Raw genomic sequence first — 50,603 nt, forward strand, 5'->3', positions numbered from 1 at the left:
TCAAAGGCCTTATGCCAGGGAGAAGAAAACAGGTTGTTTGTGCCAAACACAGAGAGCATTGTTGCAGTACTTATATGGTAGGCAGAACACGCCTCATGACTGTCCTGGAAAAAGGGAGCCCGAACTATATACCTATATTTATAATTGACAACTGTCCAGACTTTAAAGCTTAGTCTCTAGAAATGTTGATGTTTCCCAATACTGAACTGCAGAATAAAACTATTTTCTGCATGTTAGATGCAAAATCCTTACTATCTGTTCTTATTCTCTATGCTTTAGATGTTAAGCTGTATTGAAAAGGAGTATTTAAAATGCAAAATTAGTACACTGTTATCACATTAAGGAAACCGTGGATGCCGTCAATTAGCAGCAAAGTGCAGCTCGGAAATATAGCAGTGACAAATACAATACAACGTGGAGACCGAACGACACAAAACATCTACTCTGACAGCCTCAGGTTACATGTCATGTGATCATGGGGGCGGGGCGCTACAAGCACGCTTCCGGTGACATAAGACAGACACCTTTAGGTTCCGCCCTCTGTTCCCAGCTTGCCTTGCGCACGTAGTGTCACTTGGAGGAGACAAGATGGTTCCACCGGTACAAGTGTCCCCGCTCATCAAGGTGAGTCCCGGGAATTAGGGAGCCCGGTACAGAGCTCCTCTCTCCTTCCCTCTGGAGACCCCATCGAGCTGGGAGGTCAGTGGCACGCCTGGGACATGAGTGAAGGTGACATTAGGGATGCGGCCTGTAGGGTCACCCTGTAGTGCTAAGTACATGTCATCCAGGAGATCAGTTAGATTTGGGGCTATGTGAACTTGATGTATCTCAGTTTTTTGTTCTTCCCACCCTATTGCCTACAATTAATTGACATTTCTAAAGCAGTTCAAGCAAGTTAACTATATGTATGTATGTGTGATGAAGATGTCTAACATAATAATGGTTTATTTAGGTTGTTTCTTCCTCTATTATCTAGCTTTTCTTGCTTTTTCATCACAGTACCAAACAAACTTGGCAACAATGTAATACGCACATTGCATGAACATTGCTAATCCCAGTGACATCTGCCAGTATAGAACTCCAGAAAAATAATTTTGTAAAAAAACATTTGAACTTTTCATGCATTATCCAGTCTTAGCCAGTTTCCATAGTGGTATTGAGCAATGTAAGAAGTGCTCTCGCTCTTCCGGTTGCAGTGAACGAAGTAAAATATATCCTGTGCAATGTTCTGATTGGGAAATTTTTATAACTATGCACCATTTTTAATGGTGAGTGATGCTATTCATTGAGGGTGCTTATTGAAAAGTAATCATGGTGAAATCCAAGTGACCTTAATGTGCCCAATTTTCCAGTTTTCTTCAATCACAATTTAACTTGATTGGAAATTTCCAACACGTGTGAAAGAAAACTAGCACAAAATGGGGCACTCTGTTGTGATACATTAAGGCTATATGCGTAGTTGCATGCTCTCCTGAAGCATATGTATATTATTTTTCAAAAATTTCTTCACATGTATTCAGTATCTAAGATATGATACCCAGTGATAAAGGAAATAAAGTGTTAGCTGTGTGTAAAAGTATGAAATATGTATTGAGCAGTTACCTCATATACAGTCACACGCAATCGTAAATAGATCTGATTTAGGTCAGAAAAAGATCACAAGGTGCAACATGTTACTGTTAAACCATTGGCCTTCATCATCAACATATAGTGCCAGCAGATTCTGTAGCGCTTTACAATTGGGAACAAACAGTAATAAAACAATGTTGGGTCATACATACATACATACATACATACATACATACATACAGACAGAGGTAATAGAGCCCTGCTTGCAAGCTTACAATCTATGGGATGGCCTTGCCTGTACGTATGTCCACCAATTACATCCTGTACAGAATTTTCATTCACTTGGTACACTCAGATGCTAATCCTATCAAAAATGTTTTTCTAAGCAAAGGCTGCGTTATCTAAATGATAAAGCAATAGAACAGATGACACACTGGTCATGCTTAATAAAACGTACAAACAGTTGAATCTCGTACATTATCTAGCTCAATAATACACAAGCCTTCATAAGTATTAATGCCAGTGTTTTATTTATTTTTAAACATACTGCTTGTATTTGCTGTGTTTTTGTTTTGTTATGGGCTGTCATGTCACTAAAGATATTGTTTATTTTAGAAATAAGTAATTTAAAAGTGACGTTCCAACTATCAGAACAGTGTGGTACCCCTCCTGGAATCCATTTAGTTGCAACACAACAATTTGTTCAAATGGAACAGGACTGTTGTTGGGAACACTGCAACAGTGTAGGTGCCAAGTCAATTCAGTTGACTTCTGGCAGGCAGCCATATCCCCTTTGAAAAAACTATCTAGGCATACCACTGTTTTGCTATTCTTGCCGGGGAGAATCTCTTGTTTGACCAATACTTTATGTGAGCCATTTTAAGTTTATGAACAATATAAAATGTGCATTATACTGTAAAACTCTAGGGGGGGTATTCAATTGTTAGTGAGTGTGTAATTTCGAGCGAGTTAAGTCTTTTTTTTTTTTTTTTTTTTTTTTTTATTATTTTCGAGCGCGGAAACGTCTCCCGCAATTCTAATCAATTTTTTTTATTTTTTTTCACCGAAACGGTCTTATCGCGCTCCAAACGTTTGTCAATGTTAAAGTATAGGCTGGATGCGAACGCTCAGCGGAAAAAGCTATTCAATTGTTTTTTAACGCTGTGGGTGAATCAGGCAAATCTGCTGTTTCATCTCGCACCTCCTTGGTCTGCTCAAAGAAAAAAAAATTTTTTTAAGATAAGGAAAATATACATTAAACTGAAAAAATAGGTGTAAAAGTTCATAAAAATAACCTAAAAACCGAAAAATACTATTTTTTTTAAATAAAAGTGTAATAATTAATAATTTTTTAAAAGTTCCCCCTTTAAAAAAATCCATTAGTGGTGCATGTATTTAAACTTTATTTTTTTAAGGGGGGGGGGGGGGGGGGGGTGGTTGTGCCTGACCTCAGTCAGCTCTCATCTAAATTGTGAAAAGTAGCATGTTATTTATTTATTAAAACCAAAAACATTTGCTCCCCACTCTATTTAGTCTTAACCCTAGTGCTGGCAGGCTATTGCTGTGTGTGTTTTAAAATTTTTGCGTAGGGTTCCCCCTATTTTAATTAAACCAGCACTAGGCAAACCAGCCGAGGTGATAGGCACTATAGCGGGGGTGGGGGGGGGGGAGAACGCAGTTTGGGTCCCACGGCCATAATGACTAAACACCCACAGACTGTTCAGCGCTGGCCTGGATTCCCTAGGTAGTGTGGTCCGCTGAAAAATGTAAGCGGGCCACCCCCCTAGGGACACCCAGCCCAGTGCCGATAGCACTAAGGCTCTTCCCACTACCCCTTGGCTGTGGGTAGTAGGGTAATAAATGGGGATTTTGTATGAAATTTTTTTTGGGGGGACTTGTGGAACTACATGTCCCAGCCAGCCATGTTGGCCTAAATAGTGTGGGCATGCTGCTACTTGTCTAACTACAAGCACCAGTGTACCCATGGCACCCAGTGCATGTTTGCACTTGTAGAACCACAAGTGCCAAAATGCTCTTACGCCCACGGCTGGCTGTGATCTGTAGTTCCACAAAGCAAAATGTTAAATAAAAGCACAACACCCTCATTCCAACCACAAATCTTTATTAAAAATAATAAAACCCCAAGAAATACAGTAAATACCCTCATGTACACCATAGATTTTTATTAAAAACAAAATACTCACCATGGACGAAATCCTCAGTTTTCTGATGCTTTACCTACACACACTCATTTACGCAAAGTCCCAACAAATATTTGTACCCTCGAAGAAATGTCCGGCTTGCCCACTGTCCCACAAATATTTGTACCTTACAAATGTCCATACTTGGCCAGTGTTCAAGAAATGTTTGTAAATGGCAAAAAATGTACCTGCTTGTAAAATCTGTAAATCTGCTGTCCAGGGGGGAAGGCATTGTTGCTTGCAGTGCTGGGACCCTTCTTGATTGCAGTGTAGGGGCCCATTCTCTTGTGCAGTGCTGGGGTCCTTCTTGATTGCAATGTAGGGGCCCATTCTCTTGTGCAGTGCTGGGGCCCTTCTTGATTGCAGTGTAGGGACCCAATCTCCTTTGCAGTGCTGGGGCCCTTCTTGATTGCATTAATTTTATTTTTATTTTTTTTATACTAAAATGACTGCCTTAACCACTCCTCATTTCAAACTCGCTAGGACCAATAATAGAGCGCGAGGGGGTGGATGCAATGTTAACAATTGAATTGAGTGGGGTTTTTTTTTTTAAAAACGAGCGCAGGTTTTTTGTTTTTTTTTCGAGCGCAGGATTTTCACCCGTCTCGCTAACAATTGAATATGCCCCTAGCGGTGTCTGGAATGTTGCTTATTCTAAAGGTAAAACACTTAACTTTCTTTTTTTTTTTTTTTTTAATAAAGTTTACCAGATATTCTGCATTATTGCTTGGGATTGCATATGGAAGTTCACGATATGGTAAGCGTTAAACTTTAAATTCTATTGTCTTTAAAATTTTCAGTCGTGGCATTATTTTTAACCCTTGATTTGGCAATGTTCTCAAGCAACATGCATGTCAAATTACTTTTATGTAATAACGTTTACATTTTTATCCTTTCCTTGGAAAGTTAGCAATAGCCAACTTTTGTTTCTGAAGTCCCTATATTGATCACTAGATGGTGTATAAATACAGTGCTACAAAAAAATATCCTTGAAAATGTTCGATGTTTGCCAAATAAAGGTTTAAAGAAAGCAATAACAGAATCTAAAGTTCCATATGTAAAAATGCTAAAATGTTGTGGTGGGAAGAGTTTCAGGACAATGTGCTATTGCCAATATTGTTGAAAATGAAAAACAAACATGCATACAGAGATTTCATGCTCTGGCATTGTGATGAATAACTATAACCCACAGGGTTCATATTTTTGATAGATTAAACATTCCAGAAACCAGTGGATTATCTGACTTCAACTTTTCATACATTTTTTTTATTTTTAGGTTCCTAATAATTTGTCATCTTTATTTATCCAGGATATTTAAAGCCAATTGCTGAAGAGGATCGGAGGATAGAAGCTGAGGAGAAAAAGAAACAAGAGGAAGCAGCTCGCATTGCGAAAGAGTTGGCTGGTGAGTTGTCTGCACTATATGGTGCTTTTCAGTCACTGTTGTATTAAAGCGTAACTGCTACTTTAGACCCATGCTATTAAAAACAATCGGTTATCTTATTTTTCCCTAATCAAATATAATGGACTTATGCTTGTTTCTGTTAGTGCCGTCTTGACTAAGGATGTAGTTGGAATAGATGATCCACTCTTTGTTTTTACTTTAGTTTCACTAAAGTAAAACTCAAAGTGGGAAATCGGAGCGGTGCTTTCCTGAGATGTTTAGTGTTCATACTGCTTTGGCATCTAATGTAATACACTCAGGGAACAAGTATTATGTCATATTGAACCCGTTTCCTATTGAAAGGCCTATGCTGAAAACCATCTGTGTTATAAACATATTATATTGCAACATAGATGAGCTGTGCGCTCATAGCCCACATTTTTGCTTGATCACTAATATTAGCACAAGTATTGTGATATTGGTCTACGAAGTGCCTACATGCTGGAAATATTTGTACTTTGTCGTGGCAGAGAAAAGGCTGGGCTGTGGGATGGGGTTAATGGGAAACAAAAAAAATAGTTTTCAGCTATCAAATTATACAGACATGTTTTTATTTTTATTTTTTTAAAAAAGAGGTTAGTACACTTGAAATATAAATGTAGATGACAACAGTTGTTGTCCACATACATCACAAATAACGCATATCTTGTGTAGTGCAATGAAGGCAGCTTTGTATATTGATAGTATATCTATTAATGTGTTTCATGGGTAGACTATAGTGCGCGTTTATAGTGGGTTGGGAGTCATTGAAAATAGTCATCTTGCATCCGATCTGTTTTGACATTTAATGCCAACAAGTGCTAAAAACTGACATAATTTCATAACTACATGCAGAATCGGAGACCCAAGAGAGAATTTGTTTTCAAAAGCAGTAGCTGCAACAATATAGGGTTTGCAGCAATTGCATAAGAGGTTTACAGCCTACACAACCTCTGAATGACTGGTGTGGTACCTCTGTATAGTAGTGGGTTTTACTCTTCTTTTGAAGGTTTCAGCACACATAGTGACTGTTGGTGACCTATGTTAACTACATCTTATAGCATGGTCGTTTCTTTGGGGAAGGAGCGTTTGTTTGTTATACTTTGCATGACACTGACTTCTGAGTAAAACCAGCATTCTACTAATTGCTTTTTAAACTTTAGCACCTTTTGGCCACTGTTCGATATACACACTTTGGTAGATGTTTTTCTTGCCAATAAATAGATATATGCAAACTAGCCATCATCACACAGAAACATATAACATTTTTTAAATTAAAGTACTTTGTTCTTGTGTAGAAAACTGTTGTACTTAATCACTCTAAAAGTAATACAATTAAGAACTTCCATTTATTTTATTTCAGACCAAGAAGATACCATTTTGAAATGAATTTCCTCTCATGACATCTGAGTGGTTGTCACCTAACATTGGTTAAAACATGTATTCATGAACTGCACTGTAAATGTGAATTGGATGTATTTTAAGAATATAAAAAAAATTAAATCAAATGAATCTCTGATTACGTCTGTCTGGAAACTGCTGAATGAAGAATAAATGACGACCAAGACATACTGTTGTAGATTTTTGGAAATGATTTTACAAAGCTGGAAGATTTTTCTAGGTAAGCACTTGTAAGAAGAAAAGAACAATAGTGCCTTTAACTGATGTGGAATTATCTTACAAAATTGATAACGTAATTATTACCACCGAAATTTAAAGTAGATCTGCAAATAGAAATCATTCAGATTAATATCAAATAGGTTATATGTGGAATGAATGTGCCATATGCAAAACCTATTTGAGAACATCACATTCCGCTACACCAGGGGTCGGTAACCTGCACTCTCCAGGTGTTGTGAAACTATTAGTTATATTTTTTTAAATAAAATGTTAACATATTCCACAGTACTGTACAGTAAGCGGTCATCATACAGGATTACATACATAGTGATGCATAAAACAGTAGGTACACTAATGCATTGCTGTGTATGGGGGTACTATGAGTGTGCCACAAAAAACACAGTATTCCATCTAGTAAAACTATAAAAAGTTTTATGTTTGTAGCTGTGGATTGTTGTAGGGTGATCCCTTTTTTTTTTGTCCTGTTTTTTTTTTTTAAGTCTTGGCGGTGCCATTGTTGATGGTAAGTTGGTAGGGGCACAATCTAAACAATAGGAGGAAGAGGGATATGTTAAAGTGATGGAAGGTGTTTAGTGGTAGGGCTGGTAGAATTAAGGTGGTGTGAGGGAGGTGATAAAAGTGGAAGGAGACGAGGTGGAAAGAGAGAGACGGTATAGAGTGTGGTAAGTTGTGAGGGGTAAAAGCAGTTGTGGAAGTAACTCACTAGGCACGAGATGAGGAGTTGGGCATTACAGAGAAATGGGGACAGATTGAGGACAGATATGTTGGATGGGTAATAGGATGCATGTGTGGAAGAAGCAAACAGTCAATAAAAGACCCCTGTCCAACATAGCTGCTTGATCCTAGGTCTCTATGTACATACCAGTTAACGTTTGAGCCCACACTCCCAACATGTCATCAATTGCATCTTTCACTTAGGCTTGGTACTGGGGGGTTTTGGTTCGTGGTTTTTTGGGGGGGTTTTTTCCCCCCAAGATCAAGCATGCAGAAAACTACCCTTTTCGAACCTATTTATGCATTCCACAATAGCAAGTTTCATGATTTTGTCTCAAGAATCCAACCGATCTGACTCCTCAATTACCAGAGTGAACGTTATAGCATTCCTATAGCGGATTAAACATTGGTTATAACAAAATAATAAAAAAAGTTGCAGAGTTGTAAACAAGTATTATTAATTTAGCGTGTAGAACACACCGGATGTGTTGATGATTTGGTACAAACCTAGAGCAACACTAGTCAAAAAGACATTACATTAACATCTATGCCACTAATTACGCAGCACTGTACAGAGAATATTTGTTATTCACTTGAGCCCCTGCCCCATTGGTGCTTAGTCTAGATTACCTAACACACTCATACCCTAGGGTTAATTTTGTCAGTGGACAACCTACCAGTATGTCTGAGTATGGAATGAAAACCACCCAAACATATAAACACAGATAAGACGCTGAGCGTGTAAAACAAGACTGAATATTTGCAAAGAGGTAAGAGGGCTTTGCTTGCATGTTTACAATGTATAGCAATCAAAGAAGACATTCTGCAAGATACCACTGAGGACAATGGAAAAGAAAATGAAACTTTACTAGGTTCATGTTATAATTCCTCCTAATAGTAAAGACTCAATTACTATTGAAATCTTGGCCTTTTTCCAGACCTGAAGGATGTGGCCTCCCTAACAACACAACATAGAAGACAAATTAAATCAGTGGCTTCATTACTTGGCAGAATATAATTATACAAATGGAGATTCTTCAACTTGTTCGCCTCTAGAAACATGATTTGAGTCACACTGCATGCTTCCTCACATAATGCTGCTCCCATACAAAGACCCTGCAAACTTTGCTCCATGGTAGAGATGCCTGCAACGGTCTAGGATCGAATGGAAGTCCGTGTTGCAGGCAATTGACTGGAAACACTGGTCCAGCCACATGAGGACACCTCATTGTTCATAAGTTGGGACGTCTTCTTCTCAAGAAAGCTTATACTCAACCTGCTTTGCTTTCATTACTTATCTGAAAATCTACAACCATGAGTTTAACATGTCAGAAGAACATACTGTTCCCTAGTGGTTGTGTTTAACCTCACTAAATTAACTCCTAAAACTAAGAAATAGACTGTTACTGGGATTTGGTGAGACCTGATTTATTGGACTCACAATAAGATTGAGTTCTTGTTTCTGTTAGGACAACTAGCTATTCGCTACACACCAGGTTCTAAGATCTATTATCTGAGATATAGTGAACCAATGTTTATTTCTTCCATATGCAGATCCTGTATTAAAATATGTAGTATTCCTCTGGATTTGTTGTAAGCCATAATTTATATATTTTTTAACACAGCAGGTTTTGTTTTGTTTTTTAAATCAACAGTTTTTGTTTTTTTTATTGAAGTTCAGGGTACAAACAAGTTGAGCTGGTACAGAGAGGCGAGAATATAAACATCATGATAAGGATGAAGCAAACATTGAGTGAGGTGACATTACAATATACAGATGAAGCAATGTATGAGCAATGTTTAGTTGTAGGAAGTAGCCATCAATTCCCATTCGCCATGGTCTGCATATTAAAAATAAAAAGGGCTCAGCACCACAATATGCCATAAACAGGAAGAACACATCATGCCATAACGGAGCAGTGGTGTATTCCATGCATATTTACAGTCAACAAAGAAAAATGCGTGTAGAAGGAGGACCCCAAGGCACAGAGAGACCAGAAAGGGGAGAGGGTTTCCCAATCCTCAAACATGAATTGGGAGATCCTGTAGAAACACCCTCGTTTCGTACCATAGCGTTTGGCGGAAGCACTCCTGAAGCTGCTCTCTTAGGAAAGATGAGAGTATTAATGTATCTTTCCCATGTCTCAAAAAAACCTGCCAGTCCGTTTTTTCCTTCTGTAGGGATGCTCCCAGAAAATCCATTTGCAGAATGAAAAACATGTTCCCTAAATAGCACAAGTGTAGGAGGGGAGCGCTAGATCCACATGTGGAGAATACATTTCTCGCCGTTTCCGACATTGCCAGTAGCAGTTTTTCTCTCAAATCCCTTGGTGGACACCGGGACCTTGGGGTATAGAGTAGGACAGGCGAACGCTGGCACTTTAACTTTCAGTTAACTAAAGCTCTGGCTCCACCCCCTCTATACCCCACCTCCTGCTAGAGGCCAGTCTAGTTCAAGTGCCCGGCAAAGCGGGCTGTGCACGGGGCTGCTTAGCAGCCGTTTTTACTTTTTTTTTTTTTAAAAGCTTTTATTATTTTAATGATAGCGGAGACTGTGTCTCCGAGTTCTGACAGCCGTCGGCTCGCTGAGCTGCGCAGTCGGCTGTCGGTCAGACTCTCCGCTGCAGATTCATTCATTCTGCTCTCCCGCGGCTGCGACCGGCGGGGAGAGAGTGTGAGGCAGCGATGGGGGAGATCTGTGGAGCACACAGCACGGACGGCTGTGGGGGGGGAGGGGAGCGGAGGTGCCGTGTAGGTCCTCCTTGTCTGTCTGCTCCCTCTGCCGAAATTAACCCTCCATTGGAGCCAGACACAGTTGTTGGTGGCTGGGGTCTGTCCTCCATGTACAGAGAGCATGCTGTCTGCACACACTGCATCTGGAGGGTTGGCAGCAGGTAAGTGAAACTCTCTCTAGGCATAGTGCTGAGAGAGAGAGAGTCAGTAGAAATCGCAGTGGGTTCCCTGAGCTGGCTGTTTTTTCCTAAAAGAAGTCTGTTTAATTGGGTAGAGATAAAGTTCTATTTTTAGCTCAGGGAACAGGCAAGGGTCATTGTCTCAGTGAGCCCTGCTAGGCTGTGGATTGGTTGAGTTGTTTGTCTGTCTTAGACGTTAGTCAATCCAGAGCTGGGCCCTGAGGGGGGGGGGAGTGTTTTCCTCTTCGGCACTTCCCCCGTGGTGGTCTTTCACTCCTCGTGTGTAGACACCTGAATAGGCAGCCATTTAAAAAGCTCCTGCTTCTCCCCTTTTCTATCCTGTATACTGTAAGGTAAAGGGTTGGGGGGGTGGTGTGTCTAGCCTTTGTATTTTTTACACACTAAAGAGCTTTTGGCTGTATTGCAGGCTCACTTTCTCTTGAAGTTTGTGTGCTGTATTGTGTGTATTTCAGTGTACTGTTTTGTCCCATCTTTGAACATGTCTGAGAGGGAAAAATCTACACGTGGCAGGGCTGGTGCTGCTATGTTAAGTTTCACCTGTGCTGTATGTCATGTTAAGTTACCGTCTGGGCAGCCAAGAACACATGCTCTGTGTGTGTCCTGTCGGCCCACGGAGACTACTCCTGGTGAAACAATTGCTGTCTGTTCAAACACGGAGGAGCCTGCTTGGGCTCGGTCTCTAATATGGTGGAACTGCTTGATCAGAAGGTACAGTCTCAGGCTGCTCAGTCTTCTGATTCTGCTTCCTTAGTTCAGGCTTTGCCTGTTGCTGCTCCAGTGCAGTCTGTAGAACCAGCCTGGGTGCAGGGTCTTGCATCCTCAGTACAGGGTCTGGTAGCGGTCTCTTCCTCCTTGGAGAGGATGATGCAGTCGGCCACACCGTCTTCCTCACGTAAGCGGAGGCGGGTGGACATCTCTTTTCTGGGACATGAATCTGATTCTGATTGTGGTTCCCAAGAAGAGGGTGAGTTACCGCTGGGCTCTGACATAGATGCTGCTTCTCTGGTGGAGGTTCCACCAGATCGTCAGAATGTGGAAGAGTTAATTCAGGCTGTGCATCAGGTACTTGATATTCCTGAAGAGCAAGTTCCTGAGGCTTCTGGATTCTCTCTTTTTGAAAGACGCAAAAAGAGGGAGGTGGTTTTTCCGGCCTCCCCACTTGGAGGAGTTGCTGTTGAAATCTTGGACTTCCCCAGACAGGAAGTTTCAGATGACTAAGCGACTGCAGTCGTGTTATCCATTTCCCCCTGAAGTTCTCGCTAAGTGGGAGACGCTTCCTCAAGTGGATGCAGCTGTGGCGAGGTTGGCAAAGGTAACTACTATTCCTCTGCCTAACCAAGCCATTCTTAAGGATGGTGCAGACCGGAAGGTTGAGACCATTTTTGTGGTAGCGGGTGCTTCTTTGAGGCCTGCTTTTAGCATCAGCATGGGTTAACAAAGCTGTTGATCGCTGGTCGGAACAATTGTCAGAGGGTTTGTTGGCAGGCAGGCCATTCTCTGAACTGATTCCTTTAGTGGAACAGATTCAGAGGGCAACGGATTATTTAGGAGAAGCTGCTATGGGAGCGGGGACGATGGGAGCGCGCATTTCTGCCTTGGCGGTTGCAGAGTGTCGGACTCTCTGGCTAAAGTCCTGGGAGGCTGATGTAGAGTCCAAAAAGGCTCTGGAGTCCATTCTCTTTTCAGGAGGTATTCTGTTTGGACCTCAGCTGGATTCCATTATTAGTCAGGCATCAGGAGGTAAGAGCACTTTCCGATCAGTGTTCCCAAGTAGAGCATGTCCAGATTTCGGGCCTTTCGTTCCACAGGTAGGTCTCAAGGACAGTATTCCTCAGGACAATCCTCTAGAGGTCAAACATCCACCCCTAGAGGTGGTTTGCAGCGGGGACCTAGTATGCGCGTATCCAGCTGCAAAGCCGGCAGATAAACGGTCTGCATGACGGGGTTTTTGCTCCTCCACTGTCGTCGGTGGTGGGAGCCCGTCTTCTGCGGTTCAGGGATCAGTGGTGTCAGTCCACTACTGATGTCTGGATTCGGGGAGTGGTGAGCCAGGGTTGCAAGATTGATCTGCTCGGTCTTCCTCCCAGACGGTTCTTCACCACGGGGCTTCCGTCATGTCCAAGAAGGGGATTGGCTTTAACAGAGGCGATTCAATCCCTTCTGTCTTCTGGAGTGATTTTTCCGGTTCCTCATTCTCAAAGAGGTTTGGTGTTTTATTCCAATCTTTTTCTTGTGACAAAAACCGACGGCTCCTTCAGACCGATTCTCAATCTAAAGGCTTTGAACACACAGGTCAGAGTGCCTAGCTTCAAGATGGAATCTTTACGCTCGGTCATTCTCGGCATGGAACAGGGAGAATTTATGGTGGCTCTAGACATCAAGGATGCATATCTCCATGTGCCCATTTGGAGGGGTCATCAGTCCCTGCTGAGGTTTGCAGTTCGGTCAGAGCACTTCCAGTTTCAGGCTCTTTCGTTCGGTCTCGCCACAGCTCCACGTATGTTTACCAAGATCATGGCGGTTATGGCTGCTTTGCTAAGGGCCAAAGGGATTACAATCATCCCCTACCTGGACGATCTGCTTCTAAAGGCAGATTCTTCTGATAAGCTTCTATTGCACATTCAGGTAGTAATCCAGACCCTAGAGTCGCACGGTTGGATTATCAACTTCAAAAAATCCAAGTTGATCCCATCCCAGCGGATGGTGTTTCTGGGTCTCCTATTCGATACCTGTCTGAGACGGGTATTCTTTCCTCAGGACAAGATTCTAGCTTTACAGAGGATGGTGAATCTGTGAATCCCTGTTGGTGGCAAGGCGACCTTCCATTCATTTTGCAATGAGGCTTCTGGGAAAGATGGTATCGTCATTCGAAGCGAGGCAGTTTCAGTTGGAACTTCTGTCGCAATGGAACAAATCTCATTGCAGTCTGGCGAGTCAGGTTTATCGCTTGTCTCCACAGATGCGTCAGAGGCTGATCTGGTGGCTACACAGGCAGAATCTCACCAGGGGCCGCTTGTTCTCAGTTTGGAATTGGATTCTGATTACAACAGACACCAGCCTTAGGGGTTGGGGGGCTGTATGTCTTCAGGCTCAGTTTCAGGGGCTTTGGACTCACAAGGAGTCCAAGCTTCCAATAAATGTCTTGGAATTGCGCGCAGTGTTTCATGCTCTAAGAAGTGCGCAACATTTGCTGCAGGACAATGTCACTGCAGTGGCATATCTCAATCATCAGGGCGGCACCAGGAGTCGTTGGGCCATGAGGGAGACTCACAGGATATTTCTGTTGGCCGAAGCTCACGTTACGGCACTCGTTGCCGTATTCATTCCCGGAATAGAAAATTGCGAAGCAGACTTCCTAAGCAGGCAGACTCTGCATCCAGGGGAATGGTCTCTCCATCCGGAGGTGTTTCAACAGTTGGTGGTGAAATGGGGTCAACCGGATGCCGACATGATTGCATCTCAGTTGAATCACGAGGTTCCCCGCTACTGTTCCCGTGCAAGAGATCTCGGGGCAGTTGCGGTAGACGCTATGTCGGTTCCTTGGAAGTACCGCTTAGTGTACCTTTTTCCTCCGATAGCCATGCTTCCACGAGTACTGTAAAAGGTGAAGAGGGAGGGTGTTTCAGTGCCTCTAGTAGGCCGCGCAGGGCTTCGTACACCGACGTGCTCTTCATGGCAGGAGGTCGGTCGTGGCGGTTGCCGATACGCCCAGATCTACTAATGCAGGGTCCCTTTTGTCATCAAGGTTTGCATCATCTGGCTTTAACGGCGTGGCTGTTGAAGCCAGGATCTTAAGAGCTAAGGGGTTTTCGAGTCGGGTGGTTCAGACCATGCTTCGTGCTCGAAAGCCGGCTTCAGCCAAAATATATCATCGAGTCTGGAGGACATATATTGGTTGCTGCGAAAAGAAAGGGTATTCTACATCTTCTTTTCGTCTGGCCAGGTTACTCAGGTTCTTGCAGGATGGCTTGGATGCAGGTTTGCGTCTTAGTTCTCTTAAGGGTCAGGTGTCAGCTCTTTCAATTTTCTTTCAAAGAAAACTTGCTGTTATACCTGATGTGCAAACTTTCATTCAGGGTGTTCTCCATGTTCAACCTCCTTATATTCCTCCGGTTCCGCCATGGGATTTGAATTTGGTGTTGAGTGATTTATAGCATCCTCCATTTGAGCCTTTGAATTCAATAGATTTCAAATTTCTTACTTTGAAAACGGTTTTTCTTTTGGCCATTTCTACGGCACGCAGAGTTTCAGAGCTTGTGGCTTTGTCTTGTAAGCCTCCTCTGTTAGTTTTTCATGAGGATAGTGCAGTTCTTCGAACTAAGCCCTCCTTCCTTCCTAAGGTTGTCTCTAAGTTTCATTTGAATCAGGATATTGTCATTCCGGCTCTAACTGATTCCTCATCTTCCGATAACGATGATTCTATTCGTTATCTTGATGTTGTTCGTGCCTTGCGAATTTATGTTAAAAGATCTCAGAAGTTACGTAAAACTGAGGATCTTTTGATTCTTTACGATGCTCACAAAAGAGGCTGGCCAGCTTCTAAGGTGACCATTGCTAGGTGGATTACGGCTGTTATCCGCCAGGCTTACAGTGGGGCTGGGGAGCCTGTCCCAGATAATCTACGGGCGCATTCTACAAGATCTGTAAGTGCTTCCTGCCATGGTGCCTCCAGTGAACAGTTGTGTAAAGCGGCCACGTGGTCTTCTGTAGACACTTTCACAAAGTTTTACAGATTTAATATGTTTGCCTCTAGGGATGCAAGTTTTGGGAGAAAGGTGCTTTGGGCCGTTTCTTCTGAGCGTTCCCTCCCGTGAGACAGCTTTGGAATGTCCCCAAGGTCCCGGTGTACCCCAAGGGATGTGAGAGAAAATGGGATTTTTATACTAACGTAAAATCCGTTTCTCTTAATCCGTTGGGGGAACACCGGGCGCCCACCCTTAACGCTCTGGTTTTTGCTTCTGTGTGAATGTTAAGAGAATGTTGTGTGTTAAGTTTATTCTCTTTTCTTTGGTTCTCTATCTCCCATTCTGCGGGATTGGTTAAACATAGACTGGCCTCTAGCAGGAGGTGGGGTATAGAGGGGGTGGAGCCAGAGCTTTAGTTAACTGACAGTTAAAGTGCCAGCGTTCGCCTGTCCTACTATATACCCCAAGGTCCCGGTGTCCCCCAACGGATTAAGAGAAACGGATTTTACGTTAGTATAAAAATCCCATTTTAACTCCCTTTTGGAGGTTCTCGTGTTTTGGGGAAGAACACCCAGGATTGCCCACTCATGTGTAAACGAACACATCCTTTTTAAGTTTTTTTGAAGTGTCACAGTAACAGTCCAAACCTAAATCTCTCACAATGTTTTATACACTAGTAACCCTCATCATGGTACTTGCAACACACCTATAGTTTTGGGATTTCCTCAAATCAGATCCTCTGCAAACCTCACAAGAATACTACTCCCACATATATCAATTTAATCTGATTCCAAGTGGACAATACTGTATTTTATTTTATTTTTTATTTTTTTTAATGCACTTTATCATGTTGGTCCTAAATAATTTTCAGTCAGAATATATTAAAAATGTTGGTATGGCCCTCTGTTGAAGACATCCATTACCACAGGATGGACTTCATATCCACCCATGAGCTTTCTCATGTCTTTTTATTTCCCTGGCCCCTGACAGGGTTATCATCTGTGAGTTCTCACTTACGATCTTTTACAAAGTATATCCTTTCCAACAACCTACCAATACTACAGAGTACTATGAACAATCTTCACCTATTCCACATCCAAAAATACCACTTCAAAATCTATAGTTTCATACTTTCTTCCCTCTTTTCTAAACCCTCTTTCCTGCTCCTATACAATCCTATACCAGCCAATTTGTGAGTCTTAGACCCCCCATTGAGAACCTCCTACACACCCAATATGCAGCTGTAAGTCACAACTTGTTGGAGCCCAATACATTATCTCTTACCTGTTAACCTCAGCCCTATTCCTTCCTACTCTTGATCAGTTATTGCTGTGTTCAGCTTTCATTCCAGTCTTCTTCTACTTCATTTTTTTTGCCATTTCAGAGTTCCCTCCATACTTGTGATGACAGGATGCTCAGTGTTATCTCATTGAGCTTCCCTCTGGGTATAGTGCACGTCACTGGCTTACTTGTGCATTTTGCACCCTTCTCTTCATGACCCCTGAAGGGTAAAGGATCTGTATACTTTACTCCACTGTTCATGATACCTACTGTAGTTTCAACATACTCCTCAGCACCCACAATTTAACCCTCAGCCACAAATCTACTGAAGTAGAGAAACAAGAAAGATGCTTACCTGGAGCCACAGCTCCAATGGATAAAGAGCACATGTTAAGACTTGTGAAAGCAGCAAGAAAAGATGGGGATGTGGGTGTCATTTTCTACGTAGGGACAAACGACCTGGCTAATGCTGAAGTCATGGCCAGAAAAAGATGAATTTAGTAAGTTAGAGACCACTCTAAAACAGGTGGCACCCACTGTAACTTTTCAGCAGTATTGTTCAGTGCAGAGATAATGACAGGACTTAGTGCATTACAAACCTCAATGTGTGGCTAAAGAAGTGGTGTCATGAGGAAAGATTTAAATTAATAGACCGTAGTCATGCCATCTGGCAAGATAGGGGCCTATACAAAAATGATGGCCTGCTTGCACCCATCTTCAAGGGGTACCAGAATACTAAGCAGTGTGGAAGCTTCATCAGGAACTGTTTAAACTAGTAGAGGGGGACAGTGAACTAAATAGGAATAAAGCAATCTGCTCCCCAGCCAAGATGTATCGTTTCTTCAGGCTAATGGAACAGGAAATATATCCACAGTAACAGAAGACAATGCAGATCAAAACAAAATAAACAGAGAGAGATGAACAGAGAGATGAGCTTGGAGTAGAAGATCCACAAACAAATGCTTCGAGATAAGAATATAAAATCCCAGAGCTAAATGCGATAATGACAAGGGACTATATGGATATTGTGGCTATTACGGAGTCATGGTGGAATGAAAATCATGACTGGGACATAGTTATATCGGGATATACTTTATTTAGGAAGGATCGAATTGGAAGAATCGGAGGGGTCGTAATGTATGTGGGAAAAAAAGCATAAATACTTCTTTAGTACAAAGTATTGAATAAAAAACTGAGGCCCTTTGAGTGACCATAGACATAGCATATGGCGGCAGCTGTGGGGCCCCAACATCTTGGTAGTGGCGCAGACATGCTGCCTACAAGGGGGCCTATTGCCGCATCCTTAATTACACACAGGTCTCTCCCCACACCATCTCTCACCTCTCAGGAGCAGCTGCTGCTTAGAAATGGCACCTGCTACATCCCTTAACTCACTGCATTGGCCCCCTCTCCTAATAAATTTGTTTGGGGAAAGGGTTGGTGGGGCCCAACTCTGCTGTTGGGCCCCATATTGCTGTACTCCCTGTACGCCCCTGATGGCGGCCCTGTAAAATCAATAGACCTTTGTATCAAAAGGGTTAGGAAAAGCACAAGGAAAAAGAAGCCAGTGTGGTTTTCAAAAGAAGTAGCAAGTATAATGAAAGCAAAAAAAAATGGCCTTTAGGAAATAAAAGCAGACTTAGAATAATGAAGACAAAGAGGTGTATCTTGTTAGACAGAAGGAGGCAAAGAAGGTAATCAGATGTGCAAAGGCACAAGCTGAAGAGAAAATGGCCCAGTCAGTAGGTAAAGGGGGGGAAACTTTTTTAGGCATATAAGTGAAAGGAGTAATAACAAAACTAAAGACAGAGTGTGAGAGTCTTGTTGAGGGAATCAAGGTAATAGTAAACCATCTTAATAATTATTTTTGCTCAGTTTTTACTTGCAAGTATATTCATAAAACTGAAGTGGATACAAGTACATTTACAGAGGAGAAGGTCCTAACTCTCAAAATTGAAAGTGGATAAATAAATGGGTCCAGATCTGATACATTCAAGGATACTAAAAGAACTTAAAGGGGTGCTGGTAACACCATTAACAGAATTATTCAACCAGTCACTAGCTACAGGAGTAATTCCAGAGGACTGGAAAAGAGCAAATATAGTCCAACTGCACAAAAGTGTAAGCAAGGAAAAGGCAATCAACTACCAACCAGTGAGCTTTACATCAGTAGTAGGGAAATTGATGGAAACGCTCTTAAAATAAATAGTTGTAATATATCTTAAATCCAGTAACTTACAGGATTCCAAACAGCATGGATTTACTGGGGGAGATCATGTCAAACAAATCTTATTGACTTTTTTGACTGGGTGACTAAAGTAGTAGAACAAGGGGGAGCTGTAGATGTAGCTTATCTAGATTTTAGTAAGGCTTTTCACATGGTGCCACATCGCAGACTGTTTAAAAAAATCTCGATTGGATTCTAAGATGGTTGAATGGATAAGATCTTGGTTGCAAGATAGAAAACAGAGAGTTATAGTAAATGGAGTACATTCACAGGAGGGAAAGGTTACTAGTGGAGTACCCCAAGTACGTGGACCAGTGCTTTTTAATATCGTTATTGGTGACATTGCAAATGATATTGAAGGGAAAGTATGCCTTTTTGCAGATGACACAAAGATATGCAACAGGGTAGACAAACTAGGAAAGGTAAAACAAAAAGTGATGATTTAGGTAGACCAGAGAAATGGTCAAGAGAGTGGCAAATATAGTTTAATGCCAAAAAATACAAAATCATGCACTTGGGTCTCAAAAACCCAAAGGCTAAATATAGTATTAATGGCACTATAATGGAAACTACTGTGGAGGTAAAGGGATATAGGAGTCACTATTTCAGGTGATTTAAAAGCAGGTAAGCAATGTAAAAAAGCAATGAGAAAGTCAGATGCTTGTTGCATAGAGAGAGGAATCGGTTGCAGAAAGAAGTAATAATGTCTCTTTATAGATCATTGGTATGGCCTCATCTAGAATACTGTGTTCAATTCTCCAGAAGGAGAAACAGCGTGGTCCAAGGTACAGGCAAATGATTCAGGGTCTCAGGCAAGCAGGCAAGGTCCAAGGTAGAGGCAGGGGTCATACACAGAAGTTCAGTCCAGCAGGTATATACCAAATAGCACAGGAGCAGGTTAGCAGCAGCCAGGAACAAACGGATGAACTGCACAGAGCACAGCTAGAGGCAGGTACTTAAAGCAGTGCGGCAGGTGCAGTTCTAATCAGGCATAATGCAAGGAGATTAATGCCTTCAGGCAAGTAGAAGAGTTCAGGAACAGAGCAGCAGCACCTCTGGTATGAGGCACTGCTGCTAGGTACAAATAACAGACATAGTTGTAACACCTGCTCAAAACATTTTACCTCGTCCCATCCATATCCCACCTAGGTTCTTTAAAGAGGCTCAGGCAGTCATCGGGGAATGTTATCCAAAAAAGAACCTCTAAGGGCGCTAACTAAATACTCATGATGAAACCACAACTGTGGAGAAATGCTGATTGAATGCGATTACAGGATTCTGCTTGGATCATTATATGGGAACTCTGACAGAATAACTAATTTAAAATAATGACCTGGGTCTAGGAGAGTGCATTCGCGCAAGAAGGACAAGCCTATTAAGAGAAGCAAATACTGGATAGCATAAGTTCAGTGTTGGAGGGGAAATTTGATTACCATCTGCAGCTGGCATTGTAGCGAACAGCCGACAGACTGCTTCAACCTCGGTCCTAACGTGATCCCTTGAAGAGGATTGTGACTGCATGCCTCTAATAAGGGCAGCTTGTTTCCTTTGATTATTGTCATATGTGAATGAACAAAAAACACCTTCTGATCGTTGAGCCATACATCACTAGAGTTCTATTATTATTATAATACAAGCATTTTTCCCCTTATGTGTACTATTGAGGAGGAGTCTCAAAGACCCAGTGAAGTTTCCTCTTTCGGACTATGAATGATTTTAATGTATTTTGTTCTTATAACAATAGTGCTTATATGTGTTTTATGAATGTGTTTTTGTTTTATATAATAAATGTGTAATATCAGAAATTACTGATGAAAAGTGTATTTTATGGTGGTAGTTTAATGTCTGAAAAAGTTGGCAGCGCTTTTTGTAATTTCCTTGGCTTTTTGAGTCATCAGGGATTTTGTCTGAGGCTAAAGTAAACCCTGTTAATAAGGCACTTATTGTTACAGGATTGCCTAGTATGCTACCATGCTGCCCACCTCACTAGAGTCATGGAGTGGATGCATCCAAACAGATCTAAACTATGGGTTTCTATAGAAGAACAGTATCTAACTAGACTAGTAGAAATCCTTGTATGGACCCCTGGTTCTGCCTAAAATATTATGCCCCACAATTACGCCACCTTTTTCCAAATGGAAACAGTTGAGAAATCTGAAACATCTTCTCGCCACTATCCCCACTGACTTCACTCATATATAAAGAAAAATTCCCTCCATGTTTAAAACCTCATGCTCTGAAGAATGGGTGGTCGACGAGACCCCTCTGTGTTTGCCAGCTGGTGAAGGGTGAGGGAATGTGTCCATATCGAAGCATACAAGAAGACAACACTCCTAGACAGGGAAATATGGGTGACTGAGATAAAACAGTTTAAATTGCTCCGTACCATCTGCCAAGAACTTAAACATTAAGTTTCTACAATCTACAAATTTCTTATAGAAGACATCTATCCCTCCCTCCCTAAATTTAGACAGGCCTGGTAATTTGATTTAGATAAACTTTTAGACAATCCAGAGTGTCTGAAAATCCTTCAGACAGTCATTGGTCACCCAGTCATCATCGGAAAATATAATGGTCTTAGAGACTTAGTACAATGTCAGAAGCCGAAAGTACATATGTCCCAGATTTCTGAGGAAAATGTTCCCTGGATTATCTGATGAGTTTGGTGCTGTGATTGTATGGAAGGAGATCCTTGGCACATTTGGTGGGATTGGCCAAATCTCCAGCCCTTCTGAAAATAGATAATAAACATCTAAAATAAATAAATTAAAAAGTCTTGAGTGACAAGGTGTCAGTTGGCTCTGAATTTTGGATCTTAAACATTATTCATACCCCGATTTCTAATAATTCTTTTTAATAATGTGGCAAAAGCAGTTATACGAGTCAAGTGGAAGTCTGCTACTCCCCCATCGATAATGGACTGGTTCATGACACTCAATTTTTAAATGTCCATGGAATAAATCATTCTGGCTGCCTTAGATAGAAATGCAGAATTCACTGCAACCTGGTTCAGCTGGTTAACCTTTAAAGAATCAGACATCTAATCGAGAACTGTAAATTGAGTAGTATTCCCATCACTGACAAGATAGTAGGAGTAATACAGTACTTAGATCTTTTGAAGGATTCTATCTCAGCGAAGGTGCACATGGACCATCCCTCCACAAAATCTCCTTCACCTCCTGCTTTTGATTAATACATTTCCCCCTCATTATAAAAGAAAAAGACCAATACGAATGCTGTCAATTTTCATTATGTTTATTACTGCACTAAATAAATTTTACATTAAAACAATTATAATAAAACTTGGAATACTAACACAAAGACATACTAAATCATGTCATAATGTACAATGCTGTTATACATGTATAAGACAAACAGACAATCGAGAAGTAAATCCATCATCAAACCCAAAATATAAAAATTTGGGGTGGGGGTGCAGCCGATGCAGGGGCGGATCTAGACTTTATGTTTAGGGGGGACGATTTTGCATAATCACGCCCCTCCTTTGCTCTGATTGGCTGGCCTGCGTTAACCCCGCCTTCCGCCCGCGATTGGCCCCGCCCCCTCCCGTTGTGGTCGCCGGCTGGGACCACTCTGATTGGCTGGCACACATTTAGCCCCCCCCCCGCTCGCGGTTAGCCCCGCCCCTCCCGTTTTAATCGGCGGCTGGGACCTAGCTTTTTGCTGCTAGGGGGGGGCGAATGCCCCGATCGCCCCCCCCTGGATCCGCCACTGAGCCGATGTCTGCCCAACCCCTCTCTTTGCCACAGCGCTGCTCTTTTGATCATACATGGGGCTAATGCGAGCAAAATGAGGCTCAGTTTCGGGCTTCAATGTGGTGCCACTTAAACACCAAGGGAGGAATTCAATTCCCCCCGAATTTGCCTGGCGTTAAAACTATTACCGTTATTACAGTAGTTTTAACCTGGCTATCAGCTCGCAGGGAGCTGCGAGCAAAAAGCTGGCGTTGAAACTACTGTAATAACGGTAATAAAGCGCATTATTACCGCAATAACGGTAATAATGCGTAGGCCGCATTACTTTTACCTGTAACGCGGCCAATTGAATTCCCCCCATATAGTTTGTTTTAAATACTAGTAAGTGGTATAAAGAAAAAAACAAAGCAAAACAAATAGAAATAAGCAGTTTTATTTATGAGGCTTAATAGGACTATGTAAGTGTGTGGTTATAGAAAGGAGTGCAGCTGTTATGACACCACTGCTAGACTCCACAGGAGTAAGCTAATATACAAATCATTTTTAGGTTATAGGATTCTATAGAAGTGGAGCAAGCTGCAAGTGAATGAAATATGGTATAGGTTTTCAAAAGTAAAACCTCCTAGTTTATTAATTTTTTGGGGGTTGCCACTTGAGCTTTAACCTGGGCATAAGGGGATCATTTTCTTGAGAGGGCACATGTGGCCTCTAACTTAGAAAATTGAATCTTGTAACTGGAGGTGCCACAATAATTGTCCATAATTGTCTAAAGATTAGAAAGCCATATTTGAGGTTGTGGGATGGTCAATAGTATGTCATCAGCATAATAATGAAGATAGTGCCCTCCATCTCAATCCCATGTACTTCCAAAAATAATTTAACAATTGCTATCTATCACCAGCTCAAAAATCAGTGGGTACTGTTGATCATAACTCTATCTGACGGAGATTAATATAGAGCTTTTATGCCTATAATGAAGTCTATAAAGCAGAATCTCTTTTTGTTTTTCTTTATGTTTGTTGGCTAAAGAACCTTATTGGATACACTTCCCTCTCAACACACAGTTGTGGGTTTCCCAGAGGGTTGCACTGGAAATATTAGGCTTGTCATTTATTTTTAGATATTCTCCAATACCAGATTCTATCTGGGTTTTATACTTTGGGTGTTTAATTAGAAGCTCATTGAGCATCAGGGGCCCCATCCAGGGATGGAGTTGGGCACGATCAAGAACATATAAATGGGAGCATGATGTGACTAGGTGATCTACATTATCCGTGATCTAAGCTGTAAGTTTAGATGTCTGTGGCTCAAAACGAAGAAACCTATTTTAGAATATGTGCAGTGTGGGTTTCAGAAAAAGGTGTAGTTGTCTGTTGGGTGTTGCAATGTCCATGTGTCAGCCAGCTAGTGTTCGTGCACTGTATAACTTACAAAGGCTCTAGTGGGAAATCTGGTGTGAACAGTAAAAAAATCTAATGTTGGCTCTAGGATCCAGTTAAACTCCTCATCAACAATGGTGACACAATCTGTTCAAGCGTCTTGGCTAGAAAGATTGGCTGACCCTGGTTGGGAGCATAAACATTAAACTGAAAGGTTGGTTATAGATTTTCCCTGTGACTAACAGACATCTACCTTTCTCTATAATGTGGGACTTCATTTCTCTTACCAGGATACGCCTTGATAAAACTATGGTGACTCACTTGGCCTTCCTCTCTGGATTGTTGCTTAAATAGAGATGTGGGTAGTAGTGACTTTCAAAGTCAGAGGCCTCCCCCTCTTAAATATGTATTTTATGGATAATGTTCAGCCCATAATAAGCATTATTGCAAATATAGATGTCTACTGAGGGTATACGTGGACAACTGGCTGCATGCTAAGAACAAAACATCAGAAATCGCCTAATCAACTTTTATTGGAATAAACATAGGGTAAGTCTTGTCTGGAACCACTTGATATGTTATCTAGCCCTACCAATTTTGGAATTTTGGAATCTAAGGATCAGGCCAGCTAACTAAGGCCTCATAGTGTCCCAAACATGCACTACAAATGAAGCTGTAAGGTTTTCATTAGTTTTATAAGATCCTCAAGCTGATTAAAGACTCTTTTATATGGGCATATATGATGTATGGGGAACCAGGATGTGTTAAATAAAACCTTAAAAGTAAGTAGAAAAAACACAAGAGGCAATCAGCAGTATCTTCCATATCTCTGTATGTTCTTCTCTTATATCCTCTACTTGTCTACTACCTTTCTTTATCTGGAAGCGGGGGTAGGTATTGGGTAGTCTGAGTCAATTGTGGCAGATTTGGGAATATTCAATACATCACAGAAATGTTCAAGGTCTGCGGGCTCTGAGGGAAGAGCAGTAGCCTCTGTCAGTGACCTTAGAAGTGTCCACTGTTGTGGCGTGTGCCACAACAAATCTTGGTACATGTCTGTTACGTCCTTTGAAACTGATACCCTAGGTTCCATACCTTATGAGTATATCTTCCTTCTCCATGTAGTAATGAAACCTACATATAATGTCTCTGGGAGCATCTGATTGTGATCCCCTCAGATTTAATGCTCTCTGTACTCTATCATATAACATTTGTTTATCAGGATCTATTTTGAGCACTCATTGAATATCTTAATTAGTGCACCAACTATCCCAGAAGAATATATTTGCGTAGGCCTCTTACTCTCAAGTTGTTTCTTAGGCCACAGTTTTTAAGATCATCTAATAAGCTTTGCATTCTTCTCATCTCTAAAAAATTAGAAATGTGGAAAATATATAATATAATTCATTGAGATGTGACTTCATGGATAGGGATAAACTGTAAATATAAATTGAGAAAACTTAAAAATATTCCATAAAAGAATAAAATCTATAGGGAATTTAATTTATTCATTTCCAAACCAGTTGTTCAGCTATACAATTGCATACTGGGGGTGCACCCTTACACATTCAACACTGATGGACTAAGGACAAAGGTAAAAGGGGTGTACCTAAGTGGAGCATTCAGTAATGTTTGCCTTGTTATAGCAAAAACTAATATCTTGATTAATACATTTCTTAAAATATCAGGATCCCTGATCCATAACACTGGCAAAATAATTAAACCTAAACTTGGTGATGAAGTGATAAAGAGTGAAAAAATAATAAATAAAATGTGTATTGAAAACTGCAGTTATTACTGCAATGTCATGTGTTGTCTGTTGTTGTTCATATTATCATTATTACTATTTCAATTATATGTATTAATATCATTTAAATTATTTTGTTTCCTTTAACATTTATTGCAATGGTATTTTTATATTGATTTCAATCATCTCTTTTATACAGTTAGGTCAGTGAAGTAACATTGCTTTACTTCATCAATGACCCACTCTGTATAGAGGATCATTTGCATGAGTTAATTATACATCTCTCAGTATCAGCAAATCTATAGGTCTCCACAATCTGTTATTGGAGTTTAATAATTGGACGAAGGAGGTAATCAATAATTTATGTACACTACAATTGGTTGCAATGTGATTAATATGTAACCTAATCATTATCGAAGCAACATGTAAATAAGTTTAATGTATTTCTAGAATTTAATATAAAATATAATGGGGTGAAAAGTTAATTAATATTTCCATCATATTAATTGCACCGAGTTACACTCATTCTGTTTGCATTCGCATGAGAATGTTTCTGGTACTATGTAAGTAGTGTTCGCACACATTGCGAACGTTAGTTGTAACTACTATTTCTTTTCATACACCAAACAGCAACTCCAGAAATGTTATAAAAGAGCCTGTTTATACAGGTCTAAAGGCGGGAGCCTGAGGAGGGACAGCTGGACACACATGGAAAGATGACCAATGGGGCATCTAGTTCTTGGGAAGTCATGACTCATCGACCTATGAATGTGGACCTTAATACTATAACTTTGTATCTTTGTGATGTCACTGCTTTTTATGTCCGTACTATGTATAAAGAGTTCACCGCTGGCTTTGGAAACCAGAGCGTTCTTTTTGAAGCTTTTGTTGGGAGCAACTACGCAAGAATATGCATGCAATACTTTGCCCTGTAATCTTATTTGCAAATAAAACCTTTGTGCTTTGGAACCACAGCTATATCATCGGAGAATCTTTCTTTTATACAATACATACGAACGTATAACTGTTAATGTGAGGGCTCAGAAATCTTCTATTACGTGCCGCGGTGGCTCTGGGCACCGCCGCGACTCACTTCCGGGTCTGGCTCGGCGTCATTTCCTCCAGATCCCGGCCGTCGCCTAAGCAACGGTCGGGAAGCTTTTGGTCTCCTGCGCCCCGTCCCGGCATCTAGGGCAGCCGGGCGCGTGCGCACTTCACATTTATTGTAAGCCCAGCTGGGCTAAGTTTTCCTTGCTGTGCAGGGCACCGTTCATTGGCTCTTGCTTGTTTATTAGGCAGCAAGGGACAAGCCCTTACTGCCCGTTATAGTTCCTGCTTTGCTGCTGACTAGCCTGCTGTGTTCCTGGTTGCTGTTACCTTTGGATAGACTTCTTGTTGCCGACCTTTTGCCTGACCTCCTACGCTGCTGATTTGCCTGTGACCCCTGACCCCGGTTTGTGTACTGAATATTCTGTCTGCTGCCGGCCTAGACCCTTGCCTGGACCTCACTCTGCTATTGCTCCTATCCTCTATCGCTGGGTTCTCCCCAGTCCACGCACAATTCACAACCCTCAGCTGTCTGCGGCCAAGTCTGTCCCCACCACTAGGGGCTTCAGCGAAAACCAGACTTCTGAGTAGACTCCGGGCTTTGTGTTGCTGGCTTTGGGGGTTCCTAACATCTTCTTTTTAATGTTTTGTCTCTCCATTAGAAAGATGTTAGTTCATATCCCTATACTCCTAATTTTCAATGGTTAAAAGCAGTCTCTGAATGGTGCATGATGTTGATTCTAACAGACACGTTCTTCCATCAGCCACACCTGACCATAATTTCTAAATTGGACCTCCTGCACACTAAGGGCTGGATTTACTAAAGGGCGGTTTGCTGAAACCACTCCTTATCGACTATTTTTTCGGCGTTTTGAAACCGCTGGATTTACTAGAGCTCAAACCCCCATTAAAACGTCCAGAATTGACATTTTCCAAAACCACCACTTAACAAACCGCCATCCCGATTTTAACAATAATGAACATACAAGCACCTGAATCTACTAAGCTGGGGTTTTCAAAAGCTCCACAAAACAGCCATCCAAACTACCAAAATGAAAGAGGTGATTGTCAGTGGTGAGATTGTTCAAACTGCATGCTGTTTGAGCTATTTTGCCATTCAGAACATAAGAGAAAGCACCATTGACATTTAAATTATTTGGGCAATCAATATTTATCGATTAAGAGGCCAAATTAATAGAATATTAACTTATGAGGGAATTTTTTTTAAATATTTTTTAACTTCAATAGTATTTTCATTACTTTTTCAAAGTTTGAGGGGTACAGAAAATATAGAAGGGGGGTGGAGGGAAAGCACAAAAAAAAGAAAAAAAAAAGAAGGGAATGTGGAGTACATAGTGGGAGGAACACAGTAATACAATACCATATCTGTAATACACTTTATAGAAATGGTCAAAAGCTCTGTAAGCCACTTATTAACAAAAAGCAGGAGGAACGCAGTATCCATGGTTCAGCCACCCGAAGAAAACTATTTGCAGAAAAAAAAAAGACAGGAGCCGGTGCAAGCTAGGAGCTCCGCTACGCAATGAGCGTTGCTCATGAGCAAAGTCAATTTACAGTATTAGGTCATTTTCCCACGCTAGTGCAAACAAGCTGCGGTGGCAAACAGTCGGGAGTTTGATCTCTGGCGATTTTGCAAATAATGATTTTGACAGAAGCTCAACTTTTGCATGAAATCTCAGCTTCATACATCTGCGAGTTTCAACTCTCCCGAGAATATCGCTGATTTTGCAAAATTGCACCTTGATACATTTACCCCCGGTCTGGATTGCTACCCACCTCAGAACTGCTTTCAAAGCAAACCAGAAATTAAAAATGTTTGTATCAGCTGGGGAATTAGTTTGACAATGTTGCTCTATGGCGGTTTTAAAATCTAATTTAGCTTCTAAAGGGGTCAAGAGATATATCGGCATGTGCCACGGTCTAGGGGGTACATAAGCTCTATCACACTGCCATGATCAGAGTACTGGGGCATGATCTGACCATGTCATTGATGAGATTTTAATCCATTTAGTAGCCTTAATTGTCCACTTATCAGTAATTATGAGATCTATACGTGAGTATGAATTATGAACGGGGGAAAAATATGTGTAGTCTCTTCCATTAGGATCTGAGGTTCTACACACATGGTAAAGATCATATTCTGCCATTAATTTAGTAAAAGCTAGGAAGGGGCCCAAAATATTCGTAGAAGTAGAGCCGATCTAATTTTGGATCGGCAACTATGTTGAAGTCCCCCATTCCGATCAACCTCCCCTCTCTGTGTTTCTCTATTTCCTGGAAAACTCTTTACAAAAAAGGGACCTGTCTGGAGTTTGGGTCATACAGTGAGACTAGGGTAACTAGTTTATTGTCCAATAAGCCGATCAAGATCAAGTATCTACCTGCCTTATGCGCTATAGTCAATTTCTGTATAAATTAAACTCTGTTACTAAATAATATAGCCACCCCATTGCATTTAAGAGGACCGTTGGCTGTAAAGCAAATCGGATAAGGTTTGTCTCGTAACACAGGAAGGGCCACAGCCATGAAATGTGTTTCCTGTAAGGCAACTACGTCAGCTTTAAGTTTGTAAAATTATGTGAGAGCTAATCTCTGCTTATTTGGGGAGTTTAAACCCCTTGCATTTTGGGTACAAAAATTAACCATCTGTAGCAATAACGCTAGCTATAAAGACTCTCATATGACTATCAGATATTAACCAATGATTCAACTCAAAGAGTAGCCAACTAAGATCAGAAATAAGACAGTGAAATTATAAAGGACCATCCGTTTGTATTAAAGTGTTCCATGGACAGGAAGGAAGGGAGATAGAAAGGAAGGCGAGGGAAGAAAGAAACGGTAGGAAGAATGAAACTGAAATAACCCAAAACATTGGTTTAGAGTATTTGCTGGTAGGGAAAGGAAAAAAACCAGCAAAGTGAGTAACTAGGGGCGACCTGGGCCTTTATAGAGTCCACTCGTCCCCATCCACCCATCCACCCAAATAAGAACATACATTAACGATTTAGAAAAACTCTATTTTGCATTACCCACTCTAACATTAAAGATCTGGCACAGTATATATGTTGTACCTTAACCATCAAGTGACAAACAACAACAGGAACATCTAATCAATGCATCTCTCGTCCAGATGAAGACCGTTGTCCATCTGCATTCCTCCCGGTACCTGCAGAAAGATAAAAGCTAGGTAGAAGACCACCTAAAGAGAGGTAGCCATTTCATCCACTAGGGACCGGCCTACTGAATATATCTCCGCCTAGCACCTTCCTGAAAAGTCTGTGATGGTGTTTTTAAAACTAACGTTCCTGTGGTTTTGTAGCACTTTAAATAGAAGTATCTGTCCAGGTGCTGAGAAGTGTCAAATTTCAGCTATATCTTGCCTCTGCTTATTTTGACCAATCTTGTCCAAGACATAGTCTAGAAGTTGAGGTTGATTCAGGAACCGGGATATCACAAGATTTCAATAAAGTCAACCGATCTGCCACCGAGGAAACAAATAATTAACTTAACAGGGAATCCCCATTTATACGTGATATCCTGATCTCTCAAGGCTTTAGTAATGGCATGGAAAGATCTACGTTTAGTTATCGTGGCATATAAAAAGTCTTGGAAAATCTGAAGGTTTCTTAGATGATCAGCATTGACCTCTGATCTAGCCGCTCCCAATATATGCTCCTTAACTTGAAAGAAGTGGATCCTCATAAGAGTGTCTTTAGGCACAATGTCTGGAGCTGACCTGGGCTTGGGGAGCCTATGGATGCAATCTATCATCAGGTCCTGTTCTGTTACTTCAGGTAATAATTTGCGGGAAAGCTCAGTAACATAGGGGAGCAATTCAGAAGGAGTGACTGTATCTGGAATACCCCTAATCCTAATATTGTTACATCTAGATCTATCCTCTATATCCACAAATTTATCACAATATGTATGAACTTCTTCTCGTAACTTTTCATGCTCCGTTATGAGGTTATTGTGGGAGGCCACCAACTCCTCCATTTTATCTTCAATATGACTGGTGCGTCCGCCCAGTTGAGCAACTTCCAGATGTATTTCCTTTATAGATGACCTAATATCTGACAGAATTTAAGTTTTAAATAGAGATAACATATTTTGCATCGTCATAATCGTGAGGGGGCCATCAGAATCTACATTATCTGCGAGTTCTTTATCAGTGGTATCTTTACTCAATTTTGACCAATCTTGTCCAAGGCGTAGTCTAGACGTTGAGGTTGATTCAGGAACCGGGATATCACACGATTTCAGTCAAGTCAACCCATCTGCCACTGAGGAAACGACATGCCCCAGCTGCTTGAGTAGCTGGGGCACTGGTGGAAGGCCTATCTTTAGACATTTACAACTTCTTGGCGCCGCCGGTACTAGGGGTAGTATTCTGTGGCTTAAAAATTGGACTGGTGACGCAGAAGTAGCAGCCTTTATTTTTTTAGGAGCCTTTACAAGATCAACTGAGCCGAGCAATAACGAAAAGGATCAGGCTTTCCAGAATGCAGAGGTACAATGCAATGTATTGTTAGAGTAGGTCAGGAGTTCATGGTTAACATTTTAGTAGGTTGAATAGAAAATTAGGGTGACATGGGCAGAGGGACCCGACATATTTACTCCATGTGCCCCATCGATACGGTCATGTTTCAATTGAGAACTATATTAGTAAGAACAGGCTGCAGGACTGTAGAGGAATATCAGCTGTATTATTATAATATGACCACTAGATGTCAGTAGAACCACAGCTTCTGAAAAAAGGTATTTTCCAGCCCAATATGTATCAATTGGATATTAGAACAGACCACCAAACTTGCAATAAAGAGTGAAGATCAGGATACTAAGCATTGGTGTTGTGTGAGTCTCGGACCATCTGCCCACTGACCCCCCACCTGCAATAGATGAGTGCTCAGCACTCTGTACATGCCCTCCGTGAAGACATTGTACTCTCCAGAGGGGTCAAGCGCTATATTAGGGATTACCAGCAGGGCTGTCAGGAGCAAAAGACAGATTAAGGACCAGCAGGACCCACTATCACTATCTCTGGCCGGGTAAGTAGATGATCAGGTGGGCTATCAGTTGTGGTGCGCTGTATTGTGCTGTACCCACCTGGTTTGCTTGGGAGAGACTCTTGCTTGGGGATCTGCATCGCTTTGTAGGTTAACAGGCCGTGCCCCATAATCCTAGCCCGCCCTCCCCGCACCGCGGCTCTAGTCCACAGATGGGTAGGAGATGAAGTAGCTGCTTCAGGTATTTGTCCCCGTCTTTCAGACGCTGTATTCGGCAGCTCTTCGGTAAGCAGTGTGGCCCTTAGGGAGGTATCGGTGGGCGCAGCGGCGAGTCCGCAACAGAGTGTCTGTCAGGCCTCAGTGTGGTAAATGTCAGATATTGGGTCCACGTGTACGGGAAACGCTTTTATTGTACCCTTTAGGGTACATGACCATGAGGGTTTTCCAAACTGCTACTCCAGATTTGGGGGATTATATCCCGGTCTTTCACCCCAAACTTCGGTCTGGGAGCAGGAGCTGATGCAATAGGCGAATGCTCAATATGGCTGCCAGGCCACCTTTTTAATATTTTTTAAAGGGGACAGTATTATAGCATTATATTATGTGGGAAATGTGAATATATAATAATATATAATAATATTAACTGATTGTAAATAGTGGATATTTATGTTGCATAATTTGGCATTACATAGTGCCCAAATAATATAATAATTAAATAATTTTGTCCCCTTAATATAATGGAAAAAAAATCCCCATAGATTAATATTAAATTAATTTTGTCCCTTAGTGATTGCCCAAATAATTTAAATGTTAATGGTGTTTTCTCTTATGTTCTGAATGGCAAAATAGTTCAAACAGCATACAGTTTGAACAATATCGCCATTCACAACCACCTCTTTCATTTTGGTCATTTGGATGGCTGTAAATGCGGCACTAAACCGCCAGATATGTGTGGTGGTTTCAAACCGCCCAAAAAATCAATTCTTAGTAAATTTATCCCTAAATATGTATTCTAAAACCTATTATTTGTACTATCATGCATTCACTCATCTGCATTCACACTATTTAGATTAAATTATGGAACACCCAGGAGAATATCTCTGACAAAATCCAACTCACGTTTCATTAGTGAACATCATGTTAATTGTTAATAATGGTTTTCCCCTCCCCTCTCCCCCCACCTGATTTTTAAAACTAACCACTATATTTTAACTTTATTGAATTCCCATCTAGCCCTGCTCTAAACTGTCTTCTTATGGATGACTGTAAATGACTTCTCCCCCTCCCTGTATATATTCCCAGGGGCGGGCTGGGTCGGGGGGCACGGTGGCATATGCCCCCCAGACCGGACAGAAGTCTATTTTTGGCCGGTTCAAGGACCTGCCCAAGTCTCTATTGCTTGGTGGCTGGACCCTCCTCCGGGACCAGCTAGTGACTATCATTGGCCGCAGACCCTTTCCATCTCTCTCAGAGCCCCGGTGTCACATGGAATGCGCCATGTGTCAGTATAACGTGTGTATGTGTGATGGGCAGCATGTCAGTATAATGTGTGTGTGTGTGATGGGCAGCATGTCAATATAATGTGTGTATGATGGGCAGAATGTCAGTATAATGTGTGTGTGTGTGTGTGTGTGTGTGTGTGTGTGTGTGTGTGTGTGTGTGTGTGTGTGTGTGTTGGCCGGCATGTCAGTATAATGTGTGTGTGTGTGTGTGATGGGCAGTGTGGGGAAACAAGGTATTGATATCACATCAACCTGTCAACTGCTGTATCAGGTTGCAAGATTACAATCATGAAATACTAGCACAAAGAAAGAATGATACACTCACAAACTATGTATAAGAAAAAGATTTAATAATTAATATGACAATTAAAATACTTAGCTTTGATAGGTTGTTAGACACACACGTAATTCCCCAGATTTGCAGCATGGAGACCCCACATTCAAGTTGAATCATGCATCCTAGAATACTTTGATGGAGGAAATCTGGCACAGCCTTCCTGACTCACCAGCGAGGTCTCAAGAAGGTCTGAACTATGCCATCTTATATAATCCTTTTCCTTACACTAAAGTGAATGCTGATGCAATATGGGCAGTTGATGACAGTATCATTCTGAGTAAAACAGCTAAGTTTGCAAACTGAGCAATTATATCCATATATTGCTTAACAACAAACATTACAACAATTTTAAGAATACACAAATACTCTCTGTCTGTTGTAAAACCAACATTACCTTAAGTTGGTAAATACCCATTGTCTGAGCTGAGTTGAAGGACATAGTCCACTATACTAGGTTTAGGGAAAACATGGCCATAAAAGACAAGTAAACATCACAGACTTGGGGCTAGATTTACTAAGCTGCGGGTTTGAAAAAGGATTTGTTGCCTATAGCAACCAATCAGATTCTAGCTTTCATTTATTTAGTGCTTTCTACAAAATGAAAGCTAGAAACTGATTGGTTGCTATAGGCAACATCCCCACTTTTTCAAACCCGCAGCTTAGTAAATCTAGCCCTTAGTATCTGTTCATAAAGAGACACATAGAAATCAATGATAGACTCCATAATTAAAGGAAAATAATACCATACTGATACAACTGCGGACTACAAAAATATACTTTTTCTAGCCCTCTGGTTCCCCATATTTCTCAGTCATATTTAGACTTGTGTATATTCTATTTTGAAAGTAGTAAAAGGTCTGCCAGCATGTATCGTTATCTTGCTGACTAGTCCATTGTTTCAGTCTAGACAAAAAGGTTACTGTCCACCAGTCCTGTATGAATGTACAGCACACCAGGGGGTCTCTCATCTTTGTTTAGATGTGAGCTGGATGTTTAATTACAGAGGACTGCATTGTGTATTTAAATGTAAATGTGTGTGGATTGTGATCTCTCCTGTTTTAACAAACTCTGCTGTATAGCCACAGAAAAATACATGTCCCTAAATAAATCAGGAGTGACTCGTCTGCTATCCCTTTGGCTGTATGTTTACCTGTGAAAAGGTAAACACCAAAAAGGCAGGTCCTGAAATTGCTGATGAGGTAATTTTTGGGCTTAAAAGAGAGCTATAGAGGACAGCAAATTGGCATTCACTTCCAAGTGATAGCTGAAGTCAGGTCTGACGTTGAGATATAAATCTCTGTCCCTGACAGGAAAGAGAGAATCGGTCCCTGCAGTACTGCCGTTGCCCTGAAATACCTCTCCAGGTCTTGGGAAGCTGTGTGTCCGCCGAAAGCGGAGTGACAGTGACTGAATGCCACTACCTTTGCTGGTAGCTTTAAAGGAGAGAGGGGGATAAGCTTGGATTGATAGACAGCAGTCCCTGAGAGTGACAAGGATACTGGTGAGGTGTTTTCATTATACACTGTATGTTGTCTGTGCCAGACTGTAGTGTTATTTGTTACAACTTATTATTTAAATATGTTTATTGCTGTTTTGTGCTACCATTTTGTTAAATAAACTTATTTGTTTTATTTCGGATATTTGCCTGGGTGATTTTGAACCTTGGATAGGTACCGGGTAGGCTAGCTGTGCGGCGCAGAAGGTTACGTTAAACCTGGTATCCTCCCAATCAGCATGTCAGTATAATGTGTGTGTGTGTGTGATGGGCAGATTGTCAGTATAATGTGTGTGTGTGTGTGAGATGGGCAGCATGTCAGTATAATGTGTGTGTGTGATGGGCAGCATGTCAGTATAATGTGTGTGTGTGATGGGCAGCATGTCAGTATAATGTGTGTGTGTGTGATGGGCAGCATCTCACTATAATGTGTGCGTGTGTGTGTGTGTGTGTGTGTGTGTGTGTGTGTGTGTGTGTGATGGACAGCATGTCAGTATAATGTGTGGGTATGAGGGCAGCATGTCAATATAATGTGTGTGTGAGGGGGCAGCATGTCACTACAATGTGTGTGTGTGAGGGGGCAGCATGTCACTACAATGTGTGTGTGTGAGGGGGCAACATGTCACTACAATGTGTGTGTGAGGGGGCAGCATGTCACTACAATGTGTGTGTGTGAGGGGGCACCATGTCACTACAATGTGTGTGTGAGGGGGCAGCATGTCACTACAATATGTGTGTGAGGGGCCAGCATGTCAATATGTGTGTGTGGGGGCGGAGTATGTGAATATAATGTGTGAGGGAAGGGGGGGGGTCATTTAATGGTGGTGTGCAGGTGGGGGCTAATTATTTAATGGATGTCATTTTATTTCAGTGGCGAAGGTGGGGCAATTTAATTTATATGTGGGGCTATTTAATTTAATACTGGGGCCTATTAAATAAAGATCAGAAGATGGGACCTTTAATTTGGTTTGGGAGCTATTAATTGATTATGGAGCTGAGGTTGGGGAGGAGGGCTATTTATTAATTGTGAATATGAATTATTTAATGCCGGTGATGGTTGTGGGAAATGGTTATATTAAACGTAAATGCTATTTAATTTATTGTTGGGGCTATTTGGAAGGAGGGAAATAGGTTTATATATTAAATGGGAATGCTTTCAGCCTCGGACTGGCCTGCCGGGCAGCCGGGCTATTCACCGGCAGGCCTGGCCGCGTTAAAGCTCCACCCCCTCCGCTGCTAGGGCAGAGCTTGTGGGGAAGACCTGTCTTGCGATGGCAGCGACGGCGGCGACACTTCGGTAACAAACACACTACCACGCGGCTCTCTGCACCTGCGCGGTAGTGTGTTTTTCACTTTCAGCAGGGGAGGAGGAGTTCTTCCTGTTGCCATCACTAGCCGCAGCTGCCCAGAGGAGCAGGATGCCGGAGATTTTCACAGACAGAGGAGACAGGTAAGTGAGTGCGCTCCCAAGCCAGCCTGTCATTTTTTTTTTTAAACAGAAAAGAGCAGAGAAGCCCTGAGAGAAATGGTGAGAGGGATGAAAGAGGGATAAGGGGCCAAGGCAGCATAGCAGAGTGAGAAGGGGGGCCAGGTCAGCATGGCAGAGTGTGAAGGGGGGCCAGGTCAGCATGGCAGAGTGTGAACAGGGGCCAGGTCCGCATGGCAGAGTGTAAAGGAGGGGCCAGGTCAGCATGGCAGAGTGTGAAGGTGGGCCAAGTCAGCATGGTGGGCGCAGTGTGATCATAAGGAGGCACAGCATGGTGATTAAGGGGCACAGTAGTGTGTGTGATGGCACAGCGGGCTTGTGGCAATGTAATGTGTGTGTGGTAGGTGGTGGCTAAGTATTAATTGTGGGTCCTTTTGATTTAATGCCGGGGCTGGTTGGAATTTTCTAAATGTACCCATTCATTTTTCCAAATAGGACCCCCAACATTCCAGGAACCAGACAAGCCGCAACTAAAGAAACCAGCAGCCACAGGTGGCAAAAGTGACAAGAACAGGTAGGACAGTCTGTCAAATGTTCTGAGTCTAGTGCAGGCTTGGCTAACCTGTGGTACTCCAGGTGTAGTGAAACTACAAGTCTCAGCATACCCTTAAAGCAATAAGCTGCTATATATTGGCAAAGCTTGCTGGGGCTTGTAGTTTCACAACACCTGGAGTGCCACAGGTTAGCCAAGCCTGGTCTAGTGGGACAATCTGGATTTTTGGTGACTGTTCTGCCCAATCTAAGTGGCAGGTCAAGACTGTGTACTCTTTATGCACACACTGCATTCTTTATACACTACACTTTGGTGCTAGCTGTCCTTCATGGGCTGACCACTCCCCTTCTAGTGTCTGGTCTCGCCTCTATGATGGCTGGCCACACCCCCTCTGGTGGGCCCCTAGCTTTGCAGTCCCCCGGTAGGCCCTTCATGGCCCAGTCCGACACTGAATGCTATTGATTTAATGTTGGGATTGATTGAAGGGTAATAGGTCTATTTAGTAAATGTGTTTGCTATTAATTTAATGTCAGGGTTGGTTGGAGAGAAATAGATCTATTTAGCAAATGTGAATATTATTATTTTAATGTTGGGGCTGAATGGAGGCCTAATTATAAAACGTGGGTGCTATTGTTTTTACACCTGGGCTAGTTGGAGTTTTCTAAATCTCATGTACCCATTTTTTTCCCAAATATGGCCTCCAATATTCCAGGATCCAGACAAGTGGCAAATGAGCTAAAGAAACTAGCAGCCACAAGTGGTGACAGTGACAAGAACAGGTAGGAGAGAGCAGGACAGTCTGCTAACTTTCCTGAATCTGGTGGGGCAGTCTCGAAATTGTGTGACTGTCTCGCTTAGGACAGTTGGGAGGTATGTCCAGCTTCACACTGTACTGCTCGTAAAGGCAGAACTATGGGCAACTAACACTAGTACACACAGTATTGCCTGTGTATTTGACTAAAATGATAACCATGTTACATCATAGGACCCCCCTGCCTAAATTGCCCTGGGCCAGCCTCACACTGGCCTGCCGGGCATCCGGGCTATCCCCAGGTAGGCCCAGCCGCGTTAAAGCTCCGTAAAAACTAAAATTGCGCATTACTGAACGAGAGAGAGCAATAGCTTTGCTCATAGCTCTGGAGCAACACCAATATCATGGGTATTAAAGTCACTATTAAAGTCTCAAGTTAACTCTATATGCAGATGACACACTCCTAATGTAAGAACGGCGGCCGTTAGGCCCTGTCCACCAATAACGCAAGAAAGACTCTAACTTCATAAGAGAAGTAGTCACGTGATAAAGCATCAGCTATGTGGAGGTCTTTTCCACGCTCGTACACCACATCGAGATGGTATGGAGCTTGAGCATGAACCGTTGGATACATGCCGAAGCAGTGTGCATAGGTATACAGAGAATAGTGATCAGTGGTTGGTGATCTGTTTCAACCACCACTGGACATCCATAGATGAACTCATGGAACTTTTGACAGGCAAAGACCAGCAGTTCCTTTTCAATCTGAGCATATTGTGCCTGTAAGGGCTCTGCAGGCAAAGCTGATGGGTTTGTTGCGCTGCAAACAGACAGCAACAAGACCATGCTGGGAAGCATCAGCAGAGATGACCATAGGAACATGTACATCAAAGAACTGGAGCACTGGGTTAGACGTGATCATCACCTTGAGGAGAGCAATTGCATCAGCATGATAGTCCAACCCAGGGCTGCCAAGATGAATTCAGGGCCCCGTTACAACAACTTAATGAGGCCCCCCTTACAGGTGGGCATTTTAAAAAAAAATTTGCGCCGCCGAAAATTGGGAGAGTCTGTAGTCATACAATTGGGGGCATGTCTATGCATCATTGGGGCATGGTTGGCAGGGAAAAGCGCTAGGCCCTGAATTCGCCAGAGCGTGAGATATGTCCAACACTCCTGATGTTCAGGACATCTAGCACCACAGTGTAGTATAGAAACAATGCAATGTGTACAGGAAGAGTTCACAGTCTTGGCCTGCACCTTACATTGGGCAGAACACTCACCAAAAATTGGGATTGTCCCACTACAATCACAACATTTCACAGACTCTCCTGCTCTCTCCTACCTATTCTTCTCACTTTCACCACATGTGGTAGCAGGTTTCTGTAGTTGAGGTCTGTCTGGGTCCTGGAATGTTGGGGTGCCCTATTTGGAAAAAAAAATGGGTATACATTTAGAATATTACAACCAGCCCCAGCGTTAAAGCAATAGCATTTAAATCCATAGCACCCACGATTAATAATTAGGCCTCCCCCCCTTTCTTCATCCCTCTGGTCCTTTTATCTCTCCCCCCACACTTCTTCATCACCCTGTGCCTCTGCGTTCCTCCACTCTCTTACTTACTTCTGTATTGCCTTCTTTCATCTTTCTTTTCTTTTCTCTCTTCTTTCTTCTGTCTTCTGTGCACCGCTCCCCACTGAATGTCGGGCGTGATGACATCACGCCCGACATTCAGTGCAAACGGAGGAGGGAAGAGGGACGCCGGTGCTGCAATCATGTGAGTATTTGTATACTCACAGAATTGCGGCACCGAAGCTCCCCGTCCCCATCGCAAAAATAAAAGGAAGTTTAAAAAAAAAAGTTAAGAAAATAATAAAAAAATTCAAGAGTGAGGGCCTGGGCCCCCTGGCATGCCAGTGCCTGGGTAATTAGTACCCGCCCTCCCCTCTCGGCGGCCCTCCAACCTACACCATTCAATGTCATTGTGTAAAAGCTGGCGTAACGAAGCTGTGACGTCACTGTAGGGAGGCAGGAATGTTAAAAGATAATTTGTCATACCTAGAAATCGCTGCAAACCCACCTTGTCTGTGGGGTTGGGCATTTGCTGGATGGTTCGTGTCTTGGCTGTATCCAGCTTGACACCCTCTGAGGTTAGACGGTGGCCAACATATGGGACCTCAGTAATTTTGAAATGACACTTGTCAGGGTTTAACCGCATGTTGATTTCACGAATCCTGTGGAGGACTTTGCAGAGGTGCATGTCATGTTCCTCCATGGTGTGACCCCACAAGAGGATGTCATCAATGATGGTTTCACAAGGGTATCCCTCAAAAAGGTGTTCCATGCTGCCAGTGCAGATGTCATAGGGCATTTGGAGGAATGCATGTTTGCCCAGAGGTGTCATAAATGTAGTGAGTAAGGGTGACTTATTGTCCAATGTGATCTGCCAGAACCCGCACTTGGCATCCAGAGTCATGAATATCTTTGCATTTGGCATGTTGGCTATGACTTGCTCCACGGTCTTGAGGGGGTGATGCGGTCTCATCAGAGCTATATTCAGATGCACAGGGTCAATGCAGATGCGTACTGAACTATTTAACTATAGCAACCATGGCCAACATCCACAGGTTGGCTTCTATAACTGGAGCAATGACACCTAATGTTGTCATACGAATTATTTCCGCTATCACCTTATCTTTCATGGCCAAAGACACCTTTCTGGGAGCACACACTGTAGGAGGAACAGTCTCATCAAGACGCATGTGATATGTGACAGGGAGTTTTCCAATGGTCTTGCAATCGAACAGATCAGCAAAGTCTCTTAATTCTGGAATCCTGTTGCAGCACGTGCACGTCAGCACTTAATGTTATTAACCCCAGTTTTATACTGTCCGGCAAACCTAGTAAAGGTTTGATATTACTATCCACAATATGAAACTGCAGCGGGACACCTGTGGACAGTCTTAAAAATCTGGCCACCGTAAGCAATTAGATTCACTCTGTGAGAACAGTCAATAGGTGTCTTGGGGTTTGTGTACTGGAGAAGTTTACGTGACATGACATTGCATTTGGTGCCAGTGTCAATTTTAATTTTGATGGCGTTATTTGTCTCGTTATCAACTATAGTAATAAATATTTCACCCTTTTTAGGAGGGCTGCTGGAACGTGCACTGTAGTATTGTCTGTCATCAGCTTTGGGCTTGGACCTGCACCATCCAGCAAAGTGATTTTGTTTACCACAGGCATTGCAGCGTTCATTAAAAGCAGGACATTTGTGATGTTCATAGGAATGGCGACTCCCGCAATTCACACAGCGTGTTTGTTGCTGCTCATGTTGCCGGAGGTCTCATATGTCAGACTCTTTTTTCAACTCGATTGCACTTTTGTAGGACCGCTCATGTACTATGCATATGTGTAAAGCAGTGTCCAGTGTCAGTCATAAAAACAAAGAATTTCAGCGCAAAACAGATACTAGAATGAGAAAATAATACACTAATAGGAAAAAAACAATTGGTCTAGAAAATATATTTAATATTTATATCATGTAGAATATGAAATACTTTCTAAAATAAAACAATAATAAAGCACAATATTAATGATTAAAATGAGGTAGATAGAACTAATGTAATATACCAAATGACAAGATTAAACAGTATACTCATAAGTGTGGCTCGTGGGAGTCGTTAGGATCTAGATCTTTAGAGTAAAAATAAAACTCGCGTTAATACTCCATTAGGGAGAAATATCCCATATAAGATGATATACCATAAAAGTCTCAATGAAAATGTTATGAGATCAATATGCAAAACTCTGGAGATAATGGCTGTTGAGTAATCCGGCTACAGAGTGCAGAGAAAGAAATACACAATACCCCACGCAAACTTCACTTGCAATCTCCGAACGCGGGTCTCCGGGTATAGGATGACCCAGATAAGCACGTAAGATGAGGTGCGCACCACTAAATCTGTCCGGACAGAAAGTATATCCTCAATTGGGAGTTCCTCATAAACAAGTTCCTTCCCAGGTACTCTGTAATAACAACGGTCTTTCGGATCCACACTAAGAACAGGCAACAAATATTTAGCTAGTGACGGCTGGTTTCTCAAATCCACACTTAAGAGCAGGCAACAGATAATTAGCTGACACATTTTGTCTGCTTATAGTGGACTTTCTCAAAGCAATGAAGGAATCCATACAATGTCCATTTATATAAAGCTGTCATTCGACTTGTGATTGGTAAATTATTTTTTATGAATCCCAGTGCATTCACAAAGAGCAACGGAAGTGTAAAGCAAAGTGTCTTTATTCAGGTAAATACACAAACAAAGATAACTCAGATCCACGGATAAGAACGGGTTCCTAAAGAGACTGTATAGTAAAAATGGCAGGAACAGGAATTATAAGTTTACCCCAGTCCACAAGGCACAAGACTGTCCAGGAAAGCAGACAGAGTCCAGGGATAAAGCAGAGATCAGACAAACAAATCCAAATAGCCAGGCAGAGATCAAGCTCACAAGTAAATAAGCGAGGTCCAGAAGTCAGGCCAAAGGTCAGGGCAACAGGCAAACGGGCAGGGTCCAGGAATCAAGCCGAGGGTCACAACAGAAGATCAATCCAGAAGGTATACACCAAACAGCACAGGAGCAGGGCAGCAGCAGCCAGGAATAAACAGGATGAACTGCACTTGAGGCAGGTATTTGAAGCAGTGCGACAGGTGCAGTTCTAATTAGGCATCAGGCATTGAGATTAACTCCTTCAGGCATGCTGAAGAGTTCAGGAACAGAACAGCAGCACCTCTGGTACTGCTTCCAGACACAAAACACAGGCAGAGTTGTAACATTATTGATTAGTTATTTTTGAACATCTGATGATTCTCTTTCTCACAAACTTCACTTATGATCACCGAACCTCCAAGGGAACAGTGATTTCACTTTCTGGTGTTACCATACATAATGAATAATAAAACCACATGTCAAAAATTTGTTTATAAAGATATGCAATAATTAACCAAACAAATATAAATTAAACCTAAATAAAAAGTATTAAAATCATATATAACACATAGTATAATAACAAAAATTCCAGAATAATATATAGAATATACCGATTGGGAATTTCTCCAAATAATTTAAAAAATATCCAACATATGTATATATATATTTATTTTTATTCAGATCTGACTTCTGCCATATATAAGTTTCTATATGTGTACATTATATATAACACTAATAAAAAATATATCTATTATAAACAGATTTAAAAAAAAAAAAAGGAGAAAAACTTATGAAATGTTAGTCAAAGTAGAGTAAAGAATTTTACCACGGATAAATCAGTCAAACAAAACTCAAAACTAAAATATAACAATACTAAACAACATTGGGGGGACAGTAAAATAATAATAAAAGTATACTAGAAACTGCCGTCAATTATATTGAAAAACTTTACAATTGATAAGGGCAGTGAATAGGGGAAATAAAATACATACTAAAACCCACAAAACATAAACCTGTAATATTTATTAAAAAAATAAAAATAAATATGACATAATCACAAATACCAATCATTGAATTCAATTGTTTCATTCAACCCCTCAGGTAATAACGATCCAAGATGCTTCACCCCGGCATAGATTCTTATATTTGTCTCCCCCTCTGAGGGTATGTTCAAATTTCTCCACTCCCATAATAGTTAACCCTATTGGGGAACCCCCATGTTTATAATAAAAATGTCGGGATACACTGTGTGTTAGCAGGCCCCGTAAGAGTCTATGTTCATGGAATCTAGTTTTTAAAGACCGGGTAGAGCGCCCAACGTACTGAAGGCCACACGAGCACTTCAGCATGTAAATGACGAAGGTGGTATCACAATTAATAAAATGTTTAATTTCAAATTCAGACCCATTACTTGTAGAAATAATAACCTTCTTTTCAATTTCCAGATATTTACAGGTTAAACAGATATTCTTATTGCATCTATAACATCAACTTAATTTGGGAGGCAACCAAAATGTATTTCTTTACTTATTGGCATTATTATGAATAGACATTTTTCTTTTTAAGACCCTGGGAGCTAAAAGATTTTTTAAATTATTGTTCCTCTTGAAGATAACATTTGGTTTAGATTCCAAATTATTCCCTAAGATGGGATCTTGTTGTAAGAGTCTATATTTTCTAGAGACAATTTTTTTGATTTTAGATGATTTACTGTTATATTTAGAAAAAAATAGAGGTACACCATCCTGTTTAAATGTCAATTTATTCTTATTTAATTTATTAGGGACTAATAGGTTACATCTATCTTGTCAAAGGTCTACCAACGAATCATCATCATCAGCACCATCAACATTTATTTATATAGCGCCAGCAGGTTCCGTAGCGCCTTACAATTGGGAACAAACAGTAATAAAACAATACTGGGAAATACATATATACGTAGAGGTAAGAAGCAGGGGCGGATCCAGGGGGGGATCAGGGCAATCGCCCCCCCCCCCACCTAAGACACTCTAAGACACTGCTGCTGCATTTAGTTTGTAGTGTAAACTCACTGCCAACAGGACACACTGTCCGGGCAGCCCCGCCCCTGCCCCCTCCCCACGATTTTTCCACTTTCACTCACCTAGGTGCTGGGCTGGCTGATGTAGCAGACTGGGAGGAGGGAATCACCAGCCTTCTCATTCATTCACGCTGGGCGGCGGCATCAGCAGCAGTCAGGCAGTCTCATATCGGACCCGAATCTATTTCTCCTGATGAAGTCTGCGGGAATAGCGGACGAAACGCGTTGAGGCACTTTGGACTTTATACTGATTCCAATTCTATGCTGTTTATAATGGCAGTGCATTGTTTGCTGCACTTAATAAATTGTGGTCTGTTTATGCAATACTACACTATGTGCATTTCCCTTTTTTTACCCTATATGAGGTTTTAAACTTGAAGACTAGAGCAACTGTGGATAAAGACCTATACAGATAAGCCTTAAAGATTATATACTTGGTACGCTGCCATCTAATAGCATAGATGGTGTGTAGTGTTCACCATCTGCTTTGATATAATCACATGGATATTGATTAGCTATATTACATCCTATATTTGGTACGGAAACTCACATAAGTGGGGGTGTGTGTGCGCCATATACTTTTGATTGATCACACATTGCTTGGTGTGTTTGTTCTGTCTGGTTCTTTGGAGTGGTGTTTGCCTATACACCACACTAATTTCTGATTCACACAGTATGTTTTAACTGTGATATCAAAATACTACACTATTGTGCACCTTGTCTTTTTGTTCTACTTCCTAGATAATTCCTACTACACCGATTGACTTATATAAGGACTGGCTGCCACCTGTACATTGGGAATGTATATGAATGTTTTCTGGATTATATACATTCATTCCTAATAATTGACTTTTTTGCGCCAATATTTGTATTAATAAGTGTTACTATATATATATATATATATATATATATATATATATATATATATATATGTTTGTGTATATGGGTGCAGGCCCGGGGGGAGTTAGGACTGGAGAGGGGGAGGAGTCAAGACTAATCGGTAAAGCGCCCCCCCTAAAAGAAAAGTCTAGATCCGCCACTGGTAAGAAGGCCCTGCTCGCAAACTTACAATCTATGGGAACCAATATCTGCAACTCCATCACTTCTACAATAGCACAATTAAACAGCAGACTGCTCATCTCCACACTGTGCTAGAAGCCTTCTGGCTGAGCAGGTCCACCTCTATATGCCAAATCGCTACCTTCTATTTTCATTTTACTAAAACAATCCAAAGAACTGCATAAGCTATCCTGGGAGAGTGAAACCCTGAGCCAAGAGGACTGGTCCCAAATTTGTGAGGGAGTTGTTTAGAGCTCAGTTTGTACACTAATAAAAGAAAATTCAGACAAATTGTTGTCCTGCTGGTTCTTACTACCAATTAGACTTAGCGCCAATTACCCCTTGGCTTCCAACTCGTTTTGGTGTGGCTATGGAACGGAAGGCACCCTGTTCTATATTTGGTGGAGTTCTCCCAAACCTTCTGGAAAGTAGTCCCTGACCTAATTGCAACCATTATGCAAGTAGACCTTCCCCGCAACCTCTCTTATTATATACTGCCACGTCCACAAAAGCTTAAAATTTATTGAGGATCAGTGGTTTCAGCAGAGACACATGGATGGTATTGTGAATCTTCAGAGAGTGGGGAAGGTGCAGCCTGTAGGTTACCGGGTTGATGATCTGTGTCACCGGATAAGGCCCAATAAATAGTGGAGCCAATTTCATAGATGGCATCCAGAGTCTAATATTCCGTGTGGAAAGCCACACTTTATCACCCAGATGAACATTGGGAATCAATCTGCGATGGTGGTCTGCAGACTGTTTATATCGCTGTGAAGCGTTTAACAGATTTTCTTTGGTTGAGGTCCAAATATAAGCAAAGTCTCAGACCAGAGAATGAGCGACTGGAACAATGGGTGCCGAAGGAGGAGAGAAATCAGGTAGGATGGGGTGGCAGCCAGAGACCGTAAAGAAGGGGGAGGATCCAGTGTTATCATGTATGTGATTATTATGGGCGAACTCAGCCCAAAAAAGCAAGTTACACCAATCATCTTGATTACCGGGGAAAAAACAGCGGAGAAAGAGTTGAAGATCCTGGTTTACATGTTCTATCTGGCCATTGGTTTGAGGATAATACCTCGAGAAAAACTTTAGGTCAACTCTGTCACACGGCGGTCCTTCGGCTTCCATAACCTAGGTCCCACACGCTCACCTGCCTCGTGCTGATTTCATGCTTCGGCTGCTGGCGTTCTGTCTCCGGATCTGCGCATGCGTGGACCTTATCCTTTATGTCCTCTGCATGCTTCCTTTTGGCTATCTACTTTGGCTCCAAACTTTAAAAGGCACTTCCTCCTTTTCCTCGGTGCCTGTTGATCGTGTTACCTGCCTGGTGTTAGACGTGCTGTCTTTCTCCTTGCGTGTTCCATGCTGGCTAAAGAGCTTACGCTCCACCTGTCTCCGCTGTGCCACTGGCTAAAGAGCTTACGCTCCATCTATCTCCGCTGTGCCGTTGGCTAAAGAGCTTACGCTCCACCTATCTGTTACGATACTTACCTTTCCACGCTCCCCCGCCGCTCCGTCGGACCCGGAAGCCGCACTTCCGGGTTCAGCGATCACGTGACCGCTACCTAGGGCGGTCACATGATCACCCAGGGCGGGGAATTCAAATCGGACTCTGCATAGAAACCTAGCTCTGACACTTGGAGAGTGTCAGAGCAACTTACCAGTTCCTGGCTCCTGATTCCTGTGTCCTTCCTTGTTCCTGCTTCATGTGTTTTGACTCCCAGTGTACCGACCCGGCTTGTTCACTCTTCTGGATTCTGTTGTCCTCTGTGTACCGACCCGGCTAGCTGACCTCGCTTCTGTTCTTGTGACCCGTGTACCGACCCGGTTTGATTGACTCCGAGACCGCTTCCTGATTCTGTCTGCATTGCCTGCCTGTGTACCGACCCGGTCTGTACGACTACTCTCATCTCGTTCCTGCCCCGCTGTACTACACCTTGGGGCAAACCTGAGGACGGCGACCTGCGACTCCTGGCAGCAAAGCCCATCCCGCCTTGCGGCGGTTCTTGGTGAATACCGGGGAGATCGTTAGACTCCGCACCTCAGGTAAGCCAGCGTTAATCAAGGTTAGTAGAGAATCCAGTTAATCCGTTACAGTTTGCTCTGACCATGGATCCAGCGGTTAAAGATCTACTGGAGCATTTAGTGGGTAGAATGGATAAACAGGAGGCGAACCAAGAGCAACTTTTAAAATTCCTTCAGAGCTTATCTACCCGGCTGGACGTAGTGGCTACCGGACCTCCAGCACCAGTGAGTGCGGCTCCGGACCCCCCTCCAGCAGCAGCAGCTTCTTCCTCCCAAATTCGGATGCCTAATCCGCCTAAATTCGATGGAGACCCTAAACTTTGCAGAGGATTCCTGAACCAATGCTCCATCCACTTTGAACTGTTGCCAGGGAATTTTCCTCCTGAAAAGGCTGAAGTGGCCTATGTGATATCATTGCTCTCTGGTCAAGCCTTAGCGTGGGCATCTCCATTATGGGAGCGGAATGATCCTATCCTGCATAGTTTATCCACCTTTTTGTCCACCTTTTTGTCGACCTTTAGGAAGATTTTTGACGAGCCCGGAAGGGTTTCCAATGCCGCTGCTGGGTTATTGCGTCTCCACCAAGGAAACCAGTCTGTGGGTCAGTATGCGGTCCACTTCAGAACTATGGCCTCGGAACTCCGCTGGAATGATGAGGCTCTTGTAGCTACATTCTGGAAGGGTCTTTCAGATCGAATTAAAGACGAGCTGGTGTCTCAGGAACTCCCTGCATCTTAAGACGATCTCATCTCCCTCTGCGTTAAGATTGACTTACGTTTCAAGGAGCGAAGTTCTGAGAAGGAACAGTCCCAACGCAGTATGATCCGTCTAGCTCCCAATTTCCAAACACCTGTTCTTCCACCCGAGGAACCGATGCAATTGGGAAGGACCCGCCTATCGGCCGAAGAGATAGAGAGAAGATTCCGAAACAAGTTATGTTTATATTGTGGAGAGAGCGGGCATCTTCTGAACTCTTGTCCCAAATGTCCGGGAAACGACAGGGCCTAACGTGTTCAGGAACTGTGTCGTTAGACCTCCTTATTTCTTCTCCCTCAGTTCCTTATAATAATGATTGTGTCACTATTCCCATTTCTTTACAGTCTGGACAACATACCTTTTCTCAATCCGCACTCCTTGACTCCAGAGCAGCTGGGAATTTCATTTCGGCTGCCTTGGTAAAGCAATTCTCTATCTCCACGCTAGCCCTAGAACAACCTATCTCCCTTTTAGCCATCGATGAGGGAAGAATCCCTGAAGGATCTATCTTTTTACGCACCTCTCCTCTTCGTCTTCAGATTGGAGCCCTACATCAGGAGAGTATCTCCTTCTTCGTCATCCATAAAACTACCAATCCTGTTATCCTTGGACTTCCATGGCTCCGTCTCCATTCTCCTAACGTGGATTGGCAGTCCGGTCATATCTTATCCTGGGGACAACATTGCTTTAATCATTGTCTATCAAAAGTAGTTCCCAAGGAGGGTCCCAAACGCCACAGGAGGGTACCCTTGGCACTGCTTCCTGAACCCTACCAAACCTTTTCCGATGTCTTTTGTGAACAAGAGGCCACGAAACTCCCTCCACATAGAATTTGGGACTGTAATATAGATCTTATTCCTGGCAAACCAGTACCCCGAGGCAGAGTTTATCCACTTTCCGTTCCCGAATCTAAGGCCATGGAGGATTATGTCCAAGACAATCTCAGAAAAGGCTTTATCCGGAAATCCTCTTCTCCTGCTGGGGCAGGCTTTTTCTTTGTAAAAAAGAAGGACGGGGGCCTCCGCCCTTGTATTGACTATCGAGGCCTTAATGCCATCACCGTAAAAAATCAGTACCCTTTACCATTAATCTCAGAATTATTTGATTGGATAAAGGGGGCTACCATCTTTTCTAAATTGGACCTCAGAGGGGCCTATAACCTGGTGCGCATTAAGGATGGAGATGAGTGGAAGACAGCCTTCAACACCCGGGATAGTCACTTTGAATACTGGGTCATGCTGTTTGGGTTATGCAATGCCCAGGCTGTTTTTCAAGGCTTCATGAATGAACTCTTTCAAGACATATTATATCAATGTGTGGTCATCTACTTGGATGATATTCTCATCTTCTCCCAAGACTTAGTATCACATCGCAAACATGTCTTGGAGGTTCTGTCCCGCATTAGGAAGAATTATCTATATTGTAAATTAGAGAAGTGCATCTTTGAACAAAGGCAAGTTCCCTTCTTAGGCTATATCATCTCTGGCACTGGATTGCAAATGGATCCTACCAAGTTAAAAGCCATACTGGATTGGCCTCAACCCTCGGGCTTTAAGGCTACACAGCGGTTCCTGGGATTCTCCAATTACTACCGCCAGTTCATTAAAGGATACTCTACCTTGGTGGCTCCCATCACTGCCTTAACCCGTAAGTCTGCGAATGCCAAAATATGGTCCAGAGAGGCCATCCAAGCCTTTGCTACCTTAAAATCCTTTTTTTCCTCAGCACCCATCCTCCAGCAACCTGACTGTTCCCGCCCGTTCATTCTAGAAGTGGACGCATCCTCCGTAGGTACAGGAGCAGTTCTTTCTCAACGAGACACTACCGGTAAACTCCGTCCATGCGGATTCTTTTCCCGTCGTCTTCTTCCTGCTGAGAAGAACTACGGTATCGGGGATAAGGAGCTTCTGGCCATCAAATTGGCTCTTTTTGAATGGAGGCATCTTCTAGAAGGAGCCTAGTTCCCCATCACTATCTACACTGATCACAAGAACTTGCTATATCTACGTACGGCACGCTGCCTAAATCCTCGACAAGCAAGATGGTCCTTATTCTTCTCCGGATTTGACTTCAACATTTCCTTCCGTTCTGGATCTAAAAATATCAAGGCAGATGCTCTATCTCGCTCATTTGATCCTGCTGACTCGGAACCCTTGGAGGAGAATAAATTTATTCTGGACCCTAGTCGAATATTGGCAGCAACCCATATCAAGAAAAGCTGTCCTCCAGGCAAAACCTTCATTTCTGCACCTCTTCGCATCAAACTTCTACGATGGGCTCATCGTTCCCTCTTCTCGGGTCATGCTGGCATCCGCAAGACTTGGGCCCTGTTATCTAGCAAATTACTGGTGGCCTTCCATACGGGAAGATGTAAGGAAGTTTGTGTCTTCATCTTCCATATGTGCCCAACACAAAATCCCCAGGAGGAGGCCTTATGGTCATCTACTTCCATTACCAGTTCCTGAATACCCATGGTCACAAATCTCCATGGATTTTATCACTGACCTACCTCCCTTCAAGTCTTGTACTGTGGTCCTAGTGGTCACAGAACGCTTTT

At 42.3% G+C, this 50,603-nt stretch overlaps 1 long non-coding RNA gene across 1 annotated transcript; it reads left to right on the top strand.

The window, feature by feature from the left end:
• The first annotated feature begins 516 nt into the window (after window positions 1–516).
• On the top strand, window positions 517–26,161 carry LOC142150184 (uncharacterized). Its single transcript, XR_012691064.1, has 5 exons — window positions 517–624; window positions 4,473–4,527; window positions 5,080–5,175; window positions 6,557–6,814; window positions 26,147–26,161. It is a non-coding gene; the product is annotated as an uncharacterized LOC142150184 (long non-coding RNA).
• Window positions 26,162–50,603: the final 24,442 nt, after the last annotated feature.

Source organism: Mixophyes fleayi, chromosome 1, assembly GCF_038048845.1.
Source record: "Mixophyes fleayi isolate aMixFle1 chromosome 1, aMixFle1.hap1, whole genome shotgun sequence".
In the NCBI taxonomy this organism is placed as follows: domain Eukaryota; kingdom Metazoa; phylum Chordata; class Amphibia; order Anura; family Limnodynastidae; genus Mixophyes; species Mixophyes fleayi.